At 38.9% G+C, this 72,089-nt stretch overlaps 1 protein-coding gene across 1 annotated transcript; it reads right to left on the reverse strand.

Annotated features, from left to right (window-relative positions):
* Positions 1 to 33,505: 33,505 nt before the first annotated feature.
* PRR32 (proline rich 32) lies at positions 33,506 to 34,760 on the reverse strand. The gene is made up of 2 exons (XM_016197066.2): positions 34,627 to 34,760; positions 33,506 to 34,391 (listed from the first exon to the last, which is right to left on the reverse strand). Exons 1-2 carry the CDS (start codon positions 34,758 to 34,760, stop codon positions 33,506 to 33,508), a joined length of 1,020 nt encoding a protein of 339 aa, XP_016052552.2.
* Positions 34,761 to 72,089: the final 37,329 nt, after the last annotated feature.

Genomic DNA, 72,089 nt, shown 5'->3' on the forward strand with positions numbered 1-72,089 from the left:
GTCATGGGAATGTAAATTATAGCACAGGAAATATAGTCAGTAATATTGTAATAACTATGTATGGTCCCTGGTGGGTACTGGAAATATCAGGGGGAACAATTTGTAAAGTATATTATTGTCTAACCATTATGCTGTACACCTGAAGCTAATACAAAATAATTTTGAATATAAACTATAATTGAAATTTTTTAAAAAAGAAATGAATAAATAATTAAATAAGAAGCCAATGAGTCCGGAGCCATAGGGCTACATATAGACACCCAAATATAGCTTTGCCGTGTCTCTGTTTTCTAATCATTATTTTATTTTCTAATTTATTTATTTTCAATTCAGGTGCTAACTTCATTGACTTTTGCTTTATTGTACCAGCCTTCTATACCATATTTTTAATGTTTTAATATTTATTTTATTTAATCTATGAAATAACATAAACTCTCTTGTTTTTGGACATTTTCAACATGCTTTTCCCACTCATAATTTATTTTATTGACAAAAGGATTATAAATATATTCAAATTAAGCACATACTCTATTAATGAATAGAGAAAACAATAACACAAATAAACCTTTTTATTTTGTGTGTGTGTGTTTTGATGCTTGTTGAAGGATGTCATCAAGAGGACATGACCGCCTGGCCGTGGCTCAGCGGTTGAGCGTCGGCCTAGGATCCAGGTGATCGGCGTTGGATTCCTGGTCAGGGCACATGCCCGGGTTGCGGGCTCGATCAATGACTCTCTCATCATTGATGTTTCTATCTGTCTCTCTCCCTCTCCTTTCCTCTCTCTGAAATCAATAAAGATATATTAAAAAAAAAAAAAAGAGGACATGACCACTGGTTGACCCATACGGTTGACTCGGGCATTGAGAGGCTCTTCACCACACTCCCTGCATTTGGAGTGCACACTCCGCCCCATTCTCATAGCTGGAGCTGTTTCAAGGGCGCAGCCTTGAGAGAGGAAGGTGTTGTTGAGACCATCTGAACAGTGTACATGACTGAAACCAGTCAAGGCCCCTACATAAACAAGGTTCTGACTTGTGAGTGCGGAAATTTACTCAACTTGTGGCCACCCAAGACGAGCCTCATATGTACGTCTTCTTGATTATTAAAACTGCCACTTTCCAACCTGGAGTGGTCTGCCTCTTTTTTCGGTCTCTTTTTTTCCTTCAGGACAGGGTCTAATTCTGAATTTCACTGGGGAAGTCCAGAGGGTGAGAACCAACAATGCAATAGTTTGTTATTATTTTTAAGAGAGATTGGAAAATAATCTTTCAAAGAATATTAAATATTAGGTTGTAATTGGTATAATGGAGGAAAGTTTTTGCTTAGAAATCCAAAGCCCTTAAGAGTCCAACATTTTTTTTATAATAGAAATTTTATATGTGTCACCCTTTTGAAAAAAAGAGACTGAGAAGGAACTGATGAATCTGGGTGGAAAGATGGCATGAAGGACAGACCAATGTCAAAGCTAGAAGAGAAATCAGAGTTGAATTCAATGTATTCTTATCATTTAGTTCAGATTATTGAAATTACATGTTTTCTTTCTGTCTTGAAAGAATTAATACTAAATGAAAAATAACGTAAAGACTAAGGTTAAAAACAAAAACACTTTTTAAAAGCCATTCTAGATAGCTAGTGGGAATTGTAATTTATCATAAGTTATTTTGGGTATAACAATGACATGATATTATACAAAGGATAAAACCATATGTTGATAGATTATAAATAGAATCAATGTTTACCTTAGTAGATACAAATCTAAAGTTAATATTATTTCTGCCCTAAGCTAAGAAGCATGGTGTGAAGATTCATATCAAATGTTGTTTATTTCTTAAAGAGTTGATAGTAATAACCACCTGGAACCTTATGAGGTCTGATTTCTTTTATAGAACATAGTTTTTTCCCCCATTCATTTTTTTTTTTCTGTCTCCTGGCTTAAATTAAAAAAATAAGTCATTAAAAAAGGGGGTGTCTGGGGAACCCTGGCATGTGCAGGCAACTTGCAAAAATTAATTTAAACCTAATTGGACTTCTGAGCCATCACAGTATCCCTTTTAAAAAGTTTTCGGGGAAAGAAGCTCAATTCCATGGGTTTGCTATATAAACAAACTCAATAAAGGGAATAAAGTGTCTGGAGGGAAAAATTAAATGAAAGGAGAATAAACCTATCAAAATAAATTTCTTTTCTTTAAATTGACATGGAAATGTTGTTTCTTCTTCTGCTCTAAACCACAAGGATCAAGCACTGAGATCAATGTCTATTTATTGGAAGATTAAGGGTTTGGGGCTTAGGGTGTCTTGAGAGTTTGTCTGGTCGATCCCTTGCCTTCAGGTGAGACTATCTCTAAACTATTTTAGACAAGTGCTTATTGTAATTTTAATGATTTATAACGAAAGTGATCCCATGACCTTCCTTCATTTCTTTCTTAGTTGAAAAACTCTTATTATTTAGATCTTTATTTAAGTTAAACATTAATCTGAGAGCTTCAGCCCAGATAAGTCAGAATACCTAGACTAGTGCCTGTCATAGTGCAGCTACTTAGGAAGAGTTAAATAATTAAAGTGGGTGAGCCCGGCCAGGCATGGTTCAGCGGTTGAGTGTTGACCTAGGAGCCAGGCGATGGGGGTTCGATTCCTGGTCAGAGCACATGCCTGGGTTGTGGGCTCGATCCCCAGTTGGGGACGTGCAGGAGGCAGCTGATCAATGACTCTCATTATTGATGTTTCTATCTCTCTCTCTCCCTCTCCTTTCCTCTCTCTGAAATCAATAAAGATAGATTTAAAAAAAAAAAAGTGGATGAGTGGCCCTGTGTCTCTTTGTCGTAGTTTCCCAGTCTTTTAGCCCTCTGTTTTCAAAGTGTGAAAGAATAATAGAAATTCAGATTTGAAGAAATCTTTAAAACATCCCCACAATTCTCAATTTGGAGTTCTCAGACTGAACTACAAACTTTATTTATTCATTATTTATTTATTTATGTTTTATTTTATTTTTTAAGTTTCTTTATCTTTATTGTTTAAGATATTAGAGATGTCCCCTTTTTATCCCCATTGAATTGATCCCCTCCACCCCACATCCATCTCACCCCCAGGCTTTCCCCATACCAATGTCTGTGTCCATGGGTTATGCTTATAAACATAGAAGTTCTTTGATTAATCTCTCCACACCCACTCCCCAGGTTTCCTCTGAGATCCCTCAGTCTGCTCCATGCTTCTATGTCTCTGGATGCATTCTGTTCATCAGTTTATTATATTCCACATATAAGTGAGATCATGTGGTATTTGTCTTTCTCTGACTGGTTTATTTCACTTAGCATAATACTTTCTAGTTCCCTCCATGCTGTGCCAAAGGATAAAAGATCCTTCTTTTTTACAGCTGCATAGTATTCCATGGTGTGACTGTCCCACAGCTTTTTTATCCACTCATCTACTGATGGGCACTTGGGCTGCTTCCACATCTTAGCTATTGTAAATTGCGCTGCTGTGAACATAGGGGTGCATAAGTTCTTTGTGATTGGTGTTTGGGGTTCCTTAGGTAGGCTTGTAGTGCTATGAACTTCCCTCTCAGGACTGCTTTCATTCTGTCCCATAGATTTGGAGTTGTTGTGTGTTCATTTTCATTTGTTTCCAGGAAGTTTTTGATTTCTTTCTTGATCTCTTTGGTAACCCATTCATTGTTTAAAAACATGCTCTTCAGCCTCCATGGGTTTAAATATTTTTTAGTGTTTTTATTGTAGTTGATTTCTAATTTCATGCCACTGTGGTCCGAGAAGATGCTTGATATGATTTCAATTCTTCTTGAACTTGTAGAGATTTGTTTTGTGTTCTAACATGTGGTCTATCTTTGAGAATGTCCTGTGTGCACTTGAGAAGAATGTATATTCTGGAGCTTTGGGGTAGAATGTTCTGTAAATGTCAATTAAATCCATCTGATCTAGTATGTCATTTAGGGTCACTGTTTCCTTGTTGATTTTTTTTTCTGGAAGACCTATCCAGTGAACTCAGTGGGGTGTTAAATTCCCCTAGTATGGCTGTATTGCTGTCCATCTTTCCCTTAAAGTTCTCTAGAACTTTTTAAAATAAATTTAGGTGCTCCTATATTGGGTGCATATTTACTTATCAGGGTTACATCCTCTTGTTGGATTGATCCCTTTAGTATTATGTAGTGACCTTTCTTGTCTCTTGTTATGGTCTTCACTTTGAAGTCTATTTTGTCTGATATGAGTATTGCTACCCCAACTTTTTTTTTTCATTTCCATTTGCATGGAAAATTTTTTTCCATCCCTTCACTCTCATCTTGTGTGAGTCTTTTTTTCTGAGGTGGGTCTCTTGTAGACAGCATATATTTGGGTCATATTTTCTTATCCATTCAGCCATGCTGTATCTTTTCATTGGGGTATTTAATCCATTTACATTTAAGGTTATTATTGAAAGATACTTATCTACTGCCATTTTGTTTCTTTATGCCTATGTTTCTCATTCTCTTTATTCCTACTTATAATTATAGCAGTCCCTTTAACATTTCCTGCAATGCTGGCTTTGTAGTGATAAAGTCCTTTAGCTTTTTTTTTTTCGTCTGGGGAGCTCTTTATTTCACCATCTATCTTGATTTGATAATCTTTCTGGATAGAGTAGCCTTGGTTTCAGATCCTTGTTTTGCATTACCTTCAGTACTTCATTCCATTCCCTTCTGGCCTGTAGAGTTTCTGATGAGAAATCAGATGGCAGCCTTATGGGGGCTCTTTTGTAGGTAACAGATTGCTTTCCTCTAGCTTTCTTTAAGATTCTCTCTTTGTCTTGAATTCTTGGCATTTTAATTATGATGTGTCTGGGTGTGGGCCTCTTTGGATTCTTCTTGCTTGGGACTCTCTGCACCTCCTGAACTTGTGTGATTTACTCCTTGACCAGCTTAGGGAAGTTTTCTGCCATTATTTCATCAAACAGGTTCTCTAACCCCTGCTTACTTTCGACCTCCTCTGGCCCTCCTATAATACAAGTACTGTTACATTTCATGCTGTCCCACAGCTCCCTTAGACTGTGTTTTAATTGTTTTCTGTTTTTGGGTTTCTGATTGAGTGATTTTTTTCTACTCTGTCTTCTAATTTACTGATCTGATCCTCAGCTTTCTTTAATTTGCTGTTTATTCCTTCCAATGTATTCTTTATTTCTGCTATGTCATTCTTAATTTCCTTCATAGTTTCCATATCTTTCTTCATGCTGTTGAGCATCCTTACAATCAGCATTTTGAACTCTATATCTGATAGATTGTTTATCTCCATTTCATTTAACTCTTTTTCTGGAGACTTCTCTTGTTCTTTCATTTGGGCCTTGTTTTTTGGTTTCCCCATTTGGGCTGTATGTTTGGGTTTGTTTCTATGTATTAGGTAGATCTGCTAGGACTCTCAGTGTTTTTGGAGGGTCTCTGGTACAGGCCAATGTCAGACGCAGTTTGTGACTGGCCCTGAGTACACTGTTTGGAGCTATCAATAACCCTAGGCCTGAGGTCTCCACTGCTGGGCTGGGTGCATTTGGACAGGACCAAGATGCACATCAAAGTCTGCGTTTCTAAGGCCCAGGTCCCAAAGCAGATCAGGCAAAGACTCAAAGCACCCTGAGGTCTGCCTCTGCCTGCAGACTGATTAATCTGATTCTCTTAATGAGCCTCACACTGTAGAAGCTCCACAGGGTGGGTGGCTGGTTGTTATCAGTCTCTTAACAAGCTTCAAGCTGTAGAACCTCCTCTGGGCAGGGTGAGAGGCTTTCCAGCAGGGTGGGGCAATTGCTTCCTCCCTCAGGCAAAAGCTGAAAATTCACCTTCTGAGAAAGAAGTCCTCCACAGTCTGGGGGAATGACTCGGCACAGGAATCCAGATGGGCGTCCCCTGACCTCACCCTCCAGAGCCCACAGCCCCTGACTGTCCTCACACAGCTCCAGTCCACTCCACTCCCTCTCCGCTGGAGCCCAAGGTGAGTGGCTGCACAGGAAACTTTGTGCTTTGACTCTGTAAGAGGGTGCCTGCATTTCCAGCCACCTCTCCCTGGCAGACAGAAACCCGGCTGCTTTTCACAGCCAGATGTTATGTGGGCACCCTTCTCAGTTCTTGTGCTCTGGGCTGGGGAGCCCCACCTGGAGTTTAGGCCCCAGAATCCTCATTGGGAACCCCCACAGCTGAGATCTCCCTCGGGAACTTCAGCTGCTGCCTGTGGGAGCCCAGCCAGCCCTCTCGCCTCCGCACTTCCTCCCAGCCTCTGTGCGGTCTCCCCTTTTCCTCCTTGGTTATGGGGGTGCTCTCCAGCTCGTCTTCAGTTGGCTTTCAGGATGGTTTTCCTATGTTTTTGTTGTAAACCCAGATTGGTTCCGGGAGTGTCAGTGTAGCTTCCACTCAGTCTGTACTATCTTGGATCTCCTGAACTACATTAAATACTACACTAAATGACAACAGCAGTGGCTGCAGTAGTAGCAAAAATGTAACATATTGTGGAAAGCGTGATAGGACAAGGAAAATTTATGGAAAGAAAAAAATACCCTAGATGAAGGTGATATGGGAATGTCCGTTACAAATGTAAATATCATTTACAAAGGGTAACTTCTACTTGGTTCTCAGAGCTTCTCCCAGGTCTGTTGTTCCTTAAAATTAAGCAGTCATAAATACTCAATATCCCAAAGAGGCATATTTGGGGGTAGCAAACTCTGCTCATCTGTATTGAAATTGCCAAGAACAAGAGGAGTGTTAGAGAACATGTCAGTAAGCCAGGAGCTAAACCCTTCGAGACAACACATGGAAAGGGGGAGCAGTGGCAAGCGATTCAGTTCTCTGTAGCTGACAAGGACATGAGATTCAACAGTTGAGTTCTTTTAGGAATGAGGAGAGAAGAATGGTCTGAAAGTAGCAATGAAGAGTAAGTGTGACATTTACTTCACTCTGCAGCTTCAATAATATTAGTGATGTTGGCGAAGGGTAGAAGGGGAAGCCACTACTTGAAAGGGCTGCAATAGAGGCACAGTCCTCAAAGGGGAGTCAGGATTAAATCCCAGAAAAAAAGGAGAGGTTGGTGAGGGTTTCTGAACCTCAGCACTGTTGGCATTTTGTACTATATACTTATTTTTCTTGTGGGGAGGTCTTCCCTGTGCATTGCAGGATGTTTGGCAACATCACTGACCTCTATCAAATAAATGGTTGTAGCTATACCTCTGCAATCCTCCTCTTGTGACATCCAAAGATAAGGTGGATCATGGAAAAGTTGAGGATATTGGGGATTTTTCCCCAGAATTCATCTACTTTAGTTCTCACAGTGTTGCCTGACCGCTTCCCCACTGGGGGCTGGCCCTACCCCAGCATGGTCCGGGACCTTCTGTGTGTCAGGTAACCTCCAGGTCCTTGACTTGTCCCAGAAAAATTGCAAATCGGAGTGAGAACAAAGCAAATTTTATTGAGGTAAAGAAGCTGAAAGAGGCCAGGGTGTAGACGCCGCTGTGAAAGAAGTGGAAGTTAGCGTTGGAGTGGATGGGGCACAGGTGAACTTGGGGGCGAATTGCACATGTGGTCAGTTAGTTCTTGGGATTTTGTGGATTTCCAGGTTTTGAATTTTGTGGTGCCAAATTCTGTCTCCGCCTCCTGGTTGAGAGGGGGCCATGTTCCTAACTTGGTCTGTTCCAGAAGTGTCATAGTATCTGTCCCCCTCTGTGCCCCCCTTCTACTTGTGCTGTCAGTTTTCATTAGAGATGGTATAAGGAGCTTTTGGGCCGGTCTCTGGTCAGTTTTTCCTCCGTCTTGGAATGATCTGTTTCTAGCCAGTCCTAGTTGTTGACCTCTACGACTGCTTACAGTGGTCTGTAGGCACTACATGAGTTGACCCTGCTGAACTCTCCAACACAACTGAGACCACTCTCCTCTCCTTGGGCCAGACACTCCAAACATAATCTGTATTTTCTTCAAACAACTAAGCTCCCAATCATCTCGCCTTAGTGCTAATGCAGTCTGTTTTCTCTGTCAGGAATGCTCTTCCTTCACAGTGGCTCCTCATTATTAAGATCATAGTCAAGTATCAGCACCTCAGAGAGTCCTTCCCTCCCCACTGAGTGTAAATTAGCCACCACCACAACCTGAGAAAGCGACTGCCAGTCACTATCACATCACCCTGTTTCAGTTCCTTTATTACACTTGCCACTACCTGAAGGTGTATTATTGGTTCACTTATGTATTTACTTGTATAAAATGTGCAAACTGTGAGGTCAGCAAACTTATCTACCTTGTTTACCAGTATATTCCCAACATGTGGCTCACAGTAGGTCTTAGTAAATACTTGATGAATGAATGAATGAATGAATGAATGAATGAATGAATGAAGGCATTTGTAAAGTGGAGCTTGTAATGTTTCCCCCATCTCTTCCCTGCTCAATTCACACTGTAACTTAAGTTTGGTTTAATTTTCAGCTTTAATCCCACTATTCACTTACACACAGAAATCCATCTTTGGGGGTAATTCCAAATGTAATTTTGTGAAACATTGTGCTAAGTCAAGACAAAAAAGGATTCTAATTTTAATCCACTTTGAAATCATTCTGTTTACCTGTTGCCTAAAGAGGATCAAGGAGATTAATTGGCTCTGAACAACCACAAAACTAATTTAGAGGTGATGGGAAAAATGTGATCTAGCCTTTTATAATGATACTTTTAAGACGTCTTCTATTATACACAAATTTGGCTAACGTGGCAATGTCTAGTTTGGCACTGTGAGAATAACATGGAATTTGAGCATTGCTTCCCTTAAGCACTTTTTAATTTATTACTTAATCTGAACGGATTGGAGTGGCTTTTATATGATGTTGAATTTTATTTCCTTATTTACATATAAGAGTTGTGGCATACATAGCAATTAAACTTAATCTGTTCTCTGTTCTCATCTCATTAAGTGATGCTTTCCAGCCCTAAATCAAATTATTGTTGAAAGATATCAGGCAGGTCGAGTTTTAGTAACAGCAGGTCAGGCAAGCTTCCCCTCTCCCTTACTACCCCCTCCAATTCTAGAAACAAAGCCAATAAGTTTTCTTGATTTTACGAATTATTTTCAGAGGGAACCACTGTTTCAGGCTCATTTGAGTGCAAATATTATGCTAATATATGTAGTAGGCCCAGTTATAACTGTTAATTTTGTAGTCCACAAGCTTGCTGAAAAAAAATAAGCTCTCTAGAGATCTTTTCTGCCAGGTATCCAAATATTAGGATTATCCATGGCTATTATAAGTCTTTGGGTTTTCCAACAGCAAATGTCATATTCGTAATCATTATGTTTGAGAAAAGCAGGCTTTTTGTTTTTTTCTTATATCTAGTCTTTTGATCCAGGTCTATGGTCCAATGACATAAACAGGATTTGTCTATGAAAGCTAACCTTGATTTGACAAATCCCACTCTACAGCTAGTTCTGAGTTAAATTTAATCAAAGGACTTCATGAAAGTAACTGAAACCATTAACCAGAGTCCCATTGTACAGCATAAGTGCCTATTTTTATATTTAATTGTCCCTGGATTCCACAACTGGTATTAGTATCTTTTTTACTGCAAGCAAATGTCAAAATGATACTCACTTTTCAGTATTTGGCACAGAGTCCAATGAGAAGGCACAGACAGAACCAAGAAATCATCTTTTTATTGAATAAACAGATACTTATCTCCTACTGTGTACAAAAAACTCTGCTCTATACTGGAGGTGCAGTGATGGACAAGACAGACATACTCCATGCACTTACAGTTCTTTCAAAGCCACTTTTATAAGAGATTAACTATTTAAGGTAAAGTAAAATTACTACTTGTGCTAACTTCCTTATAACAACAAAAATAGAAAAAATACTTGCTCACCATAAAATTCAATTGTGTATTTAATGGTGCATGTTCTATTCGGTATAAAGGCTTGCATTTATAGAAGTAGTGATTATGTCTGCGAATTTATTTGAAGGATTCTCTAATGATGCTTACCAATACTACTCCTTACATAAGATCTCTTAAAATAAACTTGAGCTTATAACTACTGTCTGCTTATGCATTATTCTAATATATGGGCTTCATCCACTCTCAAGATTTTCCTCAGCATAAAACATCTTTCTCCACAGTGTGTGACTCTGCAGGAAACTTTTCTTATATGTGTTCGCCTTTTTGAACTACACAATATGATATAGTATACTGATAGCAAACCTGAAAATAATATGTATTTTTAAAGTATCTGGTTGTTATAGAAGGACTGAAAAATATAATTTGTTGGGTAAAGTACAAAAAAATGTAGAAAATGAATGAGTAGAAACACAGCTGCTGCAATGAAAACTGGAAGAAAAGGGATGCACTCTGCATGTAGATTTATTGCAAAATATTCCTGTTCCAGCTGAAACACATTCTTAACTAAATAAACAATAATGTGTGTTTGGAATCATAAACCTGGAAAATAAATACCCTAATGCAGAAACAACTAAAATAATTAGAATCTACATATCCTGAATTCTCAATTAACCATCCCTCCAACTAATTCTTCATTTTTTGCAGAAATTGACAAATTTTAAAATATGCTGAGTACAGAGGTTTATCCAGAAAACACTTTCAGAGAAATAGTATAAATTAATAGTGATTCAGCCCGGTTTTGTACACTCTGTAGTCCCATCAGTAGTTTTAGACAAAGATAATTTGCATCTGTGTGACTTCCCAGGGACATTCAATTATATCATACAACTGCCCCCCCCTTGGGGCAAATTAAATGTAGTAATTTGAGGGCCAGCTTTAATAAAGGTAAATTGCATGAGTAGTGGTATTCATCATACCCAACAATTAGCTTATTATTGAAGTTTTAGTCATAATTTTCCACTTTTAGTCTCATCTCTACTTAAAATGCAATTAAGGGTTAGGGTAGTTAACAATTTAAAAAATATATTGCTTGGTGTAAATGAGTTTCCTAAAGATAGCTTTTAATAAGGTTGAAGGGAGTATGAGCAGTTGAATAATTTTTGAAAAAGCAAGCTCCAACAGAAAGAGCTCTAAGTTCAAATTTTAAAAGCACTATATTGGGATTTGAGGCCTGAATGTCAACTAAGCATTTTAATATATATGGTAAGAATAGTACAACCCCTCGATTATGCATGTGTAGCATCTAAATAACATTAAGAACCAATGATGTTTATGCAAAGTACTGCTAAGGCTCTTTCCAGTTGTCTGTGTAGTTTAAATAGTGTTTTATATCATAAAAGAAATACATGCTCATTATTCAAATATTTGCAACAGAAAGAACAAAGCAGTCACCTACTACTCCACCATCCAAATTAGTTACTATCCGTACATTCTTTGTGTAATTCCTGTAATGTTTTCTAAGTATATTTGTGTATTTTTTCTCCCTAGTTACCCACTGAACACAGCTAACTTCGTATTTAGCTTCTCACATCTGCAATTAGTCAGGATTCATGTTTACAAGTAACAAAAACTGACTCTGCACAATGTGAGAAGAACACTTTAATGTATGAAAACATGTTGGGCACCGAAAAGAACCCGTTGGAAAGCCGGAGACCCTGATTTGGGAGACAGGCAGGAACCGGTAATGGTAATTTACATAACTGCTACCAGCCTAGTCACTGAGCCTTAAATACACATCTTGCTAAAATGTGCCTTAGAGCTAACAAGACAGTGAGGAGTCACTGAGAAAATAGCCAGAATACAAGAGTCCAGAGGGGTAAACATAAATAAAGCGCTTTTCCATAGGGATACTTGCAGATCTGAAAGAGTTTCAGGTGATTTGAACTGCGTTGTAAGTGGCCACAGAGGACTTGACAGGAAACTAATACCTTAAAAAGGGGACATCCCACTGTGTTAGTTTTGTATTGGCACACAACTAATTACCGCAAATGTAGTTGCTTAAACCAAACCCCATTTGGTATCGCAGAGCTTCTGTAGGTGAGAATTCTGTGCGAGGCTTAGATGGGCGCCCCTTCTCAGGCCTCTCAAGGTTGAAATCCAGGGGTCACCTGAGCTGCGTGCGGGTTTGAAGGCTCAGCGGGGCAAGGACCCACTTCCAAACTCCGATGGATTGTTGGCAGGATTTGTTTCCTTCCACCTGTAGAATTCATGGAAGTTTCTTTCTTCAGAGCCAGCAATGGAGTGGCTCTCTGGTACTTTTGAGTCTCTACTTTCAAAAGAAAAAGGCACAAAATAATATGTAGATTCTAGTATCATTTTTTAAAGTTCACAAAGAAAATTAGGCAATATTGTTAAAGATTTATATATAATGATGACTCTATAGAGTAAATCAAGTTATTGTTTATCATAAAAGACAGAATAGTGCCCTGCGGGGTGTGGCTCAGCGGTTGAGCATCAACCTAGGATCCAGGAGATCACAGTTCGATTCCCGGTCAGAGCACAGGCCCGGGTTTCGGGCTCGGTCCCCAGCAGGGGGCATGCAGGAGGCAGCCGATCAGTGACTCTCATTGATGTTTCCATCTCTCTCTTTCCCTCTCCCTCTCTCTGAAATCAATAAAGATATATTAAAAAAAAAAAAAAAAGATAGGGTATGGGATAGTGAAAGGACTCTGAGAAGGGACACACTGGCAGCTTCTGGGCTGCTGTCAATGTTTCAGTCATTGATGTGGGTGGCTTTTATACAGGTGCTAGCTTCATAATCAGTCACTGTACTGTACAATCATGTTTTACGTACTTCCTCGTGTTATATCTCATAAAAGTAGAAGAGAGAATAAAAAACATAGAAAATAAACATACAGGAACCAAGGGAAGTTAGTCAATAGGTAACATAACCAAGTTCTCTGCATCAGTACCCAATTCAATCAAACATCTAGAGTTGAGAATCAGTGTTGAGAAAAGAAAACAAAGAATATCTTAAGCATAGTGCCTGACATATATATATATATATATATACGCCCCCCACACACACACACACATGTATACACACATACACACATGTTAATGCCAATTAACATCTGTCCATCTCTGATCATGTAGGTCCTTGAACAAATTATAACAAATAATTGATATAAGTTTGTATTCATGTTTAAATTTAATAGAGAGTTGGGAAGATGAATTTAAATATATCATAGATGAGATAGGGTTATAGGAAATGAAAAATTATTTTTGATGCTGTGTAACATATGAAGGCTGATATCAAAAATAAAAATAAATACATTCTAAAACCTCTCAAATGGGGACTTGATGGTATGAATTGACACTTCTATAATTGTTAAAAATCATGATTACTAAGGCAAATACAAATTTGTAAATTAATCTTTACAATACGAACTGAAATGGTACTAAGCTTTTAAAAACTATGGCAGCTTTTGACGTGGTGAAGGGCGGGTGTGATGGTGTAATTGCTAATGGTATTCTGTAATGAACACGTGATTCTTTTTCTTAGACAACTTCATTATTTTTACTGTTATTGTTTTAAGAAAATAGAAAAAATGATAAAAATAAAAGCCACGGGGAGGCCATTAGAGCTATGTGGATGCAGCACCACACAATTTTTCTCAAGCTCAAAAGACTTATTCAATGAGGCCAGTGATTTCTAACCAACGGGCCCGATGAGGCAGGTGTGGAAGGTTTGGCCAAGAGAGAGAAGGGCCAGCAATGCCCGGAGGATCAGTGGCATTGCTTTTGCAACCACTGCAGGAGCTGGAGCATGCAGTGAATATTACAGTGTAAACTGCTCCCCAGAGAGAAAAATGGCTATTGGAAATTACATCCCCATTGCAGCTGTCATAGAGACTGACACCTCCGTAACACATGCTTTATTCAAAAGGTGTTTGTGTGAAGACGGAAGAAAACAAACAGAAAGCCATGGTTGGGGGGAACTCGACAATTTGTATACAGGTAGTGGCAGGCTCACTGTAGAGAATTTTAGGACATTTGTATCACAAATACTCATTTCTTGGGTATAATCATCTTAATCTTTTTTTTCAAAATACAAGATTTCTATTACATGTTTTGTTTTTTTAATTGAGCTGCTTTTCTCTTATATAATTGTGACAAATTGCTTTTCTATCTCTTTTTATAGATGAAATTTATTTACTAGTACATCATTTTATCTGAACAAAGTTGGCTGTGCTTTTGAAAACATCTATCTATAAATATTAGCTTATCAAGTCTACAATAAAAGTCTGAGAAATGGCTATTGGATTTGCTACACTACAAGGTGTAAACAATTAAAATAATACTTTAATGCTTAAAGACTCATTAAGAAGTAATTCACCGTCCAAGCACCCATGCACAAAAATTTACATTGCAGTATTTCTTATTGTAGCAAAAAAACTACTAAAACTACAAATGAGCAAACGAATTGATAGTTATACTGTAGAATCCTATGCTATTTAATATTGTGAAAATGAATGAACTAGAGTTTCATTTGTGAACATGATTCAGCTGATAAAAACAAAATATTGAGTGAGAAAGGCAAGTTTAAGAAGAATTCGTAGATTATAATTTTCTAGTTCTTACTAAACACCAACTGTATACCTGCAACCATGTTAAGAACTTTTACATGCAATATCTCACTCAATTATCATATTTATTATTGCCATTTACAAATAATGAAATTAATGTTGCCTGAGGTCACAGAGCTACTAATTTTTAGAGTCAGGACTTGAACCCAGATCAGTATGAGTCCAAAATCTGAACATGTAACCACTATAGAGCCAAAGCAGTAACTAAAACCTATTGCTCCCAGCATTCATGACAGACTTTCTTATCTGGGCCACCTGAGGTGTCTTCTTGGGTAGAACAGACCACAAGGCACAGTAACTATATTCATAATTCGATGAGACACATACAAATTAGACTCACTAAAGAGCAACAGACAACTAGGTTCAAGAATAACTGTTTGTGGCACCCGTAGTCCACACATACCTGCGAAAACAGCAAACTGGATGCACTACCCCAGGACAAGCTCTTCTCACACCAACATCAGGATACATAATCTATAAAATACCATACATAACATCTTCCTTGTATAAAATATGTAATTTTTTCTCAAATGTACTTTGGTGTAATGCCATTGGCTTAAACTGAGGTAGTTGATAAGAAATATTTCTATGAAATTGATAAGATGCCTATTTAATGAAGTAATCACGACTTCACTGCATTATAGATGTTACGTGAACTGACTCTGGAGCTGAAGTGACTGTGTAAGGATCCAACTGTAACACTCCTTAGTTACACGCCATTGGTTAAGCTGTCTAACCTCTTGTTGATTTCGTTGTCTCATCTGTAAAACAGAATCATTCTCATAAAGGGTTTTGTAGGAATTAAGTGAGTTAATACATGCAAAGTTCCTAGACCAGCATGGGGCAGATGGGAAGTACTTCCTAATGGTTTAAGTACTAGCCCTTGTTTATTGGCACTGTTAGTTTTGTTGTTATTTTATACTAACTATCCTCTTTATGTAGGAGGCATTATTAACTGTCCTTAGGACAAAGAATAGCATTACATGTCCTGAACAATGGTCTGTATCAGAAGTGAGAGTAAAAATAATAACAGGTCTGTTGTGGGGCCTCAACCAAAAAGGGTGAGACCAGCTATAAAGGCCCTCTATGGCTACGTTTGTGCCCATTAGCTGAATATCAGCCCTGGCTTTCAGTCTGTAGATGCTACACAAGGCATGACTGTCTTGGTTGGACAGCTCATGAACATTTGTGCTCAACCGTAGCGAGTATGTAGCACTCCAGGGTAGGCGTTTTCCTTATTTGTTCTTCCATTGTTCCACCCTTCCCCTTTTAAAATTCTGTGTCTTTGCAAGTTTTTGTAACCATTCTGGGAAAAGGTGTCAGGATAGTTTTGCTCTTCTAATATTTCCGAGACATCCAAAGCTAAGGTGAAATGGGTCTCTGGTAGCCCAAAGCTTTTTGTATTTAGAGAGTAAAGAGGAGATAGTTAAGCTGCATATTGAAAACTCACACCAAATTCTGCAGCTCAAACGGCTTATACAAAAATGGTGTGTGTGTGTGTGGTTTAAAAACAAAGAGACAGTGAGCCAGACCAAAATTCATGGGAAGAGAAACAACAACAACAACAAAACCCAGAGGAAACCCCTACTATTGAGACTCTCTCAGACCAAAACCAAAAACAAAAAACAGAGATAATAGTAAAATTATTTACCCTTTATTTAAAGGTGACAAAATTTTGTACCATGTAAAACAGAGACAGAAAGAAATGGTGCGTACGGCCCTTTAAAATGAACTGGCTTTTAGTCTGGACTCAGGGGCATTTCTGTGAATATCGTTTTTATGGAGCTAGTTCTACTAAAGAAATTAGGAGCTACATTTGGGGAAGCGGCCCAGTTTTCCAGCTTCGAGGGAAAAGAAATGCAGAAAACAGAAAGGAGTCCATTCACAAGTAATGACTGAGAATGCTCTGTATCCCGAACGCAGCCCAATCTCCCAATAGATAGATGCACAGTTCCATCATGGTCACCATATAAGCATGAATGTGCGTACCACAGAGCAAACTCCAAGAATATAGAGCAGAGTTTTATGCCATCCTCTTTGTAAAGTGAATAAATATTCATCTTTACCCCAAAAAAGAGAAGAAAAAATAATTTAATAACGTGTTCTTTAATTGAATAAACCACATCTATGGCTTTTCGTTTACATATTTCACAGGAAAATTAAAAACTTAAGATGTCAGTTCCTAAAGACAAGTGTCCCATGATGTCACTCATATGTGGAATCTAATGAACACAATAAACTGATGAACAAAATAGATCCAGAGGCATAGAAGCAGGGAGCAGACTGAGGGGCCTCAGAGGGCGGGGGGGGGGGGGGGGAGAGGTTAACCAAGGAGCGTATACGCCTAGATGCATAACCCACAGACAGGCAATAGTGTGGGGAAGGCCAAGGGGGGGGGGGGGGTGGAATGCGGATGGAGGGGATCAGTGGGGGGAAAAACTAAAGTATTACAGACATCTGTAATATTTCCAATGATAAAGAAATCTTAAAAAGATGTCAATTCCCGGTGTACGAGAAATAGCTATAAGCAAAGAATCAGTCTGTTTCAATATCAGCTCTGCCACTAGCTTGGCTGTAAGTTCTTGGATTACTCATTTCCTCTCTCCCAATGCTAGTCTTATTATTTGATTTAGATCAGTGCTATTCCAAATTGTATATTGTATGAGACCCAGAGCAGTTTGAACATGCTGTAGGAGGTGATCACCTGGAAGATCCTTCCAGAGCTGCTGCTCTGTGGTTCAGGTGAATTAGACTGGTCCTGACACTGCAGGCGTCATTCATGACCTGCATCTGATCTCTTCTGCAGATGCGGTGGAGAGGAAATTTTTAAAAAGCAGAAATGCTGTATTTCATTATTTTATGAGAAAAATAATAATGTGTTCCCAGCTCGTCTAGAAATTCTAATCATTTTCTCGAAATATCCCTAAAGTTCTGTTAAATACCTGTGTAAAAATCCATCAAGGACTTTGGCATAATATAAAATATTTAAAAGACCACTTTTCCAATTAACTGACAATGAAACTATTCATGTTTTCGTGCACTGTGAACAGCGGGATGCTGGAGCAGTTCACAATGGCTTTGCTCGAAAGAGCTGATTTTCTTCAATTGCAAGAAATATATGAGCCAGTTTTAAACAGTAGTTGGAAGTAAAATAGGGAAGGAGTATTTACACCACAGGAATAATTAAATGCTACACATCAAGGCTTTCTCCCTCCCCCCAAATCCAGACCCACTTGTTAAACATTTACCAGATTATAACCTAGGGCTAGAGATAGGAAGCCGTGACTCAGTGGGTTAGATGGTGTTGCCTTTATCCCATTTTTAGGTATAACAGTTTGGGTCACATCTTTCTACCAATCAAGGAAATATCAACATTTGCTGTTCACTGCCATGATAGGTACAACTGTATGTGCCAAGAATCACACTAAGAACTTTATGTAAACTTTCTTTAACCTTTACAACAATCTTTGAATGTAGTCATACCTCATTTTTACAAAGCAGCACTTTTTTGGCCCTGAAAGATTAAGTACAGTTGCAAAAGGTGGCATAGTTAGTAAATGTTGGCACCGGAATTTGAACTCAGAACTGTCTGATAGTGAACACCATGTACTTTTCACTTGAACAAATCCGTATCTCCATCTGGTTAAATTCTGTCAATATTTCAATGTCTTATTTGAACAGGTCATTTCCAAAAATTATTCTCTGATTACATACAGGAGTGGGAGAAAATGGGTTTACACTTGCAACACAAATGAACAATACAATATTAATAAATAATAATACGAAAATAAACTCTGTGGTTTGCATAATGACAGGTGTAAACCTGTTTTTGCCCACCCCCGTATATTGGAATTGGCGTGTTGTCCTTTTAACTCTTAACCTTATGTCTACTTTTCTCACATCATTTAGCAAATGGCTCCATGTATCCTAATTATTTCTGCTTCTTACCTCCTCTCCTGTGCTCAGGAGCTTTTCATAAATAAATGCTAGGATGAAGGAAGGTGCAGGGTGACTGCGAGTGAATATGAGGTTTCTTCTGGGGAACAATGTAAATGTTCTGGAATTAGATAGTGGTGGTAGTTGCACAATCTTGTGAATTAAAAATCACTGAACGAAATGAGTTAAAAGGGCAAATTTAATAGTATATGAATTATATCTCAATTTAGAATGTAAGATATAAAACCCCAAATAAAACTATTAGTTTCAGCCATATGAAATTGCCATTCTTGTCTATCAAAATGAATGAATCAGCAATTTCATAGCTTATCCTAATTTAGTATAGGTCCTTCACAATAATGTGATAAAAGCAGGTCCTTTTGTAAATAACAAGAGTGATTCTAACTGCAAGATTTCTCAGTGTTAAAATCCTACTAAAGAGAATAAAAGCAAATAATCTCATCTGCATTGTCCACCTACCTCTTAAAACTTACCCTTTTCTTAAGCTAGCAGATCTTTGCTTACTAGTTCATTATTGATGATTGGAAAACTGAATTCTGATCATCTCAAGACCCAGGTGGATGAAAGCTTTAAACCATCAAACATATAAGTTTCTCAGAAATCCTGGGGTGATTTGTTCACCTACTGACAAAACATAGGAAACACAATCTCTGGGTAGCAAAACTGCAACAAAACTTCCATACATTCAAGAAAGCAGCTATCCTGGCTCATCATAAATAATGAACATGTTGTTTAAAGAAAGACTGGAAAAGCTTAAATAGCAAGAAATGGGGAAACAAGGGCAGAGGAAAGAAAATTCCATAAGCTGATTTGTGGCAGTGGACAGTCATCCACTGAGGGCACATTGAGCTCGGCAATCTTTCTGTTTTCATAGAGGAAATTACTTGAGACTTGACTTGGGGTGGTGAACACCCAATACAGTGTACAGATGATGTGTTGTGGAATTGTGCACCTGAAACCTGTATAATTTTCTTAACTAGTGTCACCCAGATAAAAAAAGAAATATTTGTTTCATTTGTTATCAAAGATGTGCTTAAAGTTAAGGAGTCATTTCAACTTGTCCCCATGTCTCATGAGCAGGGTGGTCATATTATCACTTCCCTTCATTCAGTGACAGAGTGTCAAGTATGAGTATTTAAGGAACCATGGACAGGAGAAACACTGACAGAGGAGAAGGCATTGTATTTTTTTAAATTAAGCATTTAGTAAAAACAACAGAAGACAATGCTTGTAAAAGAACCTGAGATGAAAGAAGGTCAAAGAAAGAGCACTTCATCTTTGACCTGGTGCTCTCTCTCTCTCTTACTCTAATTAAGATTTTCTTTAGAATGTTCCCTAAATTCACAGAGTAGGACAAGAGGCGTAGTCTTCTGAATCCAGTTTGTTTATACACTATGTGGTTGCCTCAACTCAAGTATAGGTTGATTTACTACTTCGCAGATTCAGGTATGATTTATTTATTTTATTTATTCATTTTAATTTATTTATTTTCCAATCACCATTGACCTACAATATTATATTAGTTTCCGATGTGCAACATAGTGATTAGACTTTTATATACCTTACAAAGTGATCATCAGATGTGACTTTTTAAAAAATATATCTATATTGATTTCAGAGAGAGAAAGGGAGAGAAAGAGATCAGTGATGAAAGTCATTGATCAGTTGCCTCCTGAGCACCCCGACTGGAAATCAAACCCGCAACCCGGGCCTGTGCCCTGACTGGGAATCGAACCACAATCTCCCGGATCCTAGGTCGATGCTCAGCTGCTGAGTTATGCCTGGCTGGGCTCAGATGTGACTTTTTAAAATCTGCACCTTCCCCCAACATAAAAACATTTTAAAATCCAAAACTTCATGATGTAAATGTTAGCCTTACTTCTAGACACAGCATTGTCATTGCTTTCTACGTAATAATACCACTGGATTGTAAACATTTTGAAGGCAATTGTTTTGTCGTCTACTGTTTTATCTTCTTTAGCATTTAGTTTGATAGTGGTTAGGTGACAGTGTCTGCATCGGTACCCATAGAATCCCTTACTGTTTCTCTTTTTGAAAGTAACCCAAGGTGACAGAGCCTTGGCATGTGGGTTAGGAGGCCTGAGGAATCTGGGTGAACATATTACTGGAATACCAAATAAGATATTTGGACTAGTTCATTTCTAAGTGCCTAATATGTTATATGTGTGCCTATTTCCTGCTCAAATAAAACCTTATCAATTACTATTTTGCTTTCAATGTATACCGTTTCCTCTCTCCTATAATGTTCAGGAATGTATGTAGCTTAAGGAAATAATTATATAAAAATGGTTTTTGTTTCCCCTCTAGATGGTATTAATCATTATCCTGAGTGAAAATTTAAATGTGATCTATTTAAAGGGAAAATGCCATATTCATAGTATGCATTGATTACTAAAAGTCTTTGAACAAAATATTTCATTACATGCTTCTGGGGGAAATAGAATAGCTTATTGTGCAATTGAATGCATTCCTAGCTAGTTAAATGGCCAGATACTCATAATACTGATTAATTGAGGAAGGTCTCTAATGGAATGCCTCGGGACTCTGCATTGAACTAGTTCCACATTTCCTGCTATCAAGGATTGCCATGGAAATATTTAAAAACTCCACACCATAACCTGACATGAGGATGAAAGACTATGTTACTACCTTGAAGTAAACCTTCTTAAAATAGCATAGACTGTTAGAAAGGGCTTAAATCAACAAAGGGGAATTTAATGAGAGAGATGTTAGGCAGCCCCTGTATCTAATTTTGAAAAATAAAATACATAAAGTAGAACAAAGAAAAATTGATCTTTCTATCATCTTGAAATTAAGTAAGAGCCAGGTATTTCTGTTTGCAATGAACTCAACAAAAGTCAAGACTGTGTTAGTAACCAAACTAGTAAAGGATGGGTGAATGCTCTGCCTAGACACTAGATATGCTTGATCCTGGATCCATAGAGTCTCCCTGGGTTTTAGTATATAGTCACAATTTAAAGGAAGATGGTCTTGTGTTTTCAGTGTCCTATTTCAGAGGGGAAATCATTGAGGTTTTCAAAAACTTTGCCCTTAATGTTTATAGGGGTACAAAGAACAGTGGTGGTGTATCTAACTTCAGAAATATATGTATTTGATGTTACATTGCAACTAAAAAAAATTGAATACTTTCCACTTAGTGGTGGAGTAATATCTAGGCACAGGGAGCAGCCTCTAGTGCAAGGCTGTACAGTATATTTACTGTAGATTGTACACGGAGACTCGGAAGAGAGTTGAGGCCATCTCACGACTTTACTCTGCACACACAGAGATATCACTCATGCCTGCTTCTAAATAGTCAAGTAAGCAGGACTGTTCCTCTATCTATGCCTTTGCATTTGCCCTGAAGTTAAAATCCTAACTCTGAATAGCCACAGGTCTCTGCATAGCCTGGACCTGTTCATCTTTCCTATTTCATTTTGTGCCACTCTCCCTCTTTTCACAACACTTTTGTCCCAGCAATCTTCAAACGCATCCATGAATACCACCAGATTCCTCTGATGTGCCTAAAACAGATTAAAAATGCCTGTAATATGTAACAAGTGAGTGTAGAAAATGCAACTCAAGGAGCATTGGTGTAGCTTTGTTTTGGAAAGATTAAGAAATTTTATAAATATGATATTTAATATTATTTATGCAGTTATTTCCCATAGTTGTAATCCTCACCTTTTACCATAGCTTCCTCAAAGCCAAAACTTCTAAATTAACCAAATTTTACTTTAATCATATCATCTTTCTATTGAAAACATAAGAAATCATGGATAATATTTTTCATGCGGGTCAGTTACAAGACAAAATATTAAATTTTGGTGTACTGTTATTAGTGAGCCTGATAGACCAGACTAAAATGTCTATTTTCATTATAAATAAAACTATCCAAAATCCCTGGTGTTTGAGGTCTGAATAGACTGGAAAAGACTGTGGAGAGAAAAGAAATTGAATATACAGAATTGTAGCATGGTTTTGATTAAAGTGAGCATTTTCTGAGCTTTGTAGTTAATGAATTTTGCGTATGGAAATTACACTTGCTCTTAATCTGCTTTCAGAAGACTGATGCAAATATTAAAAAGTAATGAACTAACAAGATTGTTTGTTAATGCCACGTAGAAGTGCTAATTATACATCATTTCCTGCCTACAGCTAAACCCAAGAGACATCGTCTAAGAAATTGTTAAATAAGTTTCTTCACTAGAAATGTGAATACAACTGAGTGGCATGGTGAATTTCCATTTAAGGACCTCAGTGCTTTCTCACCCTTAAAAATATAGTGCAAATAAATACAGAAAAAAATATGTAGCATATTAAATGTATTCAGTAAGCAAAATTATTGTCCTCATGGAAAGTGACTTAATGTATTTCCACCTGATATTTAACATATGCTTTAAAGGACAGGCTTCATAATGAACTATATTTAGTCTATATTTGGGGGCTCATTATACTGAATGGTTGTGAATTTCATAGTTATATTTCTACATTATTCCCATTGAAAATATACTTTATGCAGGTGCAAGAGAGAAGCTACATGGAATTTTTCCTTTGCAAAAATACCATTTGAGCAACTCTTCTTTGTCAATTTTCTTTTTAATTTACTTTTTCATATGAATCCATTTTCCACGTCTAATGGTGGCTTTTTTGCAGGTAATTTGCAGTTGAGAGCCTGCCGGTCTTTTGTCATTTGCTGGGCATTTTGAATGAGGATTATTTTTAAAATTCTATCAACATTAAAATTGTGGATTATTTAAAATAGAATCATGCTTTGTACAATGATCCATTCTTACCAAATATGAAAGGGAACCCTAATACACTGCTGGTGGGAATGCAGACTGGTGCAGCCACTGTGGAAAAGAGTATGAGTTTTCTCAAAAAATTAAAGATGGAGCTGTCATTTAACCCAGTGATGGCACTTCTGGGAATATATCCTAAGAATCCCGAAACACCAGTAAGAAAGAATATATGCACCCCTTGTATTCATAGCATCATTATTTACAATAGCTAAGATCTGGAAACAGCCCAAGGTACCCATCAGTAGATGAGTGGATAAAAAAAACTTTGTCATTCTTTTTTTTCTTTTTTCCTTTTTCTCTTCTGGTTGGATGTTTTTTGTTTTTCCATGTTCCAAATTGCTGGTTTGATTCTCAGCGTCTCCTACTGTTGATTCCCTGTAAATTATTCTTCAGTTCAGTTTGTGTAGCCTTCATTTCTGACTGGTTCTTTTTTCTGTAATTGATGATCTCTCTAGTTTCTTTAAAAGTCTTAGTAATATCCTTGAGCATCCTTATAATCATTATTCTGAACTCTGTATCTAGTAGCTTGCTTGGCCTCATTTCATTTAGTTCCTTTTCTGGAGAAAGTGATGAAAAGCAAAGACCTACAACCAAGATTGGTCTACCCAGCAAAGCTATCATGTAGAACTGAAGGTCAGATAAAGAGCTTCACAGGTAAGAAAAAGCTAAAGGAGTTCATCACCACCAGACAAGCACTACAGGAAATGTTGAAGGGTCTTCTTTAAGAAGAAGCTAATGAACAAAAGAATCTGATGAACTAAATAGATCCAGAGACATTGATGCAGGCAACAGACAATCACATTTCAGAGGAAAAAGGGAAGGGAGGTAGAAGGTGGGAAGAGATTAACCAAAGAATTTATATGCATATAAGGATAACCCATGGACACAGTCAATAATGGGGTGAAGGCCTGGGGCGGGGATAGAAGCGAGGTGGAGGGGGTCAATTGGGAGGGAAAATGGGACACCTGTAATGCTTTCAACAATAAAGATAAATTTTTAAAGAGACAAAAAAAAAAGCTTTGGTACATTTACACCACAGAATACTATGTGGCTGTAAAAAAGAAGGATCTCTTTCTTACCCTTTTTAACAGCATGGATGGACCTGGAGGGTATTATGCTAAGTGAAATAAGCCAGTCAGAGAAAGACAAATATCACATGATCTTGCTTATATGTGGAATATAACAAACCAGATAAGCTTATGAACAAAATAGGTCCGGAGGCACAGATGCATGGAACAAACTGACAGATCTCAATGGTGAGAGGGGGTGACAGGGAGACGGGATGGGGAGAGATTAAGCAAAGAGCATATACGCATATATACGTAGCCCATGGACACAGACAAGAGTGTGGGGAAGGCCTGGGGTAGAGGTGGGGCTGGGTGGAGTGGGGCAAAGGAGAGGGAAAAGGGGGACATCTGTAATACTCTCAACAATAAAAAATAAAGAAAAAGTCTGTATGAAAGGGATCGGACTCATTGGTTATTAACCTGAGCCACAACTAGTATCTGGTGCTTCTGTAGACAGATTAGAAAAGGTGCCAAATCTGGTTGGACAAATTTTAAAACATTGCCTAGCAAGCAGAGTACGTATAGTAGGTCCTCACTTAGCATCATTGATAAGTTCTGCAATGTTAAGTGAAATGACTGACGTATAAAGAAATCAATTTTACCATAGGCTAATTAATATAAACGAGTTAAGTTCCTATGACATATCATCCATGTTATAACAAAATGACGCTGAATGAAATGATGTTATTCAAGGACTTGATCCACAAACTGAATTTCAATCCCCACTTGTACTGCTTCGACTAGACACCCTCATTCAGGGTACACACGGCACAGCCATATTCTTGGTGGGCCTGCTATTAACAGTCATTTTAAAGTGTGAGTATCATAATGAGTTATACAAAACAATTTATGCTCTGTACTCTGAAGTCTTGGTTAGGTTACACACAGTTTTAAAAAGCTTAAGTCATCCACGCGTGTCTTAACCTCCTATTTTTAAATTGCTCACATTCAACAAGAAGCACTGTAGAAGGGGAAGGCACTTAGCCAAACATTGTGATAATCCCAGCACCTTTGTTCCTGCCTAGGTCAGAAACATGATTCACCTATATGCCTCTGACATCCTGCTGGCTACATGTGCTGGAAAAGTGCGCTGGAATTAAAATTAGGATCATTGTAGTTCAATGGGAAATCAAGAACATTGAAGTTAAAAAGCATGGATGTATGAAAGGATGGCTAAAATGAACTTAGACCTGCCCCATGCTGCTCTAGCTGGCCTGCCTGGATTTGACCCCTTGGACTGTCTAAACCTGTGGTATAGGGCAGATCCCATTTTTTGCTCAGCCTCCTGATTCCTAGCTCCTCTGGGTGAGCAGTTCTAATTCTTTGACAGTCATTGTCTTGTGAAAACAAATGATCAGCCAAATATTTAGTCTTGTGTAATACCACTAAAGTAGGGCCTCATTTCACCAAGAATTAAGAAACAAAATTTTGCAAATGCTTAGTGCTCCTGGGTTTGTCTTACTTTAACTCCTTGACATAAACCTCTGTAACTACTCCCATCACACTTGATTTTTTTTTAACTTTAATTCTCTGGGTACTCATTTATTTAAAGTTATAGTTACAAAATATCCATAGCATTCTGTTTTCTATTTATTATATAATTGTTTTATTGAAGTGCAGAGCTGAAAGAGACCTTACGAATCAATACAATCCCCATTTTATCACAACTCTTAATTTTCATGATGAAAGTAAAACTGTTTATTATAAAATTCAAAAACATAAACAATTAAAAAGAAGAAAATTGGATCATGTCACATACTTTTTAAAAAATTTTTATTGAATTTATTGGGGGTGATGCTGTTTAATAAAATTATATAGGTTTCAAGTGTACACTTCTACAATATATTGTCTGTGTATGGTATTGTGTGTTCACCACCCAAAATCAAGTCTTCTTTCAACACCATTTATCCTCCTTTACCCTCTTGTACCTCCCCTCACACCCCCTTCCTTCTGGTAATCACAATACTGTTGTCTGTGTCTATGAGTTGTTTTTTTTGTTTTTTTTCTGCTTGATGCCCTTACCTTTTCACTCAGCTCCCCAACCCTCATGCCCTCTGACAGCTGTCAGTCTGTTTTCTCTTATCTATGAGTCTGTTTCTATGTTGTTTGTCAGTTTATTTTATTAGATTCCATATATAAGGGAAATCATATGATACTTGTCTTTCTCTGCCTGGCTTATTTCACTTAGCATAATACTCTCCAAGTCCATCCATGCTGTCTCAAAGGGTAAGATTTCTTTCTATTTTATGGCTGACTAGTATTTCATTGTGTGAATGTACCACAGCTTTTTTTATCTACTCATCTACAATTGCATAAGAAAAAATACCTAGGAATAAATTTAATCAAGGATGTAAAAGACCCATATGCAGAAAATTATAAGACACTGGAGAAGAAAAGTTGAAGAAGATGCAAATAACTAGAACCATATACCGTGTTCATGGACAGGAAGAATTAACATCATTAAAATGTCCACACTACCCAGAGCAACCTCTAGATTCAATGCAATTCCTATCAAGATACCAATGGTGTATTTCACAGAACTAGAACAAATATTTGAAAAATTTTTATGGACCACAAAAGACACTGAATCGCCACAGCAATCTTGAGAAAGAAGAATAAAGTTGGGGGGAATCATGCTACCTGATATCAGACTATACTACAAAGCCATAGTAATCAAAACAGCATGGTATTGGCATATAAAACAGACATAGATCAATGTCACGTACTTGTAAAAATTTTTTTATTTACTTAAAATGCATGTTAAAGTTTAGCTTTAAAATTATAACTCTGTTATTGTTCTTATGGTGGCATTTTGAAACATTTCCTTTACTTCTTATTTTTGGCAGTTATAATGCTGAAATAAGCCTAAATATAGCTAAAGATTTACCCATATCCATGGTTATTTCCTTAGGCTAAACTTCAACAAGTGAGATTCTTGAATCAAAGCACATTACAATTTTAAGGAATTTTTAAAATCTTGCAACATACTCCCAAGAAATGTTTTGCCATTTATACTCTCACAAGTAGTGTATGGGAGCACCCATATGCACAAACTGTCTCCGACAATGGATATGATTATGTAAAAGGAACATTGCCAATTTGACAGATGAGAAATTATATTTCTTATTTTAACTTACACTTACAAACTAATTATTTTGTGTTTATTAGCCATTTTATTTTTTCTCTTGTAAATTACCTGTTAATGTCATTTATCCATTTTTTATGAGGATATGCACTTTTTCTAATGGCTCACAAATTTCTTATTTATTAATAACATTTAAACTTTTTCTAGATATGTTCCAAATTTTCCCAAGATTTTTATTTCCCTTTGAACTCTGTTTATGATAATTTTGACACAAAGATTATTTTAATATTTTAGTATGTTCTTTTATGATTTATGAATTTATTGTTGTAAGAAGAAAGGTAAGATTGCATAAATATTCAGCTATTTCACTTATATTTTCCTCTAGTATTCATGTAGATTTTCCTTTTGTTCTTTACATTTATATCTTCAGTACATTTGAAACACACTTTGAAATATAGTGTCACAAGAGGATTTTAACTGTCACATTTGTTCTTGGTCACATCACTAAATCTCTCAAGTCTCAGTTTCCCCATCTGTAAATTGAGGGCCTATCAGACCAATAGAAGAGGTAGAAATTCTAAATACAGACCCAGGAGCATATGAGAACTCAGTCTACTGTAAAGGGTATATATCTTCTATCACTGAAGGAAAACTAATCTTCTCTTAGTAATCAGTCATTTCTACAGGTGTTTGCTTGGTTTTTATTTTCAGTAGTACCCACTGTCCAACTTTCTTGTAGTCTATGTTCAATAAATAGACATTGAATAACTTTAATCTTCAATCCCATGGACTCCACGTCTTATACTTTGTTATATTTGATTTTGTTTTGGTTAGATGAGCCTAAGACCCAAAATTGAAGGACATCTTACTGGTTTTCCAATCAAAGGTTGATTGCTCCTGATAATATCAAGTTGAATAGAGAGGGTGACATTTAGACATTGGAATTGACATTTTTCTTATATAACTTCACTTCATAGTAAATGTCTGTGGGATAAATAAGCATTTGCTCTGTTTTGAAGTGGTACATGGATTCATTTGACTGGCAAGGTTAAAGTGTTAACTAATCATAAACTTCAACAATGGGGGATGCATACAGATTGCAATTGGTTTGTGAAAACACCTAGCACTGAAACAATAAAGTGTATATAAATTCTGAAAGGATGCTTTTTAAAAGTCATCTCATTCTGTTAAATTTGGGATTTTCCATGATTTTACTGATAATTCTTATAAGACTCTCTCATAAGTTTTTAAACTATAAATCATTATTTACATTTGACTATTTTTCACCAGATGTGACTGATTACTAAAACACAGTTTTCTAAAAAAATTGTTCTATTTATGGATAATCAAGTTTGTAGTTAAGGCATTAAACACTGTCTTCAATACATTTATTGTAAAGTATATTATATACTAATAGTATTGTGCATCAATGGGGATTAACACAATGTATAGGATTTTATACCTAAAAGGTATAAATATGCCCTCCGAGGCAAATAATACATTACTTGTTTTCTGGATGAAGTGTGATTAATAAAGCCAGTAGCTCCTCCTTGGAAAATTATGGTTTCGTGGGAGAAGCAAAAAGGCAAAATTAGAAAATGATAAGCATACTTCACTAGGGGGAAGGAAGATTAGAGTTTAAATAAAAAAAAAAAGAAAACCAGTTCAGGATCTGGTCTCTTGGAGAGCTTGAAGAGAAAATGCTCTTGTGAGCTTAATTCATTGCATACCCACTTCACTGATAAAGTTACCTTTGATGATGGCATGTCTGTTTGTCAAAGCTGCTGGGGGGAATGATGAAACCCAACTCAGAAAAGGCTTCCAGTTTCACAGGGGGAATATGAGATTGGCTGCTATCTAAGGACAGCTGATATTTATAGGAAAGTATGAAGCAGCCGAGATAGATTGAGTTTTAGGAAGAGCGGATTGTGTTTCTCTGATCACCCCATCCCTACCCTTTCAAATGTGCGGCTCCTACACAAAGCCCTCTCTGTCATGAAACACTTAATCCATGACTCTTCTTTTCAAACTGCCCCTTCTGTCTCCTCTGGATTACATTCTCCCACCTCCAGAGTTGTTCATTCTTCCACAGCACTCCCAATTTCCTGTTGTAAAGCACTCCTCCCTCCTACACTGCCAGTCGCCCTGACCCTCTCTGTGTTTACTCCTGTCTTTCTCTTTCCCACCTGCACAAACACCATCCATCAAGCCTTGTACTCCCTGTGTTGCTCTGCCCCTGAGTCAAAGCTTTTACAATCAGGGTGTTGTTCAGAGTCAGTTATAAATGTATATTTTCAAACGAATTATGTGATTAAACGCCACTAGAGGGACAAAGTCCTTTATGGTATAATTGATGGGTTTGTGTGCTTCATATTATTTTATTCCACTTGGGGAAAGATATTTTCAGAGTTGAGGAAAATGCAGTCATTTTACCTCCATAAAGTAATGTAGGGTACTGGTCCATTCTCAGAAAAGAATGGAGGAGTCCCTTCATGAAAATAAGTCTTACAGGTAGTTTCTTCGAGAAATTGAGCTATTCAGAAAGCCTTTCTGAGTGGCAGTAAAGTCCCCAAACGTGGGCTAGAAAGCATATATATTTAATCAGTCTTTAGCAAGAGTAGCACCTCCTCAAGCACTTAAGAAAAAGACTGCAGGATAAAGCACAATTTCTTTGACTTCTCAAATTTAGACTTGATTTGATAAATGCTATACATTCCCATTATTATAAAGGAAAAAATGAATATTACCACAGAGAAATAGATGGGTTCTTTTATTTAATTTAGTCTCATCACTTGCTCTTTCTGTGGGACTATCATTCAATCCAGCTCATTAGAAAGAAGACGTACAAGGATTTGTGATAGCTATGGAATTAACCTATGGCATGACTTAGTGTTTTTTTGTCTTCCTACAATTCCTTTTATCCCTGCCTTTGACCCATTGATCTTGAAATAGAGTCTTTTTATATAGTTCTATATTTAAGTCCTTTAAAAATCAACATCACTTACCAACACTTGATAATCAGAAACCATTGTTACAGTACAATGTAATAGTTATGGAAGGAGAGCTTTCTCCCTCCTTATATATATGCTACCGAGTTGTTTAGTGACAGTCACAAAATAAACGCCTTGTTCCACGGTAGATGAAGACAGCGCTGTGATCTCCAGCACAGACTCCAGTGGAAAGAAATGATTAGGTCCTCTTTAGGGCTTTTGTTATAATAATCCTCAGAAGAAGGAGTATAATTTTCATGTCATTTCTTATTTATGAAAGGCTCTAAACTTTCAAAATCTCATCACTTTCAACCTTAACCTTTTCCGTCTTCTGGAGTTTGATTGGCTGCATGTGCACCTCTTCCACGGGGCTACAGAAGTGGGACAAGTAGAAAATACAGATGGCTAGTGAGTCACACTTTGGGACATGAACAAGGTCAAAGTTGTACAGTTTATTGTTACCTTATAGAGAATATATAGGACATGAAAATTCCTATGCTATAGTCTTGTGACAAAGAACTATAAATAATAAGCAGTATAACAGGAATATTCCTGTGAAATGATTAAAACTTAGAATGGGAAATACTTAACCCACCCCCACTCCCATGCAAAGAAAGGGCTCTTCGTCAACGTTTCTCTTTCCCTTTCCCGTTTAGGAGCTATTTCAGCCCCAGAAAAGAAAGGGAAAACATACATGTTCAGGAGTGTTGAACACATTGTGTTATAAACACTTTCCAAAATGAACAGGATGTTGTGGGTTGGGGATTAATATTGACCCATCTTGCACCAGAATAATTTTAAAAGACCAATTTTAAGGCAAATTGTCTGTTTGAAAAGGGATGTTTTGCTGTCATCGAGGACCTGTGATAGCAAAATAATATAGTATTTCTATACAGAAGCCATGAATAAAAGAAATTACATTTCCCTTGCAGTTAACAATAGGATCCCAGGCTTATTGGGTCCTTGCATTTACCGATACCCGTTCTATGGGGACACGGCTGTATATAAACTAAAGAAAATATACTTATTCTGCACCACAGAGGCATAAATAAAACCTCAATGCCTCAATTTGCTAACAGTTATTCTGTTGCTTACTATAGGCGTTCAGTGTCTAGAAGTGACATAGAAAATAAAGCACATACAGGGTGTTAGGAAAGAGAGCAGAGGGTTGAACAAGAGCAGCCTGTGTTGGTGGCACTGTCTGGTTACAGTGAATTTGTCACGCGTCGCTGTAATTGAGTAAAGTCTTTCTGAGCATTTCTCTGAGCACTTCCTTCGAGAAAGGAAAAAGTATCCTTGCTCGGCTGCCACTTACCCCACCTTTTGGCAACTCTCCAGAGGCGCAGCACTGCCATTGACCCAACAACTTGATTCCTTGTCAAAATATTTAACATCTGGCTCAAAAGACATTCTTGATGACTCTAAGCATGCTCAACTCCTCTGTTCATTAAGGCTGAAAATTCAATAAGTGTTTGGTACGCTGGGACTGAGCTACCTCCTAGTGAACAGCTGTCAGATGATTTGCTGAATCCTTCTGTTCACCCACCACAGTGAATTGTTGGAAGTGCGCCAGCTTCGGGAGGTACACAGCCTGGGGAGTTTTAGCAAGTTCCTCCTAAGCCTTGCACCACCACCACCTATAAATTTAAAACAACCTATTAGGAAACAAATGGAGACAAAGAAACTGCCCGGATCCCAGTGTCCTTTCTACCAGGGCAGCAAAGAACCCCTTGCTGGTGCTGAAAGCACATTAACGCTTTTGCTTGTAGGCCACGTGCCTTTTGGATCTTCAGGTTTCACCAGCCTTCCCTCGACTCCTTCCACCACCTCCATCATTAGCCCTGGGCATGCAAAATGCTCATTTGAAGAATTGTCCTCTAAAGATGTTTCTAATCTAGTGGCTGTTCAGACACAGGGGCACTGTGTTTTAGAGCAACCGTGTGAATGAAATTATACGGTGGTCGGAAGGGCCATTCTCCCGCCTCGCACGCTCTACCCACATTTTTGTCACTTGAATTTGCAAAAGCTCCCACCTGGGCATTTGGATAATCTCCCAGAACCATCGCTGTGATGGGGCGCTGAAACCCACTGCGAAGGGTACAAGTTGCAGCACTGGAGGGAAAAACTCCACACGAGTAAAATATTTTCATTTGCATTTATAAGTCTGAGCATATACTAGCCCTTTGTTCAGAGAAGGGGTGAAGGGATCAGCTCTGTTCTACCTAGTCCCTGGACTATATATAGATATATTTTTAATTCTCACCGAGGATATTTTTTCCATCTATTTCTAGGGAGAGTGGGAGGGAGGGAAGGGGGGGGAGAGAAACATTTACCAAAGCGAGAGACACCACCCTGACTGGGCAACCTGCAACCGAGGCATGTGCCCTTGACCCAGGAATCAGGAATCTAACTTGAGACCCTTTGGTCCCCAGGCTGGCACTCTAACCACTGAACTGACCAGGGCAATTCCTGGACCTCTTAAGCCAGCCTTATATATACCATGTACTTAATAATCATAAATTTCGAGAAGCAAGAGCTAGTTCATGCTTCAAACCATGGCCTCTCCCATCTGTCCCACGTCTTTTCTTTGGTGACCTTTTGGCCTGCTTGTCCCTCTCACTGTTAAGTGTTGGCCCTGTCTTGCTCACCTCAGTCCCATCCAGCTACTTTTCTGTCGGTGCATTTTTTTCTATTTTCTACCTTTATGGATCTTATCTTAATTCAGCCATCCTGTTCTGAGCAAACCCCATAGCCTTAAGTAGGTAGGAATTCCGCACCCCAGACTTGGCCAAGTCTAGAAAGATCCCAACGGAGCCCCTACACAGTCACACAGCTGTAAGCCAGCCATGGGGATCCAAGTAAGCTCCTTAGAAAACTTTGGTACATTACTGATTTAATTTCCTTAAAGTAGAAAACAGAATCCAATCTTTAGGCTCCCAAAGTGGTGTTTCTAAAAAATGATTCACAATACTTGCAATTTTAGGATCTTTATTGACTGTCCACGTATGTAATGCACATTAGTGCTAAACAGAGGAAGAAGGCAGGGGGTGTGAGATATAAAAACCAGTTAATAGCTTTCCTCTTTCCCCTCCGCTTTTTCATTTGCCTTTTCTGTCATAATCTCTTCTCTCTGTTTGAGGATGCAGGAGGTGGCATGTCGCTAGAAGGGAAATTGGGGAAATAGGAAGGCAGCGGGGGCCGGTACATGGCGGGGGGAGCGAAAGGCATGGGAATGTTGAGGAATGGGTGGGTCCTCGGGGGCCCGGGGGGCATGAAGCACGGGGGCCCGCTGGCGAGCCAACCTAAACGAGCGACACCGGGGGGCACGGTGATGGGCCTGGGCCAGTTATCCACGGGGTGCCACGGGCCTCCGGGCGGGAAAGACACCTGAGCCAGCCCGTCGTTGCCAGGCAGCCTCATGTTCCCGGGGGACAGCTCCATCATCACCCCTGATCTAATAGCGGGGACAGGTGGGGCGCCTCTTAATTCTGGGCCCCCGAGTGGAAAGAACCCTTGACCCCGTGGCAAAGCCCCGTGGAACTTGGCGTTACTGCCACCTCTGTCCCCGCCCTCGCTGCTCACCCCTGCGCCCTGTATCATCCGCGAGGGGGGGCCGCCGGGGAATTTGGGGGACACATTCGTAGAATCGTGTCCCCTCTGCCTCCAGCCTGCCAGCCCCTCTGGGCTATTGGCTTCTGCCGTTGCGGGGGACTCTTTCGCAGCAGCAGGTTGTGGCCCGTGGGGGAGCTTGAGGGCTCGCGGGCCGTCGACAGGCACGCAGGAGACGCTTCTGTCCCTGTCCCAGGGGCCCTTCAGCGGCTCTCTTCCCAGGTCGGGCGGCACGTAGAAGGGGCGCCGCAAGGGCAGCCGCGGTTTGCCCCAGGTCGCCGCGCGGTCCCGCGTGGCCCCGGAGCACTGCCCGGGCGCGGGGGGCCGCGCTGTCCTTGTCGCGTCTTCATCCACAGCTGTGGGTACCCGTGAAAGGGCCTTCCCTCCGAGGCTTGCAAAAACAGAAAGAAACGAGTTAATGAACACGCAGCCGCAGCCGCTGGGAAACGCCTCGACGTAAGCGATGGATGGATCGCGCTGGGGGCCACGGGGGGGGGGGGACACCCTGTCTCCTCCTATGTGGAGCCGGGACACACTCCGTCAAGCCATTTGCCCTTTATCAGGGGACCCCTTTGGCACCAGGCTATGGGGTGACCCTTCATGCCTGCCCTGTGGGCCCCCCCCACCTCCTCAGGCAGCAAGGGAGACTAGGAGAAGACCCAGATGGCGTCCCTAAGGGCCACCGTGTGCAGGGACGCTCTTTCCATCCCAGCAGGACCAATGACCCCCTCAAGCCAGCATTCAGGTCCCGGCAGGGCATGTTCGGGAAAGTCTTGCGAGGGGAACACTTCTTTGCCTGCAGGGAAGTCGAAGTTACGTCGAACACCCTGTTTGTTGCGCCTTATGAAGCCTCATTCAAAGCTTACACGGAATTTTGGTAAAATGTTGTTTCAATTCGATCCACATACACCCTAGAGTATGAATGTCCTCGGGTTTAAACCCCACTGTCCAGATTAAGGCCTTACAACTTCTGTTTCGAAATGACGTTTCCAAATCGCCACCCATCAAACCAGTAGCCTTAGGACCCGAGCTCCTACCCTTGTGGCATTCGGGATCTTCTCCGGCATCCCTTCAACCCTCCTGTCCCTGTCCCACTGCCCCCGCAGAGCAATTCGGTTGTCCTCAGCCCTGTACTTACACGTTGCCACCACAAGCCATGGAGCGACTCGATCAGGGAGGCCCGCGGTGGACGGGGACCCGCCGCAGGCCAGCGGTGCGGAGCCACACGGCCTGCCTCCGCCTTCCAGCAGCCTGGCAACTCCAGTGAGGCCGGGGACCAACTGCTTTGTTCTAGGCTTGGCGTTCTCTGCCGGAGGTGACCGGTTGCTAGGTAACAGGGAGAGAAATGACTGGGGGGGTGGGGGGGATAAATCTGTGACACTCCTTTGAGGCTAAATGTCGCATTCTTTTTTGTACAGTAGTAGGTAGGTGGTAAGGACAACCAGTCCCTTAACCAGGTTGCAGGCCAGCTGGAAAGACAAATCGTTTCAAGCTTTTAGAAGAACCATGGAGGCATGGTCCTTTATTAAGAGTTATTTCCAGCCCGGCTGGCGTGGCTCAGCGGTTGAGCGTCGACCTAGGATGCAGGTGATCGGGGTTCGATTCCCGGTCAGGGCACAGGCCCGGGGTTGTGGGCTCGATCCCCAGCAGGGGGCGTGCAGGAGACAGCCGATCAATGACTCATCATGGATGTTTCTCTCTCTCTCTCTCCCCCTGTCCTTTTGTCTCTCTGAAATCAATAAAGACATATAAAAAAAAAAAAGTTACTTCCGGAGTTTCCCTTAGGCAAGGAAGTTGTTATGTTTCTTCCTCGAGTTTGGAAATACAAACATTGAGCACACTTCCATGGCTAATCTCATTTAAACTTCCACTTTGGGGACGCCTATTATTATGTGTGGGGAACAGAGATTTCGGGGCTTAAGTTACTTTTTTTATTTTTTAAATATATCTTTATTGATTTCAGAGAGAGGAAGGGAGAGGGAGAGAAGAGATAGAAACGTCAATGATGAGAGTCATTGATCAGTTGCCTACTGCACGCCCCCTGCTGGGGATCGAGCCCGCAACCCGGGCCTGTGCCCTGACCGGGAATCGAACCCCGATCGCCTGGATCCTAGGCCGATGCTCAACCGCTGAGCCACGCCCGGCCGGGCTGGCTTTTCATTTTTAGCCACTTCATTTGCAGTTATTTCCTTCCTCATATCTTCTAGTGTATCACCTGACTGTACTATTTATACATGTATAAGTATAAGAAATATACATATTTCCTGTAGTAGAGTTCTGGATATTTCTCTGCAAGCGGGAGGAGGGTACAAAAGGCACAACAGGTACCAAAGTTTACAAATATTAGCTCATATTTTGCCTTGCAACTGTTTTGCACGTTCTGTTTCTCCAGCCTATATTCCAGCCCCCTCTCCCACTTAAGCAAAAACACTTTCCAGGCTTTTAGTTTCTGCCATCAATCTACAGATTCATGGTTCTAAAATGACAAAGGCCATCCCTTCATCTAAGGTTACTAACCTTGCTCTAGGATAAAGTCATAAACTTAGCCCACTGCCTTAAATTTACCTAACATCTGTGCTGTATAGACTACACCTTAAAGAACTTAAAATATCTTTTTTTAAAAAAATATATCTTTACTGATTTCAGAGACAAGAAGGGAGGGAGAGAGGGAGAGAAACATCAGTGATGAGTCATGGATCGGCTGCCTCCTGCAGGCCCCCGACTGGGCATCGAGCCCACAACCCGGGCCTGTGCCCTGACCGGGAATCGAACCCCGATCGCCTGGATCCTAGGTCGATGCTCAACCGCTGAGCCACGCCCAGCTGGGCAGAACTTAAAATATCTTAAGTAAAGTTGTACCCATTGAGGAATACTTGAAGATGCTCCGATGATATAGTTAAAGGTAAAACTCGAGTCATCTGGAAACCAACCTTTGACAAAAAGCTGGTAAGCTGCCTCAATTATTCACTGAGCCCTAAAAAGGAAGCAATAAATTGCAGGCCTGTTTGTTTGTTTGTTTTTGTTTGTTTGAGTGACTGCTTTCGGGAGGGAAAAATGGGTAATGGAAGCTGAGGATTTGCCAAAAAAAAAATAAATAAATAAAAAAATAGCTCAGTTGTGAAAGCAGCTTCGCTATAAATGCCTTTCATTACCCGTAGCCTCTTGTTTCATGGCACAGCTCCAGATATTACTCACATATTTCTCAATAGGTTTCAAGGACTTTATTGAAATGCTAAGTGAGGACCATAAAAGGATATGTTTACTTTTCCGCTACAATTATGAGGTCATGAAAAATACTGTTGTACAGCTAAAATCACTCCCCCCCCCCCCAAAGAAGTTTTGCAGATGTGTAAATGCAGGCAAAGTAGCACTTAAAATCCATCCTTTCAAGAAGATTTGACTCTGGGCGGTGGGCAATATACTGGTGATGTCTCATAGGATTATGCACTTGAAACCTATATAATCTTACTGACCCTTGTCACCCCAGTAAATTTAATTTTATAAAAAGCTACATACTGAAATGAATACAGCTAGGTGATAAAAACAATGCATCTTTTCTCTTTGGTTTAGAAAAAGAATCCAGGAGATAGAGACATAAAATGGGGTTCTGTTTCCATCAGACTAGTAAGGAGGTGAGGAGGAGATTGTCAGGCTGATCTCTGAGGACACGGTTGTCAAAAATTAACTCACTTTCCAAATGCAGTGTGGCTATGCCCGTGGAAATCTCTGCAAGTTAAGGATGTCTAAAAAGTACTTCTAGAAGATAGACCAGGTATTTTTAGGAGCCTGTTGCTATTTAATTCAGTGCCTTAAAAAGCATGAGTGTAATGAAAGCATGATATTGTCCCAGAATGGGCCAGACAGCACTATTCGGTTACGCGACTATAAGCAGTAGTCCTGTCCTCTCTGCCACCAGCTGCCCTGCAAACTCTATGTGGTAAGTGATGAAGACAAATAGGTGACAGTGTGGTTATCTCACCACCAGTACTGGCAGAAGCCAATGACAATACATGCCTCACGGTTGGACCTATTTGCATGAAGTTCATGAGACTATTATTGCTTCTCTCAGGTTCTTTGTTCCAGAGTTTTAAAAAATGTATTTGTTATAAATCAAGTAATTCATGGCAATTACTCCAAAACAGGTTATTTTTCCTGGTATGAATCAGAAGTTTCTTCAATAAATATCACTCTAATTTTTCTTGATCTCCTGAGAGTCAGGGCTGGAAATTAAGTAGCCGTAGGACAAGTCAGGTGAGAAAGAAGGAAAAGAAAACAGAGGTTTTGTTCTTACCACCTTCTCTGTACCAGACATGTAGTGTCATATTTTGTGTCATTTAATATTCACAGGAAACCTTTAAAGCAGCTACTATTATTATAACTATTTTATACATGACAATAGAGTTGGAGAAGTTGTTTTTTTGCCAAGGTCCCACAGCTAGTCAATGGTGACAATATTCAGACACAGCCAATCTGACATCAGAGCCCAGATTTCTTCCATTTAACCACATGGCTTCATGACTATAGTTCTACCTGAATCACATATGTGGCTCAGATCAACACATGTGTGACATGTGTGCCAGATTCAGGTTCAGTTTATTTAATGCATAGACTCACTGGGAGTCATCTTAGGATCGCTCTGCAGTGAAGAAATCATCTACGTTGCAATGCATCCCAGGGGACGCAGCAAGTGACTTCAGATCAGGCATTTGGTGATATCCCAGCAATGCTGTGAGCACTGAAAATCTTGTCATGGAGCCACTGGGGTTGGTGACAGAGAAAATAAAGGAGCCATTGAGCAGCACTGAGGAACCATTACTAATGAATGAATTTTAATATGTGCCCAGTATTACCAATAGTAAGATTAAATTCATGGTGAGCTCTTGAGCTGCAGATATAGGGTTCCCCACATTTCTGTGGCACTGAGATGGGACTGAGCCTATAATCATGGTTAGGTCATCCAGCTGCCAGTATTGGTGCAGATGAGACCACACAGAGTTCAGTGTGTGTGTGTGTGTGTGTACACATGGTGGGTGAAATGAGGTGGAGGGTTGAGTTGTCCAAGGGAGCTATTAATGGTAACTCTGTAGAATACCTTTCTTAATTAGAGAAATATATTAATTGAAAAATAATATAAAACTAATGTATTTATGTTCATATTGGTATATACTATAAATTAAGATATAAACATAGACTAACAAGTAAAATGAAGAGAGTTAATGAAAAGTTAGTGTACAGTAGCCCATTAGACCGTAAGTTTATAATGAGGTCATATATATGTGTGTGTGTGTATATATATATATATATATACACACACACATATATAATGTCAGAAGGAATTAAAGGTGTACTTAATTCCTTGAATACTTGATTTGAAACCCAAAAACTATTATGGATTTGCTTCTTCTTGGTTATAATTAAGACACTGTAAATTCATGCTGCAAACATTTTATCAAACTTTGATAAAAACGAATCGTAGGTGCCAAGTTAAGAGCTTTGGTTCTGGAATCAGAGGAACACAAATCTGGGCTCACGTCTCAGCTTTACTACTTACTGGCTTTGTGACTTCGGGCAGGTTCCTTGACTCCTCTGAACTTCACTCGCCTCGTTTGTAACGTGAGATTCTAGAGAGAGTTATGTTAAACCATGTGTGAAAAGTGACTGTTCCATACTAGCTGATTAAAATATAATCCCTTTCCTTACACAGATTAGACTCAGCTTTCTTATATGTAAATGGGGGTGACGATCCTTCTCTTAACTATTTCAGGTCTGCTGAGAAAATGTAATACGTTAGTTGCCTGAAAGATCTCTGCAACCTGTAAATCGCTTTACATATGTTAGGCTAATATAACTCCGGGTGATATTTCAAGGGCAAGATGACTTTTGCACACATTTAAATAACACTGTGTAGGTGGCCACCTATTTCACCTACATGTAAGGCCCTTTTCATTTCCTGAATCATTAAGATGAAGAAGATTAACCACAGTATTTAAAAAACCCCATGGTGTAAAATGCTTTAAACTTTTCAACTGGGGCTACATAAATCTCACCTTTTGTTGTATTTAATGCCTTCGCTGTGTCAGAATAAAGAGTCTGCATTTTTGTATTTGGCTTTATATTTAATTGGGCTTCAGGATCTTGTGTTTGCACAGCAGGAACCACCGAAAACCCCTGTGATGATTAGAATGGAAAGCCGGAATAAAGGGAGGTGGCTTAGTTCCCAGATAGTGAAGATTCGATTGATTCTCTGAACAATTTGTTACTTTAGAGAGAAAAAAATTTTTTTTCTACTCTAGCCATCCCACCCCAGGCCCGCAGACACCCCCTCTCAAGTGATCAAATAAACAGCTTGCTGGAGAAAGTGTAACACTTTTATAGGCTGACTATAATTCAGCGCGCAGGAGAATCTGCTGATGAGGCTCCGAATTAAAATAATAATAAGGCCCATCCAGGGAGACCATCCTTAATTCTTGTGTGAATAATGCTGTATGCCTATGTTGCTGACGTAAGTGTTTGTTCAAAGGGCCCGGATAACCGCGAGTGCTGTGGAGTCATCTATTTATTTGCCTCGGTTTTTGAAGGATTTCAGATCCCCCACTTCTAGTTTTTAGAATAGTACACTGATATGTGGGTCCATTTAGGGGAGAGTTAATCAGAAGAAAAGAGCGGCCTGCGGAGGGCCAGGAACTGGGAAAGCACCTCTTAGAAGCGAGTAGAAGGTAATGGAGACATCTCAGTCAGGTGGCCAAGTCTCAACAGCCCTCTGGTAATATCTGAGCCAAAGCGATGGAGCCTTTCAGAGGCCCTGGCTCACTCCGCATGTGGTCAGACCAGAGCAAGAAGTGGCCTGCGCTGCTGTACTGCTTCAGGTCACGCGTGCACTTATTTATGTCTGTGCTTCCCAAATTTTACCGAGCAACACATTTACCCGAGGATCTTATTAAAATAGCAGATTCCTGAGCACCACCTCCAAGCTTCTGATTTAGTTGATCTGTCCTGGGGGCCCAATTATCTGCAGTTTCAATACTTCTTGATTCTGAAAGGGGTAGTTTTGGGATCACAAGAGAGAAATGCTGACTAGATGATCTTATGGTCTCGAAGCTTAGCCTTCTGGAGATGAGCCCATCCTTCTAGTGGGCACTCTTATTTTCTGGATCTAACCCAATAACTAGATACGGGAGCACTAGAACACAAAGCCCTTTGACCAAACCTGATGCCTCCAGTTCCTTTTTGTTTCATAAACCTCCAGATGTTATGGTTACTTTTGAGTCGTGGGTTTGGTGGTTGTTCATATAGAGGAGCAATTTTGAAAATGTGATGCTGGGAAAGCCGAGGCCTTTTAGAGAGACTACAGTGTCAAAATATTTTCATTATTAGATGAAGATATTACTTGCTTTTTTCACTCTCATCTCTCATGAGTGTACAATGGAGTTTTCCAGAGCCTAAATGATATGTGATATCATCACTTTGATAATTAATGGAATATGTGCTTGCATATTCTTGTATTTTAAGTTTTTCTCAGTTTTAATTTCTAATATGGTAAATATTGGTAGATATAACCTACTCAAAAAACTCTTTGGAATCCTGATAATTTTTATTTTTTTAATTTTTTTTTATTGATTTCAGAGAGAGGAAGGGAGAGGGAGAGAGAGAGAGAAACATCAATGATGAGAGTCATTGATTGGCTGCTTCCTGTGCGCCCCCTACTGGGGATCAAACCCAAAACCCAAGCATGTGCCTGACCAGGAATAGAACTGTGACCTCCTGGTTCATAGGTTGACATTCAGCAACTGAGCCACTCCGGCTGGGCCTGATTATTTTTAAAAGTGTAAAGTGGTCCTAGACCAAAAAGTTTTAAAACTTACGTTCCATTTAACCACAGTTTTAAATGTGTATCAGTTAATGTAAATTGTTGAAATTGCTCCCAAATCTCAAGGTAATCTCAAACCTGGTTAAAATATTAAGATTCCTTTTTTTTTTTTTTTTTTTTTGCCTTCTCTTATAAATTCTTAAGATGGAAATGAGTAGTGCAAGAAAAGTAAAAAATTATTGACTTTTTGAATGTCTCCCGTATTATTGATATTCTGTAAGCTACTGTCAATGAGATAAAAATATCTTCTGACTTAAGGAGCTTACATATATTTAGGGAAAATAAAAATCAATCCTGTGAAATCAATGTCTAATTGTGGAGTGTTTACAATTATTTTTCGCAGAACTTAATCAGAAGTAAAGATGGTCAGCGATCTAATAACAGAGGGTTTCTTGAATGGGGTAGAACTGGCTCTACTTTGAAGGATGACCAAGATTTGAATAGGAAAAAAAAGTGCTCTCTAATTAAGCCTGTTCCTAAAAATGACTACAGATGGAATCCCAGCAGAGTTTTATTCTCATCTTTGTATCTTTCTATATTATTTGATTTTTTAAACAAACAACATCAGTTTACTAAACAATAATATGATTTTAAGACAAAAAAAACTAATCTCAGAGATTTGAAGTAATATGCAGACGCGTCAGGCCTAACATGAGCTGCAACACTTACTGCAGGGTCTTAAATATTAAGACAGAATTGTTTTTCCAACGGAATTAACTCAGATCATTGTCATAGACCTTCTTCTTCTTCTTTTTTTTTACCTTTATCCTTTGGCTGGAGCCATATAAAAACACCTGTTACCAAAACCGGGTTTCCAAATCAGATTTTCCCTTTGTTTTTACTCTGTGTAGTCACCTCGTTTTCATACCCCTCTGGGTATTTTTGTTTGGCTGTTGTTTTTTTGTTTTTTTGTTTTTTGATTCTGTTTTATGTATTTTTAACTGGCAGATTATTTTGGACCCAAGGTCATGTGCTGAGGCTCAAGTGCTGTCTAGGGAGCCTCAGCTAACATTACACGTGGAGTGGCCAGTTGCTGGATTGCTGCGCCCAGAGCTCTGTTCGGCTCCTGGGAGCTTTCCAGCTGCTGCGGAGAGGGAGGCAGTGCCCTTCTCTGCTCAGTGCTGGCAGTGGCTGGCCATTCCCTTTAAGTTCTCCTCTGGGTGACCCTTTGCATTATGCCAGCAGGAAGCAAAAGCAGAGGTCCCTGTTTTTGATAAATGCATCGGACTGTAGTCTTACACTGGAGAAACAATTACCTTTATTACTGTATTTGGTTCCTTTTGGCTCTGTCCTGAGGGCCCCCTGCTACCCAGTTGAAAGAATACCATTTCTAGGTGTTTACTGTGTGTCACATTGCACAACTGTTTGCTTTCCATAAGATTAAAGTGACAGCAGCAGCTTTGATTTTCCGCCCTCTGCACCCTGTATTTGCAAGAGGTTTTTCAACGTGGGTTTACTGGACTTGAGGAAGCAGCAGGGGGAAGAAGTTTTAATTATGCAAATGTGAAACTTATCAAAAAGGGGGGGGTGCATACCAGATAGATGTGATGAAAGCTCAGAGTGCTTTTCAATATTTACTGCTTGTCACCAAATTAAATTTCAGATTATATTTAGTAAGAGGATTACAACATTTAAACAAATAATAACTTTGCACAGCAAAACCTAATTATATTTGTTGAGTCTTGTGCCTTGGATCGCTCACAGGAAAGAGATTTGGAATCGCCAATATAAAGTTCTCAGTATTCATTATATCGCACATCCTATTATTAGTTGCTAACAGAAGCTTCCCTTTAGATTCCACTCCCTTCTAAACCTAAACTAAGATGTGATACATCTGCGAAGTTATTTTTTCCTATGACAGGTGAATTCAGTTGGTGTTACTCAACTTTTTTTCATAAAAAAATAATTGCACTAAGTACAAAATTAACTTAAAGATTTGGGGGGACTGTAATGTGGTTTCAATATGAATTCATTTCTTGGCAATTACCTGACAACATAGTGCAATATACCACCAATATAGTCAGGAAGTTGCAATAAAATGAAAACTGATGATATAGATCCTTTAAAACTTAAAGATACAAGGGGAACTTATTAAGTCAATGTATCATCCTATGTCATCCTGTGAGCTTAATATGTGCATTAATATAACCAAAACAGCCTGGCTGGCATGGCTTGGTGGTTGAACACTGACCTATGATCTAGGGGCTCGGGTTCGATTCCCGGTCAGGGCACAGGCCCGGGTTGCAGGTTCGATCCCCAGCAGGGGGCGTGCAGGAGGCAGCTGATCAATGATGACTCTCATCATTCATGCTTCTATCTCTCTCTCCCTCTCCCTTCCTCTATCTCAAATTAATAAAGACATATTTATATATATATAGGCAAGACATATTCCATATATCTGTCAAATATTTAACAGATACAATTCTTAGGTTAAGTACCTTACCACTGGTTGATTTGTTGTTAGGTGCAAAGGCATTTTATGCACATGTTTAATCTAAATTTGAGAACCCAGAAGCAGTGATGTGAAAAAAAACACACAACTTATAAACATCTAGTGTCTAAAAAGTTAAACTTACTAAAAGAGATTATGCCAAGATTACTATTGAACTAAACACTAAGCCCCTTAAAAATTCTTTGGGGAATGTGAACTTATGTAAGGTATACCATCACCAGGGTTATAACAGAATTCCTGAGAGTTGCAAATTGTGCTGTTAAAGACCTTCCATGTTTGCAAGTCAGGGGGAAAAAATGTACTGCCATTTTTGCTGAAAACTTACTTTTTATCAAAGTCTCTGAAGTTGCTCACCACCCCCATACACATATGTCGAGAATTATTTTGAAAAGTGTGCCGCTGACCTCTTTAATAGTTTATATTTAAGTATAAGTGCAAGACAACAGAAGGAACCACTGAGACTGAAGGTGATATTCAGTGTAAAGATCTTGCCTTGTTCCGACCCTTCTGTTCAAAATATACACCCAAAGCTACACATAGCAAATTATGCTCTTCGGTATCTGCAAGCTCAAGCGGGACTTAGAAGGTAATGAGAGAAGATAGTAAGAAAACACACACACAAAAGCAGGCCCTACTCAAAGAGAAAATGCCAAGTGCCTAATTCTTCTGAAAATTGTGGAGGAGACCAAAAAAAAATAAAAAAAATTCTGGTCAGAGATTATAAGCCAAGCTCCACAAATGTTTATTCTGTTGTTGTTATGTTTTGTTTTACTCCGGAACTGAAAACAACTCTGAAATAGCCACTGAATCAAAAAGGGAGACCTGAACAACTACTAGAAGGTCAAAATTGATGACAGACACTATAAAAATATTCATTTACAACTGCCTAGTTTTTTACAATTTCTGACCTACTGACATATTGTTTATGATGGAACTCCACTTGCCACTATGGAGTTTAGTTTTATTAATTGTGAATTCTAGATGTGACTTTAGATAAAATTTAGTTTTTGCAAAGCCATTTTTAATGTTATTTATCAATTCTTCTCTTCAAGAGGCAAGTAGGAAACAAGAACACACATAACTGAATCACTAGAGTTGTGGGAAGTGGCAGTTGTAATGAATATTCCAGTGAAGTGAGGATAACAGTAGAAATGTTCTAACTTATCTAGGCAGGAAGTTACTGAAATTTTCTCTTAGCATGTCTTTGAACATAGTGATTAAGAATAATGGCTCAGGAAGTACCTGTGTGACCTTGGATAGGTTATTGACCTTCCCTGAACTTCAGTTTCTTCATCTGTGAAATAAGGAGAATAATATTGCTGACTGTATGGGCTTGTTATGAAAATTAAATACGGTAATGTGGGGAAATAAGTTGCAGACCTAAGTTATTTTGGAAATAAGCGGAGTCTAAAACCACAGGCAAAAAGAGCTACACAAAAACACTAAGCTCTAGTTGATAAAGTTCTTTCCATTGGTGGTATGAGTTAATTACTTGATATTTTTATACACATATACAAGAATTGAACAATTAAGTAAACAGATGGCAAATGGTGGGAGCCAGACTTGTTATTATTGGAGTGGGAATTTACAGTTAAGCAAGGGAAGGAAGCCAGAACAATGCATGTGGTAATAGATTAGAGTAGGAGACATCAGTATAAACTCTTGTTTAGCCATAGCTACAGATGGTTACATACAGAAATATTTTTAGATATGTGTATACACATTGGTTATTATACACACATATATTCCCTTGCTTTGTCAGCCCTGAGGGCCAAGAAGCAATTACACCCCAGCAGCACTGCACACACATAGTATTGGGACCTTGTTTTCTAATACCATTCTCCAATAAGGGAAGCAGGGCTCCTTGGAGATACAGCTGAGTCAAGACCGGGAAGGGAAACACACGAGTTGAAACTGGAGCATCTTATACTGCCAGAAAGAAAAGAAGTGCCAAAAAGAAAAAAAAAAACACCCTCACAACAATGGGACTATGCCAACAGGACACAGTAATCAACTGAAAGAGTTACCAGTGGCCAAAGTCGGAAACTTTGAACACCACATTACTTAAAGTAGTATTGGAGTATAACCCAAAGTGCAAATTAAATATCCATGAGTTCATGATGATGTAAATAAAAGATCGAATAAATAAAACGGAGACTAAAAACCAGTCTTCCTTGCATTAGAAATTCAAATATTTTATAAAGCTACTCTACCCTCAGGGAGGGGGAACATAACTGGCTGCTCATTAATTGTGGGGTGAACATTGTGAGGTCCTTTCTAAAGGGTACTGTGCCAAAAGGGGGGGAAAGAATACTTACCTAAGGCCCTGGCCAAGTAGCTTAGTTGGTTAGAGATCAAGCCTGGAGATCAAGCTTACCATCAACAGAGAGAAGTCATGCTAATGGTTATGTGCTCTTGATGTGATGTGATGAAAATGGCTCTTGACCTCTGTGCTTTTCCTATACAAGAAATGTACACATCTCTTTTGACTGCCTCAAACTATTTTTTAAAATCATCACACAATTTTACTGTTGCTATACTATGATTTTATGACATGAAAACATTACATGCCATCATGATAGCTTGCATTTTCCCTGTCATGGTAATAATAGTAAGATCTCTGCTTCAGTCTTAATTTTCAGCAATTAGTTTTGTATTATTCTGCTGAGCGCTTTTCTCCATTGCATAAAAAGAACATTAAGAAGGAAGTGTGTTGTGACCTTCTACTACAAAAGCAGATCCAATGTTTTCCTAAGAATATGTTGGTCAGTGAGTTTGTCAAGTAATACTGAATGTGTTAATATCATCATGTTAATGATAATTGCATTATTATTTTCACTCTAACATTTATGGATAAATGTAGTTAAATATTTTAGTTTGGGCTGTGAAACATCTTGACTATGAAGAGAAAACTGGAGAAAAGAAAAATGCTAAAAATATATTCAAATGTAATGCCTTAAGAATACAGAGAATCTCTTCCATCTTACTCTTGCTCCCAAAGGAGCAGCAAGAATTGGTAAAAGATGACAAGGCTTACAGCATGAGCTGCACAAGCAGGTGGCAATCAGGAAATAGTCCTATGTCAGGAAGCTGAAAGCAGATGGCAAAGGTGATCAGATGTTGAGGATTGACTGTGATACCCGCTGGTGAAAAACTGTGCCTTATTCAATCAGAGTTCTTTGAGGCACTCTGCTTCGAGTTTTCATAAGAAATCAATTTTTCTTTTTCTCAAAAGTGTAGTTTTAAATGTACAAGTGCTATTATAGACATGCTGGCGCTTTCAAAGACAGAGCCAGGACGAGGGTGATGTGAGGCAACTGGCGTGCAAAATTGAAGGAGGCCTTTGCTCTCAGGGCCGCCGACGTGCCAAACCTTCACTAAGAACGAGTGTCTCCTTGAATGTGCACCCTACACACGACATTTGTCTCGCTCTGCTCTGGGCCTGCTTTAAAGAATGGAACTTTATGTGCTAGATGTTATCTGACTTCTTAAGAGAGGAAATATAAGATTCTTTGATATTTCTAAGTCAGTTTTTGGTCCCTCTTTGTGGATTTTGTGTTAAACAATCCACTAGGCACTTCTGTAGTGTAATAAAAGGAGAGTACGATTCATATATATGCTTTGCTCCCCACACCCCAAACATAAAGGCAGCAAGTAGGAAGACACGTCTATTATAGCATGAAACAAAAAGACAACAATAGCCAATTTATGCCTGGGTGGGGTGATTAATCATAGAGAGTCACTGAGTGAAGGGGCATCTGAAATTCGTTTATCAACTTACAATAGTCTTTTATTTCTTTTTTAAATATCTTTATTGATTTCAGAGAGAGGAAGGGAGAGAGAGAGAGAGAAGCATCCATAATGAGAGAGTCATTGATCGGCTGCCTCCTGCACGACCCCTGCTGGGGATCGAGCCCCCAACCCGGGCCTGTGTCCTGACCGGGGATTGAACCGTGATCTCCTGGATCCTAGGTCGATGCTCAACTGCTGAGCCACACAGGCTGGGCATGTCTTTTATTTCTATATCAGCTCATGAATGTGGATAGAACTTCTTCAAGTGAATTTCTTGATTTAAAACAGCTGCGGGTTCATTTGCTCTTTTAACATTCCAACTTAAAATTAATACATATATGGGTCTGATTTGCTGTAGATAAGAACTGAATTGTTTAACTGTGCCCCCATGAGAAACGGCAGTGCTGCAGAGAGAGGGAGGAGATATTTGTATTCAGGTTACTTGTGATGACACTCCTTTCTTTGGGAGGCAAAAACTTGAATCCGTGTGTGCTTTGGAAATTGCTTCTTGAGGAATTCAGTCTCTCCATTTTATAGTTCTAAGACTGAGCTTTTAGGAGGCGAAGGAATAAAGAAGTACAAAATGACATTTATGAAATAGTCACAGGGATGTGAAGTACAGCACAGGGAATGTGGTCAATAATGTTGTCATAAGTATGTACGGGGCCGGATGGGCACTGGACGCATCAGGGGATCACTTCATAAGTTATAGGAATGTCTGAGCACCATGCTGTACGCCTGAAACTAATATAATATCAAATGTCAACTGTCATTGAAAAATAAAAAAAATTAATGAAAAAACATTTGAAATCGTTAAAATTTCAAAACAATAAGAATAGTAACACATATTTCTAGTGGAATGGATTTAGAAAATAAAATATCATATTAAAGAAACCATGAGCAGGTGAACAGTAGAAGGAACAGAGAAGTTAAAAGCATGTGCGTGGGTCTCTTTTGTCCATCAGTTTATTTCATTCTTCTGTGGGGGAAAAGGGGAACATCTGTAATGCTTCCAACAATAAAGATAAAGTTAAAAACAAACAACAACAAAAAACCATGTGTGTGTTTGTGAGAGGCAGCCAGCCAGTGACACAGACAGAAGGAGACCCAGGGAGAATGAATTTAATGTAAGTACATTGGTCTCCTTTCCCCTGATGTCAAAAACCACTCGTGTTGTGACTTCCTTGGGAGCCCAGGTTTCTAAACGCTCCTTCCTTTTTCTCTACCCTTTATTCATGGATAGCCTCAAGCACTACTTAGCCCTTGGGGATTAGGGATTGGTCATATGTTTGCATTTGTCACCACTTGGCTGACAATCTCTTTCATTACTCCCTTCTTGCTCTCAGCGCCAAATCTTCGATTAGGGATTGGGTGCCACCCCTGCTAGTGCAGCTGCTCCCTGATCTGGAAGCTCGTCATGATGGCCAAGGCAAGGCTTTGTCTCTACGGTACTTATGAAAGTCCCTCCTTCAGGTACGGTTGCGAGTTCAAGTTCAGGGCAGCCGGGTACGCTTGCTTCTCAAGTACACTGGCCTCCTGCCCCAAATACTGCAGAGGACATGCTTATATTAAAAATTATTCTTTTGTCTAAAATTCTACCTACGCTGGGTGTTAACTTTTATTTTTTATTTTTACTAGCTCTAGCATCCTTCCTCCCAGGTAAAGGAAGACAGCATTTATGTAGCTCCTATGTGCTAGTTCCACTATCACACGTTGTATTCTACTTAATCCTTGTAACAAGTCGGTGATGTAGGAATAATCATCCCCGTTTTATAAATGAAGAAATAAGCTCAGAGATTTGCCCAAGGCCGTAAAGCTAATGGCTGGCGCATTCAGGAGTCAGCTCCTTCTGTGCCATGAAACCCAATAGGCCTGTCCCTCCACGATGCTGTCTCTCCCTCAGCCTTTCCTGTTTTTCTTACATAATAGAAAACAGACAAAGGGAAGTTAGTTCTCCTTACTCAATGGGTTTTAAAGTACTTTTTCCCCCACCCTGGCCAGCATTGCTCTGTGGTTAGAGCATTGGCCTACGCACCGAAGGGTCTAGGGTTCGATTCCAGGTCAGGGACATGGACCTGGGTTTCAGGTTCATTCCCAGGCCTCGGGGGCATGTGCGAGAGGCAATCAATCCATGTGTCTCTCTCACATGGGTGTTTCTCTCTCTCTCTCTCACTCCCCCCTCCCTCCCTCCCTTTCACTCTCTCTAAAAATCAATGGAAAAAATATCCTCAAGTGAGGATTGACAAAAAAATACTTTTTCCCTGCTTAAAATGTAAATTATGAAAAATTTCAGGCCTTTGTATAGGTAAAGCGAATAGTATAGAGAACTCCCAAGTACTGGTCACCCATTATCAACAATTAGCAACATTTTCCCTTCTTGTTTTATTTCTTCATTGTTCCCCTACATTTTTCCCCTAGAGTATATTCAAGAAAGTCCAAGACATCATGCCACTGAAGTTTTTAACCTTATGATTGTCACAGACTTGGTCCACAATTCCATAGTTGACTACTAAACAATCATGCTTATGCAGCCTGGCAACGTCTCTACACCTAATGTTGTTGGAGAAAAGCACGGGTGATCTTTCTCCGCTGCAAGTGGGAGTGGGGTTCTTGGGGTACCGCTGGAAGGAGCATCTTCAGAGGCCCCCACAGGAGGCTGAGATGTGGTAGGAAGCTTTATTTCCATGGAATTATATCCTTGGGTTTGCAAAGGCCCATTTCCCTTAATCCAGTCCTGGAAGATATATAGCTGGGGATTCAGTAGAGCTAGAAGCAAGGCCCGTGTCCAAAATCTTTATTCCCTGGTGGACCTGGGGCCGGTTCAGCATCAGGCTAGTTGCAGCCCATTAGTCCATCGTGTGTGGGGTCTGCATGGCTGTGGGCCATGTGCGCAAATGCAGGGGTGTGAGCGCCCCTGCAAGCCTGGGGCCAAGAGCACAAGAGTCAAGAGACAAGAGAGGGTGAATTCCTCCGTTTAGGAGATTAATTATCTTAAATCTTCCTGCATTTGCAGTGGCCACACTTACTCTGGCCAATGACCTGTTCCCAGCTGTGACTGACAGACAAGTGCCTTCCCTATTTTACCCAGACTTTACTGGGCATGTGCCTAAACTAGCTTCCTGGCAGAGTTGCACAAATGGCACGCCCATAATATTTGGCCTTCCCTTTTCTCCTTTCCTTTTATTTATAACTAGGTTAAGTTACAGAGGTATCAGGATTACCGTGTGTTCTTTTCTGTCAGCCTAATTAGTTAATTTCTTTGGGATTAGGTCTCCTTTCTGAAACTGGTTCTCTTTAGCAAAACCTTTACTACAAATAGTTTTGTTTTTGTAGGATTTAAAAAATATTCTTAAGCATATAAACACACACACAACAGCACAGTTATTGAAGAATCATTTTTCCCAAATGACGACAAGGCAAGTTAAATAGAAGTTGGTTTGGGGCTACCGAAGTGCACTTGCAAAACCTATTGAACACTCTCGGTTTGAAAATAAGTTTCTAGTTTGCAAAAAAGTGATCGGGTGAATTCCTTTCCTTTTACCTTTACAGAAGTGAACTCATCAGGGAACTAAATGGTATATGGGATTTTGGCCTTCAGTGTAATATGGAAGAATTGTACCAGCCATAAACAGTTGGAAGCAGTACCTGGAAAAAAATGTTCTGCATCCTTAGTAGAGCATAATTAGAATGATGCTAAAGCGGAATGGAGGTGGCCATCGTATAACTCTTATACTGTACAACCTGCCACTGCTTAATCAGACAAAAAAGAGGGGGGAGGGGGTACAGTGTATATTTGCAAAATGCTTAGACATTCTTTAATAAATAAAGTTAATGCTGTCATTAGTGGCAGCTCTAAGCAAAACTTTTATCTTTTTTTCCTATGGATAAGCACTCTTTGGGGAGATGAATATTGCTGCAGTCATATTGTGCTTTCAGTTAATGAGATGTGGGTTCTATTTGTTAGAGTTTTATGGTAATGAAGCTTATAATTTACTGACAAACTGGCTTGCTTTCAAAACATTCTCTTATTGCACTGACTTTTTTTTCCATCAGAAACATTGATGTGCTAATTTGTGTGTTTATGGCAGCAGATGTGCACCTTCCCTAAAAGGCTGCCAGAGTGAGGGGAAAGGACAGGAGAGAAAAAGGAGATGAGAAATTTCAGAGTTTTCAATTGGTAATAAAATCCACGCACGAATGAAAGATCGCACAGTTTATTGAAAGCATCCATGAGCTCACTAAGTATGCTATCTGAAATATCAAACATTATCACTAAAATTGGGTTGAGTTAGATACCCTAAGTGCCAAACCCCTTTATCCCATGTGGAAACCGAAGGGCAAAATTTCTCATTTAAAATTCAATAGCTGTAACAGGGAGTCGTTTAACTCAAACGCGGTGAAAAACACTTTCCTTCCCTAAAAGGGCAGAAGATGTTTTCTTTCTAAGGAAGGTGCAGTGGAGTTATGACCAGGGCCTTTTCAGTACAGACCTTCTGAGATCTGTTTCTTTCTCCAGCTCCGAAATGTAACCAGTCGTAGGGCTAAAACCTTGGTTGCCAACTTCCAACTGCACTGGTGTTACTGCCAGCTAAGTGAGGTGTGTCACCGAAATCGTGGCATCCTGAGGTTTCCTTCAGTAGGAAACTGAAATATTCTAATCATCGGTATGTCATCTGTAATATAGGACGTGCTACCCTGATGATTTTGCGAACACACTCATTAAACACAAAACTGAGAGGTTAAGGTCGGTGGTGCTTGGGCAGGCTGACTAGCCATCGCAGGTGGTGAGTAAAGAAAAACTGAATTTACTTAAGGCAAGGGGATGGGGGGGGTGGGGAAACCCAAAGGGAAGGGCTACACTGCGCTGAGTCAAAGGGCATTGGCCCATGGTGGCAGCGAAATAGAGTTGGGACAGTGAGACAAGGAAGCCGCAGGAGAGCCTGGGCTGGGCCGCTTGGGCTCCCTGGGAAGTCAGAGAGAGCAGGGGCCCGGGAGACAGGCTCAGGGGGTGAGTCCAGGCCGAGCTGCCCATTGCTCCCCTGGTTGCATGTCTCCTGGGGTCCCCTGGGAGGGAAGAAGAAAGAAGAAGATAGTGGTGGCCTGCTCCCCTGGGGCTTAGCATGCTGGGCCCTTTGTCCTGAGCTATTTAGCCCTTTCTTGCAGGTGGGAATCTTAGGGGAGGTCTCAGAGGAGGGTGCCAATAGGATATTCATCAGCTTTCCAGGTGAGCTTTTTCAGGGTCGTGGTCACTACTGATGGGCCGGTGCCAGGGCAGGGGGTCATTAGTCAATGTAGCTGGTCCTGAGGCAGCCAGTGGCGCCACTTGTCTGGTTTTGCTGCTTTTCTGGGCCTGGAGCTGAAATGCAACAGAGGCCTAGATGTTATCTTTAGGGTGGAAACGCTCGGGGGTCTAAACAGCATGAACAGCCATAGGCTGGGGGACGAAAGGTCACCCTGGGGACAGGGTTCTTGTTTTGCCAGTTTCGTCTCTTGCTAGGCATCAGGGCTTCCTGCCCTGGTGAGTTTCTGTACCTGACCCATTGTCCTTGCTCTGCTCATGTCTGTCTCACAAAAACAAAGCACAAATCTCTCTGGAACACTTGTAATGAGAAAAAAATGACCAGGGAATATACTGTTTAGGGTGCTTTCCGTTTTCGTGGAGGGTAGGAGACTGAAGCAAAAAAAACAGGGATTCACGGACGGCTGAAAACTGCATGTCAAGAGGGAGTTGTGTAGAATCCCGGTGAGTTGAAAAGTAGCTTCCAGAAGGTGCATCATAGTGAAGGGGACCAAAACTCTAAAGCTGCCTTTTGGGTATTGATTTTCAGCTGGTTGTTAAGAAACAAAAGGCTCAGAAAGAATCTTTGGCCCTCCCCCTTTCTCGCCTGAGAGATGAAGATGGAAAGGTCTACTCCAGTAGGGAAATTTTAGGATGGTAGCCTCAGCCTAGATGGGATGAGGTCTGGTAGATGAGAGGCACCAAGCAGGAGAGCCCTAATTTGCTTTCCCTCTGTGTCTCATCGATTCTTGGTGGCCCAGCAAAAATGTAGCTGCCATATATGTGCTGCTCTTCCTCAGCTACCTGGAAACGGCCTGCTCCCTTTGAAATCCCACCACGGATCCCTACCCCACTCTTTCCCCTTTGTCCAAAATGACATATATACCGATTTTACCTCCCTGCCTTTGGAATTTTCATGCTTTCTGGAATTCCCCTTGGGCATGTATTAAAACTCGATTTTCTCTTATTAGTCTGTCTCTGTTCATTTGACTCTTAGTCCAGCTCGAAGAACTTAGAATGTGGGCGAAAAAGGGTTTGTTATTGTTGTTTTGCTCCGTCAGCATCAACTTTTCATAATGACCCCATGTAAACATAAACATTTATTGCATAAGCAATCATTTTTTCAGATCCTCTTTTGTATACTGTCTGGTAGAGGGCAGGCATTTAACATGCATTTATTAAATGAATAGCATTGTCTTAGAATTTGGGAGATGCTCAAAAGCCAAGGAACCAGTAGCTCTATACAAACACTGAAGGAGAAAAAGTCTCTGCCCTTACAAACCCTAGGTAGTTGAAACTCTCTGAATTGAATGCCTCAACCTTTTCTTTCCAAGGCTCTTAATGGTTCCTATTGTCCCCCTGAGATTGCCCCAGGTCCCTGTCACCGCTTCAGGGACAGCCAGGAAGCCAATGCTCCTTATTTGTGGGTAAGGGCCCCCTCCCCTGGACAGTTCTGGAAATGCGCTGGGCTTCATGATGCTGGAGCAGGAGAAAAGCTGGGGCAGGGCAGGCAGGTGGGGCCCGTTTGGAGGCTTTTGATTTCAGGTCAAGAGCAGCGATTCAAAGTAGTATCTTGAAAACTGGCCTTTAGATAGATTAATTTGACAGCTGAATTCAGAATTAGAGGGCAATAAGTGAGAGGCAGTGAGACTGGCTACAAAATCTCTTGCAATTAGAATGAGAAAAAATACATAAAAGGGAAATAGGAGCAAGAACTTGGGGACCATTTTTACTATTATCTAGGCCTCATTTCTAGTGATAAGCATCTGAAGTCCTGATGTCTATGTTTTGTAGCTTATGAACAAGTGCAAAGTACAAACATCAATTGTTGTTCTTTTCCCGATGTTGTGTTCTGCCATGTAAAATGCTTTTATGAGATGCACAGTAAGTTAAATTATCTTCGATCCATAGCACACAGTGAGACTGCTCTAAGAAAACGTAAAAGTGTCCTACACAATCAGAAGGTGGGGGTCTTCATTTAGAGCTGAACATCTCATTTAAAAGACACTAATAGTCTTAAATGTTAAGCTTATAGGTCATATGTACACAAGGCTTTTATTCATGTAATTATTGAGAATTAGCTTATATTAATGTGTTCTGATAATCACAAATACATTCAATGAAACCTCGAGGCTTTGATATTAAAAACATCAACCAGCCCAGCCGGGCTTGGCTCAGCGGTTGAGCGTCCACTTAGGATCCAGGCGATCAGGGTTCGATTCCCGGTCAGGGCACATGCCCGGGTTGCGGGCTGCAGCCGATCAATGACTCTCTCATCATTGATGTTTCTATCTCTCTCTCTCCCTCTCCGTTCCTCTCTCTGAAATCAATAAAGATATATTAAAAAAACACACACAAAAAAACCACATCAACTAGCGAATGATGCAGAATTCGAAACATAATAATGTAATTGGCGATAACAATAATGTTATTTTTTTTCTGGAGAAAAGCATTGAGAATTCATATTATTACACATAAGATTTTTAAAAATCATTTTATTTGGGTACTGATTTTTACGCAACTATTGTTACTCCAGTATTTAAAATTGTCTATTTTATTTAAACCTACATTTTGCAGTGAAGTTAAGAGATTTAACTGGCACACAAGGAAGTACAATTTTATTACCAACTGTACCACTAACTGTGAGAACTTGGGCAAGTCACAGCTCCTCTGGACCTTATCTTCTTTATTTGTAAATAAGCAATCTGGAAACTCTGCCTGGATTCATGAAATGCTTTTTTTTTCTTTTTCTTAATTCCACAGACTTACTTTAAAAATAATAAGATTTTAATGGCACTTAAGCTTTGAAAAAAATGTTTTCAGTGTTGATGCCTTACGAAATTTCTGACAGTTCCTATTCTTGTCTGAGCATTGATTCTTAGAATATTTCTTTTTTCAACAATACATATTTGGCCGTCATAGAAACTGTCCTGAAAGAATTGTTAAGGGTGCCCTGGCCAGGTGGCTCAGTTGGTTAGAGTGTCACCTGGTACACCAAAAAGTTGCAAGTTCATTCCTGGTCAGTGTACATACCTGGGTTGTGAGGTTGATCCTTGGTCGGGGCACGTATGGGAGGCAGCTGATCGATGTTTCTCTCTCACATGGATTTCTCTCTCTCTCTCTAAAAAAATCTTATAAAAAATTGTTAAGGACTTGTTGACAAATAAGATATGTCTTGGCGGCAAGATGCAAATGATGAATATTTAAATTAAAATGGACTTTTTGTATAATCTGCAAAGACCAGTCACTCAGCTGGGCATTATGACATGAACCATTAGCACCCTAAAACTTGTGGAAAAAAAATGCTAATAAATACACCCATTCTGCCAAACAGAATGGGTACCATTATCATGATTTGAATCCCTCTCTGCCTTCTTCCTTGTCTCTTTATATTACCATTTCCTATTGTTGTATAAGAAAATAAACCTGAGTCCTGGAGTCAGATACTGAATTCAAATTCTCTTTCTGCTACCACCTACTGACTAAACCCCAACTATCTGCACTATACCTTGGCAATGGAAGTGAGAAAACCAGCCTTACCTACTTCACAAGATTGCTGCAAAGAAAAAAACATTTTTATAAACTAAATAAATATTATAATACCATATATTAGCAGCTCCCCTATTGTTATGTGTTAAGGGATTATGCCTTGACTATATCACAGGGCACAAAGAGCTAGCAACAAAATGCTTTGATTTCCTTGAAAGAAAAAAGTTGTGGAAGTCTCATCACCAAAGTATCTGTCAAAAATTCTTTACCTGCCCGGCTGGCGTGGCTCAGTGGTTGAGCATCGACCTAATGAACCAGGAGGCCACACACAGTTCTTTCTATTCTTGGCCAGGGCACATGCCCGGGTTGCGGGCTCGATCCCCAGTACGGGGCATGCAGGAGGCAGCCGATCAATGTCTCTCATCATTGATGTTTCTCTCTCTATCCCTCTCCATCCCTCTCTGAAATCATAATAATAAAAAATTCTCTATCTGCCCATGGATTTTCTAGCATCCTAATGTATAGACATTCACTTGGAGATTTGGGGCAGATTTTTCTTGAAAGGCAGATTTAAAATTTTGGAATAAAGTATTCGAATTATTTTTTTCCAGAGCCACTCTGGGGTCATGCATTCAAGAAAGGCCTCCCTTCTCTGATTAAGGAGCTCTCTTTGAATGACCGTGCGACGCCATGCACATTATGAAAAAATATGAGTAGTCAGCATGGCATTATTTACATGCTTTCGTTAGTTTTTTCACTTCAGGCCAGGTCGCAGATGAACGGAGCATTATCAGTTTGTAAAAACATATATTGATGCAGTCAAGTAAAGACAGAGTGTGCGTCTTTACAAAGGCTAATGTTAGGATATAAGAGAACTTTTTAATTGTAATTACGAACTTAGCACCCTCCAGGACAACATCTCGCAATTATCTCATTTTGTGCTTCATCCATTATGCAACTCTGTCAAAAGAGCTCTTTTATTCCTCCAAGGCAATTGATTAACATTGACCAGTTTTTCCTCACTTTCGGTTCAAAGTAATATAGTGAGATTAACAACACAATTATTTGCAGTGGGTTCAGTCTGTTATTTAATGAAAAGAAAAGCTTTCTGTGAAAAGTTACTTGTTTGCCCAAACACAGCAGAGGAGAACTGATTTTTGAATTTTGCATTATGGAGTGACTTTTATTCTTTCATACGAGATAAAAGAACACCCCCTTTGCCATAGATGTGTCCTGTGTATGTGTGTGTGTGTGTGTGTGTGTGTGTGTGTGTGTGTGTGTGTGTTGAAATCAGGGACAGATGGGGTAATTTTACTTCACGAACTTTTTTTGTAAACAGAAAATTTCTTAATTTGACATGGTAGTAGAAGGTTGAAATTGTCTTAACTTACAATAATGTGACCCTACATGCCTAATTATATCTTTAATTTTTATGCTACTAATTGCATTCTGTATTTCTTAAGGGAAAAAAAGGGGGCAAAGGAAAGATTACATAAGAAAGAAATCACTAAAAAATATGTTTAACTACAATTTCGATTGCCGTTCTGTTACTGAAGTCAAATGAACATGTCTGGAGGGAGCCTTTTCATCCCTCCTCTCAAGTCACCACCAAAAATCTGCATGTTAATTTGCACGTTTATCTGTAACTGTGAATAGAAAGTTAATATGTACAGTTTCCCAGAAAGTGGACAGACTCCAGAAGGTTTTTGAGATGCTTTGATGAAGTTTTCTTCCTAGAAGGTAAATTTACACTTTAATTATATTTTTTTCTGTAAATGCAATCACACATGAGCAATGAGAGTCTAGCTATTTGAGGGAAAATAATGTTTTACAATAACTGCCTTTAGTTGACAAGTTAAGCAATTGATATATTTTTAATTATAACACCTTGGAGCTTTTAAAGAAGCATTGTAGCTTTAAGTAATGAGAACCTCTGAAGCAAAACTTTCTATTGCTTTTTGTCAGGTTGATATAAATTTGCCTCGGGCAGTGCTACTGGCCAAAAAACAATTTGAGTAAATTAAAACCAAGGCAGATGGGCTTCTATAAATTGAGAGTGATCAATTCATAGATAGTTTCCATTGCAACTAGTTTTGACCATTATTTAAAGTGCAATGCATTATTTAACTAAGCTCTTTCTCTTATTAATGGCTCATTTTTATGAATTCCTTATTAATGACTCAGGAAGAGCTGGATTATCCTATAGAAAACCTACTATTAACAAGTGAAAATAAATCTTAAGGTTTGCTTGCTAAATCTCTCTCTCACACACATAAATTATATATAATATTTTTATATTTGTGTATATATATAATGGTATTTATCAGGTGTGCATAAAGTGTACATCTATTTTTCCACTGGGCAAGTACCACTTTCTGGCACAATCCTGGTTAATTCCATAAACTTTCTTAGAAGCCTTGAAGACTAAAACAATATAGGGAAAAAGAAGAAATAACCCACTAGTAGTGAGGAGGGACTCATGCCTCAGTGATTTCCTTCAAGTATGGATACCCCCTAGATATACTAGAAAGGGTAGCTCATATCTTCGAAAATGTAAGAGAAAGAAGCATGTGTCGCAAGGAAGATAATTATAATTAAAATACTCTTTACTAAGATGGTAAATAATAATACTTACATCTGGCCTAATTTAGCATCCCGACACTAGGAAAAATTATGAAGGAAGCAAAGTTTACTGCTAGGGCTTATAGTGACCTCTTCTAGTATTTCTTTTTTATCTTTCAGAACAGCTCTGCTACCATATCCTCAATGGATACCCAACATCCTTATATCCTTGAACCAAGCCCAACCCTTATTAAAACTGGTTATGATCTCACTTATATGTGGAATCTAAAGAACTTAATAAACTGATGAGCAGAATAGATTCAATGACATGGAAGCATAGATGAGACTGACGAATGTCAGAGGGATGGAGGAGGGCGGTGGGTGGAGGGGGAGAGAATAACGAAAGAATTTATATGCGTATATGCACAGCCCAAGGACACAAACAATGGCGGGGAGAGGGACTGGGGAGGGGGGTGGGAAGGGGTGGAATGTGTCATTGGGGAGAAAAAGAGACATCTGTAATAATTTAAACAAAAATAAAATTAAGAAGAAACAAAAAACTTGTTATGAAAGAAAGAACTAACAAATCTTTTTACTTTAAGGTATTTAAGGTATTCATTTATTTAAAAAAATTTTTTTTCATTCAAAAATTTTTTGAGGTCTTATGATGTGCTAGGCACTAGATGCTAAGCAGGGGTTCAGCCAGGTATAAAGCTTACACAGTGTTAATAGACTTTGCAAAGACGACAAAATTATAAACACAAAATTAAAAACAAGGCTTTGAAATGGGCTTATGCAAATGAGAGACCCTCAAGTTTAAATTTCATTAGCTTTGTAGCAGTAATTCCAACGCTGGTGCTAGTGATACAGCAGTAACACAATGAACAGAAAGTTCTGCCTTTATGGAACTATTTATAATGGGGGAGATAGAAAACAAAACCTAGGCATACTCAACAACAATGTCATGTACAAAGAAAAAGAAAGATGGGAAGAGATTTGAGAGTGATGGGCTGCTGGTTTTAGATAGGGTTCTTGGAGAGGAAAGCTCTGAGAAGGTGGCATTTGAGCAGAGGCCTTAATAAACTAAAGAAATGAGCCGCAGGTGTAGGAAAGAGCACAGAAAGTACAAAAGCCTAGAGAAAAGAGTGAGTCTGGCATGTTCCAGGGAATATAAAAAAGATGGGGCAGGGGTGGAGCAAGTCAAGGTAAGCCCACTAAGCCTTGTAAGCCATGGCAGAGAGTTTAGCTTTTATTCCAAGTGTGGCAGAAAACCACTGGAAGCGTTGAGCAAGAAATGCCCTGGTTTACATTGAGAAGAGTCCCTCTGGCTTCTTTTTGGTATGGGGCATAAGTTCTGATGAGTCTTCAACTGTTACTTCTGAACTAGCGATCCCCATATTACCTGGAGGTGAAACCTCTTAATGTTTGCAATCAGAATCCCTTTCTCACCTTACTAAGAACATAGGCCCTCTCCAGACTTGAGACTGCCTCTGTTGCCCTCTCTCCCTCCAGTTAATACCATACGTTAATTATGAGTTTTGTTATGAGCTCAGATTTGGAGCACCACTTTTGGCTGCCATATTTTGATGTCTATCTATGTGTCAAGACTTTTCAACACTAACTATCCACCTAAATGTACCTCACTCTGATTCCTAATGCTTGCATCTCTCAGTTATCTAACTGTGATCTGTCTTCATGTGAATCCCTGCCACTGCCCTCCACTGTCTTTAATTCATATGCTGATACAATTGCTTGAAAAATGGGAGAGCTAAAAGTGAAACATGGAGTATATGAGTGTGTGTGTGTGTGTGTGTGTGTGTGTGTGTATGTGTGTGTGTGAAAGAAAGAGAGAAAGAGAGAGAGGGAGGGGAGAGGAGGGGAAAGAGGAGAGGGGAAGGGAAGTGAGGGAGAGGAGGGGAGGGAAGGCAAGGGGGGGAATGGAAATGATAAGATTTTAGGATGTATCTTTGTAAAGGCATTACCAATCAATTAGCATTATATATGCTAACTACTTTCAATACATGCCTACTTCCAGCAAACAATTCATGGAAGTCATTAAATATCAGATTAAGTTGGTTATATGTGTCAACTGATTAAAATAGTAAGTGGCATACATGCATGGTCAGACTTTAGATTCTTATTTATATACTGAAGCTGTTTTTCCATAAATTAAACAAAATAAAGGAATAAATGCTCTAGAATAGTGTCAACATAACTGAGAGATAGCGCGTTTTCTTTGGGGAACCCTAACTGGATTGTGTTGATTCTTCAGTGAGCAGAGTAAATTTCTGATTTGACTGTTGCTAGTCTATCTTTTGTTGTTACAAACTGTTAAAGAAAACAGGTTACATAAAAGGTATGCTATTTCGCTTTCCTGGGGAATGGTTGTCTGGAAATTGTTTTATGATGTCCTGTCAAGTTGTTTTACATCTTTTCTTTATAAAAATAATAATTATGTAAGTAGTTCTAGGGGTCTTGCTATGTTAATTGCATTATTGAGTTATCATGAAAAGAAAATAGGAATGCAGTTATTATCTAATGTGACAAAATGGAGTACTAATTTCTGTTGCCATCGCTGAAGCAAAATCTAAATTACCAAAAAAGGTAAGTGCTTAAACTACTGAACAACCACATGAAAAAAAATGAATCCAGATACACACTTTATAACCTTCACAGAAATTGACTCAAAATGGATCATAGACCTGGATTGTAAAAAGCACAAATCTATGAAACTCCTTGAAGATAACATAGGAGAAAACCTAGTAGATGACCTTGGTTATGGCGATGCCTTTTTAATATAACATCAAAGAAACAATCCATCAAAGAAATAATTGGTAAGCTTGACTTCATTACAATTAAAAACTTCTGTTCTGTGAAAGACAAAAGAATTAGAAGGCAAGCCAAAGGCTGGGAAAAATATTTGAAAAGACACATCTGATAAAGGACTGTTGTGTAACATATGCAAAAAAATCTCTTAAAATTTAACAATAAGAAAACAAGAAAACTGATTTTAAAATGGTCCAATAACTTTGACACCTTACCAAACAGGATATAACAATGACAAATCTCATTCTACATCTACTTTATGAGATAACATGGAGGCCAGATACAGCTTAATTTGCATCCTGGATTTTCTACTTACTGGCTGTAGGATTTTAGGTGAAGTCTGAAACCTCAGGTTCTTCATTTTAATTTATTATTTATTTATTCTGTTTAAGTATAGTTAGTATACAATATCAGTTTCAGGTATACAGCATAGTTCAGGTTCTTCATTTTTAAGTCTACACATCAGTACCTGACTTCTAGAGTTATTTCTTTGATTAAATGAGATAAGGAAGTAACTAGAACTTGGCACACATTCAAAAAAAGTCTATCAGGTGTCCAGTCAAGATGGTGGTGTAGGTAAATGTGGTACTTGCCTCCTCCCACAATCACATCAAAATTATAACTAAACTACTGAACAAACATCATTGAGAACCACCTGAAACCTAGCTGAACAGAAGTCCTATAACTAAGGATATACAGAAAAAGCCACATCAAGATAGGTAGGAGGGGCTGAGATGAAAACCGGCTGGTCCCACGCCCACATATGGCAGTTAAAAATTTAGAGAGATATCTCAGCTACAGAGATCCTCTCTGAGGAGTGAGGGGATCCATTCCCATACCAGGCCTCCCAGCCCAGGGTTCCAGTTCCAGGAAGAGAAGTCTCCATAACTTCTGACTGTGAAAACCAGTGGGGACTGGGTGAGTGAGATGGAGCAGTTCGGTGGTTTCTTACAAAAGTAAACATACTCTTACCATATGACCCAGCAATTATACTCCTTAGTATTTACCCAAAGGAGATGAAAACTTATGTTCATACAAAAACCTGCACATAAATGTTTATAGTAGCTTTATTTATACTTTCCAAAGTTCGGAAACAACCACAATGTCCTTCAGTAAGTAAATGGATAAATAAACTGTGGTAAATCTAGACAATGGAGTATTATTCAGCATTAAAAAGAAATGAACTATCAAGCCATAAAAAGACATGGAAGAACCTTAAATTATTACTAAGTGATAAAAGAAGCCAATCTGAAAAGACTATATACTCTATGATTTCAACAATATGACATTCTAAAAAAGGCAAAATTATGGAGATTATAGAAAGACCAATGGTTGCCAAGGGTTTGGGGATAGGGGAAAAATAGCAAAGCACAGAGGATTTTTAGGGCAGTGAAGTACTCTGTATGATAATATAATGATGGATATATGTCATTATACTTCTGTCCAAACTCATAGAATGTAAAATGCCAAGAGTGAACTCTAAGGTAAACCATGGACATTGAATGATTAGGATGTGTCATCCTTAGGAAAAAATGTATTATTTCAATGAATGATGTTGATAATAAAGGAAACTATGCATATATGGGGGTAGGAAATATATAAGAAATTTCTGTACCTTCCTCTCAATTTTGTTGTAAACCGAAAACTAAAGAATAGTCTTTTTTTAAAAAAGGTGAATGTTATGTTGATTGAAAAAATGTGAAATAAAGGCAATAATATTCTGCTTTTATGAGTGATATATCTACAAAACATCTTATGAAACCCATTTCAGAAGAACTAATTTTTGACTACTCTAGCCCTAAATTATTAAATTGGATCATTTCCTTTAAATTTTTCTGAATTTATGGAACAGGCTTAGTCATCCAATGTATTGGTTTCCTGTAGACACAGCCATCAATTTGGAATGGACCAAGAAGTATACAATTGGACATATCAGTCTTTTCTGACAGAGGAACAATAAATTGCTTTTCAGATCTGCGCTGTCATAAAATTTAATTAAGAATGGAATCAGTTATATCAAGGTAAGAGCTACAAGTGCTGCCCTGTGAGCTATTTAAAGTTAGAATATTTAAAATAGGATTAGGCAAATCCAGTAAAAACATTTTGAAACACAATACTGTGGTCTTAGAATAGGTCTGATTTCTAACTCTGAGTTGGCATGACTTATTCTATTGATTAGCGTCTGGATTAAAATGGCAGTAGAAACGAACAACTGAGAATCTCTTAACCTACCAGTGCCTCTAGTTCTATGTATTAAGAATGTGCATGATATTGCCAAAGAGAGAGCTAATTATAACATCCAAGAATTTGAGTTATTTTGATGTCAAGAATTGTTTAATGCTATATTATCTTAACATTCAGAACATCTACACAAATTATTTTAATGTATTGAAATGACCAGTTCAGTTTTTTACACCCTCCCTCCCCCAAATTTTCAATTAAAACATTTGTAAAAACAGTTCAAAGAATAAATGTCACTTAATTTTATAATTTAGTGAAAAATTATCAATTTAGTAGCACAATATAGAGACAGTTTAAAAAGTGATATTTAATAAAATGCACCCCACTTTTCCTACGCTATGTATTTTGAGTGTATCCAGCTGCTGATAAAGATCTTCTCAAGTGTTGTTTTTTGTTTTTTTTTCTATCAAAATCCTTCTAAATAGAAGAGAAGGATTCATATATTTATTGACCTTGCAGAACAACTAGAACCATCTCTATGGCAAGTGTCTATGGATGGATTTTGGACAGGATGTCTATTTTCAATCAGTAAATGTCATGTAAACATGAATGTTTCATTGTATAAAAACCCTGTTCATAACTATATTAATAATACACTTTGGGAATATAAATTTGAGGTATGGTCAGCTAAGCTTCTATGAACACCTTTTGTGTTTGGCTGTCTAACTTTATTGTCATATTGCAAGCAGTGAGCAACAAAGTTGATCATGTGCTAAGATAAGATGTGACTTTTTAACAGAAACGTGAAAAGTAATTTTTTAGCAGAAATATGAGATTTTATTTTCCAAGGTAAACTAAAAGAGGAATGGTTAAGTGATTGCAGAGCTCGACCCATTCTGCTGCACGTTTGAATCACAGCTGAACTCAGTTTTATTCAAATGTTTGTTTTAAGATAGTGCTGTAAGTGCCACTGTTTGGTGGCGCTTCTTGCTAGTTCCAGTATAAGGGGTAGTTTCAGAGACTAAAATATGAAAGGCTTTCAACATGGCAATAAAAGTCCATGTATCATAGCCCTTCTGTAGAATAACCTATTTGTATATTTTACAAAGATAATGATGAATAATGATGAAAAATTATGGAATGACACTAGATAAGAGGATTATATAAATCATAGAGAAGAAAAGTAGAAAATAATGGAATAGATTATTAAAAATTAATTGTCTCAAGCAAAAAAAAAAAAAAAAAAGAATGTATTTGTTCATAGACTTGCCAATCATTCTGGTCTAGATGAAGAGAGAGGTCTAGGGTCGCTCTAAACCATTGGATGTGATTTCAAATGAGCAGGGAAAACAAACCCTCTATTCAGGTGGAAATTAGTTTTACACCCTTCCTCTGCCTTTCAGCTCATCAAAACCAAGCCCTCAATGCCTGAATGTTTCACAAGTACTTTCTAATGGATTTCAGGACTTTGTTTGTTGTGTTCATTGAAAGTATAGCTTCATATTTGTGAGACAAAGCGTGCTGGCAATTCAAGTGGTTTGAAATGAGTGTTTGCTTATGAGATGTTTCAGTGTCCCCCCCCATCAACTCACGTTCAGATTGCTCACCTGGCTGCATCCATGCTAGCTTCAGTACAGTCACCCTAAAATGTACAGTAGCGGTCTCAGACACTGGCTTTTCCAAATGCAGACCGTCTGTGAGATTCTTGGCAAAATGTGTGGTTTTTGCAAATGTATATCATACCAAATATTTAGTTTAGCAAAGGTAGAATGCCCTTCTGCCTATAATACTATTTATCCCTACTTCCACTTCTCTTCTGATTGTACCAAGGCCCATCAATACTTTGCATAGGGAGGAATGAAATTAAGGGTCATTTATGGAAATGTGGGAATAGCCATGGAAGATACTTGAAAGTACTTCTGGAGTTGCTTAAGTGATATTAAAGCCCACTAAAAATTCCATTGTTTCATCTTACATCAAGTCCTGAGTAATTAAGCTATTATTGCAAGCACTTACATATTTTTAATTCATTGAATGTCACAAGTAAGCATTCCCATTTCAGTTTTCACCAAAAGTTAAATTGATTACATTTATTATTGATAGTTTTATTGATGTAGGGTCCCAAAATGTGCAAGTTTCTATGGGAAAAGATGGAGTAAAGAGAGCATTGCATAGAAGTCTAAACATTCTTAAGCAATAATTTTCAAATGTACCTGTATAATGAGAAATAAGCAATAGAATATGAGCACACTATACAATTGGATCTTAAAATAACAAGTCCTTGTGGTATTTTTTTAGATAATAAAATATTTAATTCAAATTCAGAAATTATAATTAGGGGCTTTGGTTTGGCAAGGACAGATTGACTTTAATCTAGTGGTTCCTTGGGTCCTTCCAACCTGTGGGGCTTCTGAGAACATTACTATTGAACCGGAAGGAGACGTGGAAGGCAGCCAATTTGATATGGAGAGGATTCTGCCATCATTTAGGAAGGGACATAAAAATGATGTCTTACGGCTGGCTCCCCAAGTTTTAAAATTTCAAGTATTAAGTAAGACAGCTAATTTTATAGTTTCTTTCTGTATTGTGAATACCACAAAAATAGGACATTTCCAACTTGTTTTTCTCACTTTTTATAATCAATTATTACACATTTTAACTAAAAGTTTTAACTGCACTGTTTTTAAATTCACATTTGCATGTATCCGTAAGAAATTGATATTTCTTTTGGAAGAAGTTTTATATATATGGACAGTGGTGGTTGACTTGAAATCTTTATGATTCCAGTTATAATTTGCATCAGTATTATCATTATTATCTATAATTGTCGAGAAGAACCCATGCATCGGTAACCAGAGACAGGGAAGAGCTTCAGCTGCATGAAGGGTTAGCAAATATCATCACAATACCAGCCACTAGGTATAGAAGTCTAAACACTTCTGCCCACCGCATCTTGGTATCAGTGTCGCCAAGGAAAACACAGCACATGCAGGCACTGGAAGGAAAAAGCTTTTACTCACCTAGAGAAGAGACAGAGCAAGATTAATTCCAACATTGACATCAGTCTCTCATGGCTAGCCCATGGCCCTGGGCAGCCAAAGCGAAGCAATTGGCCTATGTACCACTCTCATGCCTCAGCTGAAGGACCCTCTACCTCCCCATGGAGTCTGAAACACAGAGAGCTGGGAATGTGTCTCAAGGCCTTTGAATACTTGCTTAAGCAGAATAGAGGAATAATCATTGAATTTTAATCAGGGAGGGATCTGCCCACACAAGGTGATGAGCCCTGCAGATGCTGTGTGGGCTCTTTACCTCATGGTGAGGCAGTGTTCTTGGCTCAAGTACCATTCTTATGTGCAAAGAGGGGGTTGAAAGACTGTACACATGAGATTTCCCTTACCAACCATGATAAACCTTCCCTCAACATGGAAGATTTGGTACCAGATATTTATAGAATCTCACAAATTCAAACACGTCTAATATAAGTTATTAATCACTCGCGCATAGGTTACATAGAGCACCTTTATTACTAATTGTGTAGAACAAATATTTTCTAAGTAAATTAACTTTATAAGCTGGATTATTTGAATATAGTTAAAATAGCCAAAAAACCTTAATGTGCTTTTGGATACCTAACATGAATTACAAACAGTTCTAATATATTCACTAAAACCCAGCTCAGTATGTAATAGCCAGATTTTTTACTTGCTATGTATCCTGAAAATACAAGTATTTCTTCATTAACATGACAGCTTTATTGTCTACAATTTACCATCTCTGTAAGACTGTGAGGTGACACAAAGACAAATAAGCTACGGCCTCTAGACTCAAAGAACTTGTGGCCCAAAACTTAGATCATGGCAATCAACACGCAGACCGGGCTTCATACGCAATCTCCCTCTGGTTGCAGATGCTCTAGGACTCAGTTGTTTCACATCTGAAGACTAAACCCAATTCATATGTACAGGGATGTAAAAACATAGGACAAGGCCATGTTTTTCCTAGATTACTGTTTTTAAACCCCACTTGATTGAATAAGACTGAGCCCATCAGTGCATGCAGTGGGTATGTATATATTTTAAATGTTTGCCTTAAAAGTCTGTTCTGTTTGGGACCATAGTGCCAAGCTCAGCAAACACACAGCCTTAGTAAGGCAGAAACCCTTACACAGCCAACTATTTCTTCTATTTAAGTACATCTTCCTGTTCTGTTTGTGTGTATGACCTTGGAATCCTCATCTTGCTTCACTGAACTGCTGAATCTCTCCCCATTAATTATGATTACCAGCTATCAACTGACCACAACATAGCAAAGTGCAGATCCCCTCAGTGCATGTAACAGCCACAGTACAGGATTACATATTCCGTTTCTTTTGATGAGCTAATTTCACCACCCAAAAAAAAGGTCATTTTATTGTGGTTCCTTAGCAATGCACACTTTTTGTTGTTTGTTTGGCTTTTAAGATTTATTACTTTTTTTGGCTGCTGCTTGTACAACAGCCTGCCCTTCGCTGTTCATTTTTTAATAGGGACATAGTATCATAGAGTTTTATATCAGGAAGGAGATTTAAAGAACATCTAATTAATTCTCTTTATTTGACAAAAGGTGAAACTGCGGTCGAAAGGGAGGGAGGGAGAGAGAAACACTTTTTTTAAGCTGTAAAAAACCTTTATTCTGCTAAATGAATAAATTCAAATCAATCATATTTAAAAACACAAGGACTATAGCGACTTCTTGGCAAATGACTTTTTTTGTGCGAAGGTGAAAAGCCACTGTCCCCTTTATTTTTAATTAAATTTATTGGGGTGACATTGGTTTGCAAAACCATACAGGTTTCAAGTGTACAAGTTGGTAAAACATCATCTGCACACTGCATCGTGTTTCTATCACCCCACACAAAGTTTCTTTCCATCCCCATTTAACCCCTTTGTCCATCTCTACTTATCCCTCACCCCCCTTTCCCTCTGGCCATCACCACACTGCTGTCTGTGTCTGTTATGAATATCTGGTTTTTTTGGCGAACCCCTTTACCTTGTTTCATCCAGTCCCCCAACTACCTCTCCTCTGACAGCTGTCGGTCTGTTCTGTGTATCCAGGCTTCCGGTTCCATTTTGTTCATCAGTTTATTTAGTTCATCAGATTCCACATATAAGTGAGATCATATGGTATTTATTTTCTCTGACTGGCTTATTTTACTCAGCACAATAATCACCAGGTCCATCCATGCTGTGGCAAAGGTAAGATTCCCTTCTTTTTATGGCTGCGTAGTATTCCACGGTGTGAATGTCCCACAGCTTTTTTATCCACTCATCTACTGATGGCCACTTGTACTGTTTCTAGGTCTTGGCTATTGTAAATAATGCTGCCATGAACATAGGGGTGCATATATTCTTTTGAATTAGTGTGTTGTGTTTCTTCAGGTATATTCCCAGTAGTGGGATCCCTGGGTCAAAAGGCAGCTCCATTTTTAATTTTTTTGAGAAAACTCCATACTGTTTTCCACGGTGGCTGCCCCAGTCTACATTCCCATCAGCTGTGTACCAGGGCTCCCTTTTCTCCACACCCTCGCCAGCACTTGTTGTTTGTTGATTTATAGATGGGAGTCATTCTGGCTGATGTGTGCTGATACCTCATTGTGGTTTTAATCTGCATCTCTCTGATGATCCATGACGTTGAGCATTTTTTCATCTGTCTGTGGGCCATCTGTATGCCCTCTTTGGAGAAGTGTTTATTCAGGTCCTTTACCCATTTTTAAAATTGGATTCTTTGTCTTCCTGGTGTTAAGTTGTATGAGTTCTTTATAGATTTGGAAATTAACCCCTTATCAGGTGTATCAGTGGTGAATATGTTCTCCCATTCAGTGGGTTCCTTTTTCATTTTGTTGCTGTGCAAAAGCTTTTTACTTTGATGTAGTCCCATTTGTTTGTTTGTTTTCCTTTGTTTCCCTTGCCCTAGGAGATATATTGCCAAAAATACTGCTACAAGAGATGTCTGAGATTTTACTGTCTATGTTTTCTTCTAGTGTTTTTATGGTTTTGTAGCTTACATTTAAGTCTCTTTTTCCATTCTGAGTTTATTCTTGTGTGTGGTATAAGTTGGTGGTCTAGTTTCATTTTTTTGCATGTACCTGTCTAATCTTCTCAACACCATTTATTGAAGATCCTGTCTTTTCTCTATTGTATGCTCTTGCCTCCTTTTTCAAATATTAATTGACCATAAATGCATGGGTTTATTTCTGGGTTCTCTGTTCTGTTCCATTGCTTTATATGTCTGTTCTTATGACAGTACCAGGCTGTTTTGCTTAAAATTACCTTGTAGTATGTTTTGATTTCAGGTATTGTGATCCTTCCAACTTTGTTCTTCTTTCTCAAGATTGCTGAGGCTATTCAGGTCTTTTTTGGTTCCATATAAATTTTTGGAATATTTGTTCTAGATATGTGAAATATGCCATTGGTATTTTAATAGGAATTGTGTTGAATCTATAGATTACTTTGGGTAGCATGGACATCTTAATGATGTTAATTCTTCCAATCCATGAACATGGTATATGCTTCCACTTCTTTGTGTCTTCTATTTCTTTCTTCAATGTCCTTTAGCTTTCCAAACACAGGTCTTTTACCTCCTTGGTTAAATTTATTCCTAGGCACCTTATTTATTTATTTATTTGCAATAGTTAATGGGATTTTTAAAAATTTCTCTTTCTGATAATTCATTATTGGTGTTTAAAAATGCCACCGATTTCTCAATATTAATTTTGTATCTTGCTACTTTGCTGAATTGATTTATTATATATAGTAGTTTTTTTGCTGTAATCTTTAGGGTTTTCTATGTACAACATCATGTCAGGGAGAGCTATTGAGACACTTGTTCAAAGCAGAGCAAGGCCAAAAATAAGTCTCCTGATTTATAGTGCAGTGCATTTTCCTCCAGTGCATGGCTGGCTTCCATCTTGCCATGAGATTTATTAATGATAAACAAGTCTCTGCTTCTTCAACACACTAAGTATAACTATTCAAATGTGAGTTACAATTCCTCCTTGAGTAGACAAAATGGTGAGAGAATGGATGAGAGAGCATTTTAGAAAGTCACTAGGGAAAAAAGTCAAGATCTTAACAAGAATCTAACCATAAGTTAGATAGTATATTGATTTTGGTTTTTGCTCCTTTTTATTTGCATACTATAAAAATTGAGGTGTGGTTAGTTCTGCAATTCTGTGATGCAAACGGCAGTTTCACCTTTTTTGTTTATTGCTACCCTAGATATTACAAATTCTAATTTCCATGGCGTCTTTCATTTTTCTATAAATTGCTACTAATGTTATTTTACAGCTCTAGTTGTGCAGTGGACTTCTTGGGAATCTGTTCAATGAACTATTTTCAAATGCAAATCCAGGGACCTGTCTCCCCTACCAACAGAATTTCTAATAAGCTATGGCTAATCTTTGAATCACTTAAATTAAAATAGGTGCTTCAAGGCAAAGGCACAATTCTTACATGAGATATTTTGAGGTCCCATTATGATCATAAAGACATTCTTAGATATGCTGTGCTAAAATAAATCTTGCAACTTAACCATTAGAACAGGAGAAATTCTTTTCTCCAATTACCATCTATTTTACCCTTCCCTCCCCACTCCTAACACT

This window comes from Miniopterus natalensis, chromosome X (genome assembly GCF_054644295.1).
Source record: "Miniopterus natalensis isolate mMinNat1 chromosome X, mMinNat1.hap1, whole genome shotgun sequence".
NCBI lineage: Eukaryota > Metazoa > Chordata > Mammalia > Chiroptera > Miniopteridae > Miniopterus > Miniopterus natalensis.

Excerpts from the sequence above, each read along its gene's own strand:
- PRR32 (XM_016197066.2), bottom strand. The coding sequence starts at position 34,760 with ATGCCCTGCCGGGACCTGAATGCTGGCTTGAGGGGGTCATTGGTCCTG. Across the intron at positions 34,392-34,626 it reads CTCCCTTGCTGCCTGAGGAG|CCTCGGAGGGAAGGCCCTTT; the intron begins GTGGGGGGGGCC and ends TGTTTTTGCAAG.